Genomic DNA, 72,089 nt, shown 5'->3' with positions numbered 1-72,089 from the left:
TCTCCACCTTTGATGCACGACTCCCAAGTACGTGACTAACCAATGCGCGGATCCAAGTACGCGACTTCAGAACACCAACTGAGGAAGAATGGTTGGCTGCAAAGTTCTTCAGTTCATCCACTTGATAAATAGCAGAAAGATGCTTGGTTACAAAACCTTATGGCGCAAATACACAGCAACTTCTTGATAGAAGATGAACTAGGTCAAGAACTTCGTCTGTTGATCACAATTTGCTTAAACAGAGATTGCTCAATGATAATGCAACTTGTGTCATCCAAAACGGCTCTTAAAATAATCCTTTTATATGTTTAGGGTTAGAAGAAAAGAAGGCCCAAAAACATATTCACGGATCCCAAGAAAATCAGATTGGAAATCTGACTTTTTAAATCTCGACAAATAGCAGGTGTCGAGGTAGCTGTCGAAAGGTGTCGAGCTTTAAAAACTTTGCACTTCAGCTTGCTTTCTCTTGGATAGACTTGATGACTTCAACACTTGACCTTGAAACATTGTTTCTTGAAGTATTAAAAACACCTAGAACTACCCAATTACAAGCAGAGTGCGTTTTGTCAAAGGATTAGCCAATTTATATAACTAAGTGACATGTGTTCTTAAACAAGTTAAAACATATATGTCCTAACAAAAAACATATATAATACTGAAAATATAAATACCATGCCTAGCGTAGAAAACCAGCACTCCACCAATATGTGAAACTGATTAGCATCAACCTTTGGCGGTTCTAGCTCGAGTATCTCATCCTTACTAACACCCTCCATGCAGTACTTTTTCTTCAATTCTGCTTTGTGGCTCCTCCACATCTTCCCAATTTGTGACAAAGCCCACTTCCTCTGCTTCGCAGGTGAGATGCGGCTTGCAGGAATTATCCATCGCTCCTAACATGTGTAAAGTTGAGTTAACACATGTCATATTTTCAACATAATAACAAACTTGCATAATGCTTAGAAAAAGTAATAAAGAAACCCCTTTCAATGTTGCTTTTTAGTCTAATACCTAAATGGTTGCCCAAAACAAATTCTTGTATTGTTGCGGTATTAAAGGCCAACGAACATAATTAATTGGGCACATGGTTGACATCCTAGACAGTGTTCCCAACCACCTTACCCAAAAACTAGCATCTTTTCCAATCGGCTGGCTTGCTTTATTTACTTCTAAGAAGAGTTTTTTCCCCAGGAGAAGATGCCAAATGTCATTAAACCTGTTATGCCCACGTTTTTTACGGACATTGTTTGCTCCAACTGCGAGTACGTCCTCGGTATCTAAGACAACACCAACAAAAAAAAATCAAATTACAATGATACCAAGACAATGAATTGTCTACAAAATCATCAATATATTCAGATGGTTCTTTGACCACATCAAAGTTTTTTCGCTAAAAGTTTTCAACTATCTTTAAAGGTAATCAAACAAGCCATTAGGTTTCCAATAATTTCTGCATGACAAAACTTGGGAATTTCAAAACATAATATACTGTTGAACTTGAGAATTGCAAAATATAACAAAGTGGCAAATTCACAAAAGAACTTTTGTTGATTACCCTATTCCAACGCTTTTAAAATAGATCATTTACAAAAGAAGAATAGCAAACCCTATTCCAACGCTTTTAAAAGCGCTGTAATAGGTTATTTACGGAAGAAGAAGGGCAAACCCTATTACAGTACTTTGCAAAGCACTGTAATAGGTCATTACATAAGAAGAGGAGGAAACCCTATTACAACGCGTTTAAAAGTGCTATCATAGGTCATTTACGGAAGAAGAAGAGCAAACCCTATTCCGATGCTTTTAGAAGCACTGACATAGATTATTTAGAAAAGAATAAGAGCAAACCCTATTCCAGCGCTTTTAAAAGCGTTGTAATAGGTCATTTACAAAAGAAGAAAAGCAAACCCTATTACAGCGCTTTAAAAGCACTGGAATAGGTTTTACATATGAAGAACCCTAAAGCGGCGGTTTTAAAATCGCCTGAATAGGCTCTTTACAAAAAAGAAAAAAAAAAATGATAATTATACCCTATAGCGGCGATTTGGAAACGTTGTAGTAGGTCTACCTATACGAATGATTTTATTAACCGCCACTATAGGATTCTTATAGCAGCAGTTTTGAAAGCGCCAGTTTTAAACTGCCGTAATAGTTTAACCTATACCAACGATTTTTGAAAGTGCTGCTATAGGGTGACTTATTACGGCAGTTTTTAAAAACGCTAGTGAATGACGAGTTTTTTGTAAAAAAATAAAAAATAAAAAATAAAATCTTCTTTTAATTTTACAAATAGTTTTAGGCATAAAACTAAATCAAAGTTTGAGCAACATAGTAGATCTATATTAATGATCTATATCAAAGGCATTGCTAATAAGTTCACAAAGAACGATGATCAGACTCAACAACTGATTGATCTCAACCTTAAAAACAAAAACAAAACAAAAAATCCTAAGTTTGTTTTTGAAGAAGAAGAAAAGGAGTCTCTAAGATGTAGAAGAAGCAAAAGAGGAGGTATATAGTGCATTTTCAACGAAGGAGTTAGACCCATATTTGATTTTTCCTTATCTTTCTCTGCATCTTTTGGTTAGGGCTTGAGAGAATGATGAATCTAGTGTGGGTTTTTGCTGAGTTGAGGGAGGGGAGTGATCGACTTTGTAGGTTGGGGACAAAGAGAAAGAATGGGAAAAAAAATCAGGGCAATTGTGAGCTGAAAATAAACATTAAAAAATAGTAAATAAATAAATAATTGATGGGTAAATTTGTGAGGCTTGCAAAACTGATGTGACAAGCTCTCATGAAGTGAACAAAAAGTCCATGACTTCAGTTGTATAGTATTTATAGATAAGTTTAGAATTGTAGTAGATTTTTTTTTCTTTACAAATATAAATGTAATACCTATGAATTTTAAGGTAATATTTTGAAAATAGACCATATTAGACTTTTCAAGTTTTTGTGCTATTAACTACAATGTATGTGCTAGATGTTAAGGAGCTCATATATGGAATGAAATAAATGCATTTATTAGTATTGTATTTATCCTTATTTGTGAGTATTAAATATTTATGATTTATCCTTATCAATTCCTTTTGAATGGTTCAACAATCTTCCCTTGCTCAAGGCCAGGTTTTGTCTTTTCTTCGCTGGCTATTCATTCATCTCCTTAGAGAGAAGTACCAATTTCATACAACATTGGAAATTTCAAGTAGAAAAATAGCAAGCATATATTTGGAAGTCTATATTCGATATCTAAAAAGGCTAGTGTTCATTGATCCTTAAAAAAGAACTGCAAAACCTTATACGAAAAACGCATAACACTCATCACACCCCTAAGTATTTTGTAATTGAAAAATGTAGTAATCTCAAATTATAATGGATTCAAATTATTAACCTTTACCAAAAAAATAGAAGAGCCTCTAAGCACGCGCTCAGAGGCTAGTATTTCGTAATTATCATCATTTTTTGGCAATTTTGTTAATGCAGTGATCAATGTTTTGATAATCGGAAGATAAAGCTATTATTCAGTATTTAACTTTAGGGGGAGAAAAAAGAAAAAGAAAAAAGAACCTCTGAGCAAATCTTATAAAGTTTCATAAAGTGAAAAAATTTACAAAAACTATTATGAAAAAGTTGATGAATCAATGTGGATTCTTCTAATTTTTATCATCACACACACTTCATGCGTGTGATGAGACTTTTTTTTTTTAGGGGCTTAGTGTCATAATTTTTCTTTCATATCAATTTGAGGTTTATACATTTTTCCATTAATACCACACATTTGTGAACTACTTATACAGCTAGAAGTGTTATCTCCAAAAAATGAAAAAATCCACATAGAAACATATAAATTATAGATTATCTTTCACTATGAACTATAGATTAGCTTCAATAACCTATATGCATTAATATTGTACTTTCATCAAGCCATAAAACTGCATGATGAAAAAGAAACTAGAATGTACCAATTTAGTTGGAGGATTGTTGCTTGATTGGTTGATAAACTCCATGTTCAGTGCAAATTTATTTTATTGAAGGAAACAAATTAAATCGTTCAGAAATTGTCAAAAGCATCCAAAATCTAACTCAACAATTTATTTTGATACAATATTAAAATCATATAACATTTTGGATGATATTGAAAAACAAACCTAGTTTTGGAAAAATAGAGTTTTTGTTTCGACAAAATGGTCACTCCTAATCAGTTTCGCAAATAAGCATGTTGCTGACAACAATGAATCTTTATAGTCATCAATCAAATACAATTAAATCATAGTAATCTTCTCTAAAAATTTCTATCTCCATCAACTCTTCTGGATTTGTAACTGACTTCATTAAATCCTTCAAAGATGAAACCACATATACCTCCAAAAATGAAGTCATTGAACCATCCGAAACCCTCATGAACCATGGCTACACCTTTCCTCTTTCTTGTTAGTAAACTCAAAGCAAATTCTCTAGCAATCCGAAGACCTTTTGTATAAGGATTAAGGACACATTGGACGAAGTTGGTGTTGAAGTTGGACCACATTGGAAGAATACAATCCAGCCCAAACCAAACCCCTTGCACTTGCTACTTTTACTTGCAGTTAAGTAATCACCGAAATTAAACTAAAACTAATAAAGCAACTTATGACTGGGAGCGCTATGTCTAACACAAACAAGTAAATTCAAACAATATAGAAATATTTATAAAGGGGGATTAATAGACAAGAATAATATAACAATTGTAATCTTTATGAGGGAAATGAAACTCATTATCAACCTCAAAGCCCCATGAAAATTTAGTTCTATATGCTATTGGGGACTATCTTTACAAGCAGTGATTTAAATGTTGGATCTCTTTCACAGGATGCACTTAAAAATTAAATATATGTGTGTGTGTGTGTGTGTGAGACTCTGGGCTTACTAAACTTAGGAAGCACTTCCCAAATCCAAATCCCATGATACATTCCAACATATATTTAGATCCAGACAACATGAAATTATTACCTCTAGAGATGATGTTGCTCTGTTAGGAATGTAGCCTCCGTAATGAACTTTAGCAACCAGGTTGTCAATATGAAGGGACTTCGAAATGGTGGCATCATTATTTGTAGATTGCAAACTTTTATACTGACAACATAAAACAACGTTCATTACAGAGGCTATATACAAAAATAGTTGTTGCTTTGGAGGACAGGGATGGAGGGAGAACATTATAACTGCTTAATGATAATTATATCTGCTTTGGATTTTTTTTAAGTGACAATTGATCGTAGTTTATCTTATCTAATTATTAAATTTTTTTTGGGGCAATATTGGTGGTTAGTTAAGGAATAAGACAGAATTCGGAACAATTAATTTTTTTTTTTCTTTTATTAAAAAGAAAAGATAATGATTAGAAGTTATAAGGGGGTGAATGACAACTTCAGTTTAGGAGTTAATGGGTCCAATACAAACTTTGTAAAAAAAAATAAATTAAATTGTTGACAAAATAAATTTGTAGCTTTCTATCAAAAAAAAAAAATTTTGTAGTCCAAATTGAATTTTGAAAACCAACAGAAAATTGGTCAAATTTTGTAGGCAATATTGTACATGAAAGTTAAAGAAATATTTACCAAGTTATCCTTCAGTTTTGCCTTTATTTAAACGTAGGCTATAGGGATATTTTGGAACCATAAAAAAATCTGGTCCAAACAAAAAACACTCCCTTAAATAGTAGTATAGATACATAGAGAGTGCAATCGAGATTGCATACTGGAATCTACAGGTTTATACTTGAAATAAATCAATAATAAATGAAATCAATATCAAATCAAGAGAAAGTTAAATTAAAGGAACCTACCCACTCTTTGATAAGAATTCGGACCAAAGTGTAACAATTAGAGAAATATTAAAAAAAGAAAAAGAAAAAAAAATGAAAAGAAGAAGAACCAATCCTGCAAAATTAAAAGAAAATAGATATTAAAAAGATTTTTTAAAAAATAAGGAGAGGCTGTTTGACAGGAAGACACTACCAAAGTCAAGTAGATGAGAGGATACGGAACGGTGCAGATCTAGACTCTAGAGTTCTGATGATGAGCAGAAGAATTGAAGCAGTACGAACTTGAGAATGGCCAACATCTGCTTCCTCTTTGTGGTCACCGACTAATGAGATTTGTTGTGGAAGTTGATTCACACTGGCCAAATCTTTTTTCAGTAAAACCTCTTCTTATCTCCACGAAAAAAAAACAAAGGATGAAAGGTAATTTGCGATATAGCCACGCAACTGATAGATAGTAATTTAGTGGAGAACGTGCGAATAAACTGAAAAGTAACCAATTAAGTTGTATTTTTACCGGATTATATGATAGTAATTTTGACTCTATTTTAAAAATAGGACGCAAGGGTATTTTTGAACTACCAAAAAATTCAGTCCAAACAATGGAAGCCCCTTCAATAATAGTATAGATACTACTATTGAAAGTTGCCAATTCACTAGTAGCTTTATAAAACAAAAATGTTGACCACATGCAATGAGGTACCACAAAATTGGCTTAAAGTCATCACACATAAGTCAAATTATATTTAATCAAACGCAACCACATTCATTCTTAATATAATAGGGTCAACAATCCTATAGACATTTTATTTAATTTCGTATCTGTTAAGATCCATGAAATATTTTTTAACCTGAATATTTCCTTATAATTAGGCTCTTAAAGAAGTATATTAGTTACATCACTTGGCAAGCTGGCGTGAGACCTTCTAAATTCTCGTTTCGTATAATTGACAAGTGCAAAATACTATTATTACGTATTATCCAAAAAGAAAAAAAAGTGCATGATACTTATTAATTATCTTTAATCTATCCTCTTTCAAGATCAGAAATCACTTGCTTTGGCAATTAGATATAACTATATGTAATCCTTCACCTAGTAATAACTATATGTAATCACTTGGAATTCCTAAACATAGCACATTAATCTTTACTAAGGCATCACATTATAAATATTATTTTAGAGAACCGACCAAAGACTACAAAGACTTCTAGACTACAAGAGGAGCAATATCCTCAAGTACATATATTCCGTCCATACCTGAATATTGTCAACAAATTTAGCCTTCATGGCTAGACAATGAGCAACAGAGTTACCAAATCTTTTTACATGAGAAAAAAAAGCAAAATGAAAATCAGATGCTAGCAGTAGAGTATCATCCAACGCAAGACCATATGCAGAGAAGTGCTCGGATAATGAGCTTAGCATCACCCTCAAAGATAGCTTCAAAAATGCTGATTTCCTTAACAAATAGGACTGCTCTCCGACTCGCTAAAGCTTCCACTCCCTCCACAGAGAAAGGTAATGAGATTCATGGAGACAAAGCACTAATGATAGAACCATTTTAGTCTCGGATAACTACCCTAATGGCTAATGCCCGATAAATTGATGTAACTAAAATTAGCCCCATCAAAGTTAACGTTGTAGATGGGATTGTTTGGAGGGTGCCACCCGATTACACTCTGTATGGGAATAGAAAGGGTGGGGGGGTTCTTGATCTTCTTTAAATATCAATAAGTTATGGAGTAATTTTGATTTTGATTTTGATTTTGATTTTTTTTTTCTTTTTTTTTTTTTTGTGTTGAAAGTGAACTCAGATTTCATTCAATTATTGAGATAAAGAGTATCAACATACAAAGCCTCAGCCAGGAGTAATTTTGATTTTTTTTAAAAAGCATTGTCAATAAGAAAAGTATTGGAAGTTGTTCAATTATGAGGCACATTAAGAGTTTTCTTTATAGTAAACTAAAAATAGTTATACACATATAATAAAAATAAATCAATCATATTATTTACATCTCTCGCTCATTATTTTTAGTATCTCTTATTTTATTTTCGTAGCTTAATATTCGACTTCTTTATATATATCATACGATAACTCATTGAAAGAAAATCTAGAATATTTTTAGTTTCAAAATTTATACTACAAACAAAAAAGTATATATTATAACTTTCTATTCAACAAATTTTTACTACGTACTTATTTTCGGCCGATCAATCTTGATTTCGCTCAACCAAAAAGACTTGCACAGAGGCAACTTTCATCTGACTTCATCCTTGATTACATGAAATGGTTACAAATGACATTGAAAATAATTAAATTGAAACTTTTGTCATTACAAGTAAACTTTTGTAGAAATCACGTGGAATTAGCAATACCTAAAATACCTTTCACTTTTCCAAGTAAATCAACCAACTAACATATCACTCGGTTTGCATTTAAAATTGAGTTGAATCACTTGATTGAATTGACAAGCAAGTTGGATTTAAGTTGTCTCCTACATCCGCTAGTGACAATAGGAAAGGCTTAGAAGGCATCTGTAAGCATTCAACTTCTCCTACAAGCATTTCTACAACTTTGTTCATTGAACAACGATCACTAGGCTTCATTTGTATGCACCACAATGCAACTATGATCATCTTATTAACTAATTTCTTCTCCTCCTCTGTGACATCTTCCATTATTATGTCATTTCCTTTGCTAACTTGGTCATAGACCCAAGATGGAAAGTAAGTTTGGCTTGAATGATCTACTAATGCATTAAAGTTCTTCCTTCTACTTGCCATTTCCAACAATAACATGCCAAAACTATAAACATCAGCTTTATAGGAAACGCCTCCAATGTTTTTATAGAACAACTCGGGAGCCATATATCCTAGTGTTCCTCTTGCAGCAGTCAATGACACTATGCTATCGTTTGCCAGATAAAGTTTCGCAAGCCCGAAATCAGAAACTTTTGGGGTGAAGTTCTCATCAAGAAGAATGTTATGGGGCTTGATATCAAAATGCAAAATTTGCATGTCACATCCTCGATGTAGATATTCAATCCCACGAGCCACTCCAAGAGAAATCTTGTATATTTTCTCAATACTTAAGGGGATTCTTCCTTCTGGAGAAAAAATGTATTTGTCAAGAGAACCATTAAGCATGAATTCATATATAAGGGCACGCTTTGGTCCCTTAGCACAAAAGCCAATGAGTTGCACTACATTCATGTGGTGAATCGTTCCAATTGTTGCAACTTCGCTGATAAAATCTTGCCCATTAGCTTTGGACTTATCTAACATCTTTATAGCTACAAGACGACCACTTTGAAGCTTCCCTTTATATACAGTGCCATAGCCTCCTTCTCCCAATTTTTCCTTAAAACCTTTTGTCATCTTTCTAATTTCTGAGTAAGAATACCTAATTGGCATGAAGTTATTTTGGCTTTGCAGAAATTCTTCAATGGCATCATTTGTTGATAAATGGCTCCTACGCCACTTATATATCAAAAAGGCAACCACCCATGGAGTACCCAAGCCCACTTTTGCCATAAGGTATAAAAGTACTGTACAAGGACATCACCGAAAAAACTATGAGAAAACAAATTTCCACTTGCATTGCTTTCGGTTATTTCAATTTTTAACTGAAAATGTGGTTAAACTAACAACTAAGTGCCTTCCTAATCGAAGTAATTAAGCATAATTTTTTTTCCCTTTAAATGTCACTGAAATTTAACTACATCTTGTTTTCATGGTAAACTATACTCATGCACAATTTTTAGGAATGATTGCTAAAATAAATTGAAGAAGATCAAAGGAGATTCAGGTTCTTACCGATGTTTGGTAGCATGTACCAATTACGAGCTGCAAAAAAAAAAAAAAAATGAAAGTTGAAATTACCTTTTCTAACTAAATGTGAATTACTAATTAGGGAAACAAGTGACCTGAATAATTTGAGAAGACTAGGCTTAATAAGACTAATAAAAATTAAAAATTAAAAAAAAAAAAAAAAAATCCTTCTCACTGGGCCATGCTTAACATGAGATATAAATAAACAACCGTAGAAACTTGTTGACTTCATATATTAATCAATCCTTACTTAAGGCTAATTACAATTCTACTTGGAGTACTGCAAGTAAAAATAAAAAAAAATTAATAATTCTACTTGGATAACTTATTTTTTGCCAACTTATTTTACTATTCAGCTTATTTTTGCTACTATTTATGGGTCTCACTGCACTTTTTGGTATTATTCATGAGTCTCATTGTACTATTTCAACTAACTTTTACCTTTATCTACAATACTTTCAGCAAAAAAATTTCAATTTTAGTAAAATAAACAGATCTCAAACAAACCCTTAATGTATGGTTTAGAATTTAGACTACTATTTCTTCAACCAAAAAAAAAAATATATATATATATATATATATATATATATTAGCCTACTATATTAAGGGAAATGAGAGGAAATTTTTAATCAAGAGAACTGGTTTTCTCTTGTTTGGTTGTTGTTTTCTGTTTTCAAACACCCACAAAAAAAAAATTGAGGAATAATTCTCGGAAATGGTTTTCTATAGCTTTTTTACCCTGAAAACCTTTTGGAGATACATTTCTATTCTACAAGTTTTTCCTTCTTTTTTCTCCCCCAAATAGAGCATCACAACCAGGAAAAGGCAAACCCAGAAACCTAAGTTGTTGACAGCGTCAACAACGGGCCCAAGACCACACAACGTCGACCCACAAAGCAAGCCCACCCCCATCAAGGAAGCCACAGACCTATAACAATCTAATTAAGTCGTGCACACAAAACCTAGACCAGTCCAAATTTTGTGTAAATCTTAAGAAAAATTCGATTATCTTAATTTTCATTTTCTTAAGCCTAAAAGATCAACCAATTGCCCAAGTACACAATCAGGCACAATTACTCAATGCAATTCTATGTCATTTTTCATTCTGTATTATCTTTATCCTTCAAACAACTGTTTTGAGATAGAAGACTCACCGATATGGAAATAAAATTGATATGAATGTCGCGCTCCTGCTTCAAAAAGAAAAAAATAACATCAATGTTTGGAACTTTAAAATTAATTTAACTAGTCGTTATAACGAAACTACAATAAATACTGGATAAATATTCCCTAGCATGTCTATTACATTGGAATGGATGGAAAATGCACCAAGAAGCTTTCTTCTAACTGAGAAATTCAATAATTTATACTTTTCATTTTCCCAAACCTAAAAGATTTAGATCAACCAATTGTCCAAGTACATGGTTATTCTTATTCCATAATTTATTTGTGTCATCATCGTATCAGGCACAATTACTTGCGCAATTCTATTTCATTTTGTGATAGAAACCTCACCTGAGAAAAGAACATGTAGACTTACAATCCACCCTGCAGTTTTGACAAAGAAAAGAATAACATCAGTGTTTGGAACTTTAAAATTAATTTAGACATTATATACGCCGAAACTACCCTAGCATGTCTTTTCCATTGGAATGCATGGGGTAAGCATCAAGGAGCTTTCTTCTTTAGAAATTCGATAATTTTTACTTTCATTTCCTCAAGCCCAAAAGATTGTGATCATCCAATTGCCCAAATAAATAAGTTATTCCTCACGTACAATTACTCGTGCAATTCTATATCATTATCGATTCTATATTATCCTTCAAACTACTTTTTTGAGATAGAAACCTCACCCCAGAGGAAATCAAGTAGTCTTTCACCCAATCCTACATTTTTGACAAAGAAAAGAATAACATCAGCATTTGGAACCTTAAAATTAAATCAAGTAAATTTCAATAACATCACCAAGAAGTTTCTTCTTATAGAAGTTCAATATTGAACCAATACATACATGGTTAGTGGGATCAGAAATGCAAGACTCGGGTGGAAAAGAAAGAAATATGCAAGAGGAAAATAATGGTCAATATGTAAGGTATTTAATTAGAGAATGGAAAGTGTTATGCCCTTTCTCGTTTTTTATTTACCCACCTATTCTGTAGCATTGAACACGGTTCAAGTCATTGCGGTAGCAAGAATTCCCTCTTCCACAATTACGGTCACAAATAGCTTGAATCCATGAAAGCTCAAGACCATATACCAATTCATTGTGGACTTCTGTACAGGAAATATTTGGATTATCATTTCTTGGCCGAAACGTCAGAACCATCTGCTCTAATCTGCACGAATCCTCCACATCCTTCGCCCTTATTCTATCACCAATTATTGTAACATATTTATACCTCTTGGAATGAGAAATTGAAGAGTTGGAAGAATACTCTCCATTTTCATTGCAAGTAGAAGTATCCAAATAGAATGGAGTATTCACTGGTTTTTCACAGCTCATGAAAACCACACTCCTGGAGTAGGAGTAAGGGTTACGCATGTCATACGGCAGAGCGGGCTGTTGAAAACTGAAATTATATAGATATAAAGAATAACTCGGAGTGGAGAAGTAATTGTCCTCCTGTATACCTGAATCCACCACCCGGATTGTGAAGTTATTGTAATTGATTTCCTGTACGTAGTGTTTTCCTTCAAATAAGTATAGCACCGTATGATTGTTCTCACACGACAGTTCATACGTTGGGTCACCGCAGGCTTGTGGATCGCTCTTTAATCGAAACGGACAGCTGATGTTCCGGATATTTCCGCAGGAAGAAGGGGCACACTGATGAATATTATTATGAGTACTGCAAGTATTATGGACTAATACAAAAACAATAAGGGCAGTGAGCCCTGCAGTGAAGGGTAATTGTTTCCCCATTTATGAGAGAGTGAAAATTTTCATCTGCTACAACTAAACTTGACAATGACAAAGATGACTTATATTTCTGGTCTTTCAGAGTATCATCAATAAAATAGTAGTAAAATAAAATTGAGGAAAGTAATTAAAGAGAGAAAAAAAAGAGTGTTCAATTTCAATGAGGAACAGGATCCCTAACACCAACACCGACAAGAAGTTATCAACGCAGGCACATACGTCTTGATTTTGAAATTTACAAGTTAATAAATTTAAACACGTCCGTATGCACATACGTCATGATTTTGAAAGTTTTTATTTTTTATTTGAAAGTTCGTTAAATTAAACACTCTACCAAGCAAGCACATGCATGCGTCTTGATTTCGAAGTTACCAGTTAAATTAAAAAGAGAGATGCTCAATTAAAAATGGAGGTTAGGTACCGAGAGAGAATATAGAAGTTTTGGGAGATTTGTAAATTGTAAAAATGCTGATTAATTAATTAGATTGCAGAAGATTCTGCTTATATGTACCAAAATACACAGAGCGGTAAATTAGGAAGACTTAACTAACTTCCCACTAACTACGGAACAAATCATAGAATGAGATATGTCAGCTAAAACAACTAACCTCTAAATTAATAAATAAAACATAAACACACTGTCTATACAAAACTTATACTATACGATTGTAGTTCTGCATCTCTTGTATTAGCAACTTCATCTTCTGCAACTCCCAGCTCTATTCAATTTAACACAACTGTCCAAAGCTTCATAACTCAAGTGGAATATTTACTTGTTAGAAATATTAGCCCAATACTCAGGGCCCAAACCCAATTTTACTTGGTGTAACGTGGGTTGTCATGTTGAACAACGTTCTTTTTTTCTTTTCTTTTTTTTCTTTTATGCTTCTAGTCACACTATTTTATAACCTCCAATTTATTTAACATGATATCAGAGCATTTTTAACATGTGACAATGGGGATGGTTAAGATAGCTAAAGTTTTGATACCTATTTGCAATGTGAGTAACCAAATGATAGTGGGTTTATGACAAATAGAAAAGACAATTACACAAGAAACACAAAGATTTATAGAAGTGATACAAATGAAACTCCCATAAAACCCAAATCCTAAATACAACTAATTAAGGTCAAATGTATTGTGTTTTAGCAAAATTCGTAACCAAAACCTTGTTTCAAATGTAATTGAGTTATAAATTTTAGTGTCAATATTAAAGCGTTTGAAGATATACATTGAAAACACAATAAACTACTCATAATTTGAAGTTTCTATTGCCTCAAGTCCAACTTCAATTCCGATTGACTGATTGAGGCTTGTGCAAACTGTCTTTCTAGTCTGTGGCCTATGATCATGACTAGAGGAGGTTGTATATCATGTTTCCGAAACCTAATAGATTTTCTCTGACTAGAGATCGGAGGATCCATGCACTAGGTTCCCAAAATATATTTAAATTTTAAAGACATACTAGGTCATTATAAACATAAGGGAACAATCTATGAAGAGGACAACTATGTGCCAAGGGTCTATATCAAACATCATCTCCGAAACTAAATTGAAGATCAAGAAGTGTTCTCAATGAAGTTCTCGAACAAGACTAAGATGTTATTGTGGTAAATTAGACACAGATTGAATATCCATGCATCGTTGAAGAGATTCACAAGATAGAAGAGTCCAACCGAGTTGGAGTTACATATAATCAAGAGAGAAAATTGTATTGCATGCAGCAATACTAGGATTATGATATTTTGTATTGTAAACTTCCATTTTAGTCTTAGTGAATTCTTCAATTTTGTGGTAAGCAATAAGCTACATACCACCCGTAAGGTTTTTCCAGTTAAGGGTTTTATCTCCATAACTATATTGCATGTGTCCAATTTATTTTCCGTTGCATTTTATTTTTGTGACATAGTTGCAAGCATCAAATGTTAAATTAGACCTTTGCATTACTAGAATAATTAATTAACTTGAGCAATTCAAAATCAACCCAATCTAAATTTTCCAACTTACACATCCAAGGAGCTCTTTCAAACAAAAATAGAGAAAGCCACATTGAGTAAGCCGAAACACAATTATATGTATAACCGATGAAAGTCCGCTAGGCATGAGTAATCCAAAGTCAGCAAACTAAATCCTATAATCGCTACGATTCAATCAATTATATGTTGAACAATACAACCACCTTGGCTTAAATTTGTCAAGTTGTAATAATAATATTATTATTATTATTAAATTGTTGTAATGTTCCTCTCAAAAAAAGTTGTTTTGATGTTGGGAGGGCCAAAATTTTAATCAAACTTCATTTTATTTTTTATTGGAAGTTCTGTTTTAAACTTTATTTTATCTTAGATATATTTTATGATTTATTTTTTACACTCCATTTGTTTTGATGGAAAACATTGTGTAAAGATAGTTTTTCGTGTTTTCCAATATTTGGTAGCATTAGAAAAAATGAGTTAAAGTAAAACTATTTTTGGTCAACATAAAAAGTATGATTTATTTTTAGAGATTGTTTTCCTCTAATTTTTTTTTTTTTTTTTTATTTTATTTTTGTGACATAGTTGCAAGCATCAAATGTTAAATTAGACCTTTGCATTACTAGAATAATTAATTAACTTGAGCAATTCAAAATCAACCCAATCTAAATTTTCCAACTTACACATCCAAGGAGCTCTTTCAAACAAAAATAGAGAAAGCCACATTGAGTAAGCCGAAACACAATTATATGTATAACCGATGAAAGTCCGCTAGGCATGAGTAATCCAAAGTCAGCAAACTAAATCCTATAATCGCTACGATTCAATCAATTATATGTTGAACAATACAACCACCTTGGCTTAAATTTGTCAAGTTGTAATAATAATATTATTATTATTATTAAATTGTTGTAATGTTCCTCTCAAAAAAAGTTGTTTTGATGTTGGGAGGGCCAAAATTTTAATCAAACTTCATTTTATTTTTTATTGGAAGTTCTGTTTTAAACTTTATTTTATCTTAGATATATTTTATGATTTATTTTTTACACTCCATTTGTTTTGATGGAAAACATTGTGTAAAGATAGTTTTTCGTGTTTTCCAATATTTGGTAGCATTAGAAAAAATGAGTTAAAGTAAAACTATTTTTGGTCAACATAAAAAGTATGATTTATTTTTAGAGATTGTTTTCCTCTAATTTTTTTTTTTTTTTTTTTGGAAAACAACTCTATCTCACAGTAAACTAAATAAGAGAAATTAAAAGATTGTTTTCCAACTCATTTAAGATTATTACTAAACATAGGAAAATAAGATAGTTTTATAGAAAACATTTTTTGGAAAATGACTCATTTTCTAGAAAACATTATTGTCGAAACAAACAAAGCGTAAAAGATAATGCACTTAACTCTCATACATTTTAGATTTATATTGTTACATGAACAATTAACAGTATTCTTCATTTTTTTTTCTCAAAATTTTACCTTTATTTTTGCAATTTAAACATGTTATATTGAATGATGTTCTCTTAAAATTTATATATTTTTATAATGAATAAATAATTTTAAGAGGATAGAAAGGAGTGGTATTCATAAATAAGTTTAGTGAATAAAAAATCAATAATACAATTACAACACTCTTTCACACACACTTGACCACAATTAGAGGTAGAGCTAAGAAACTTTTCTAGGAGGGGCCAAGCTAAATATAAAAATTTACAAAATTATTATGTAAAAGAATATATATTATTATATAAGTTAACTTTAATTCAATAAAGTTGTGTTCTAGACTTCTAGCCTTCTAGGTTCTTTCATGGTACTGAAAGAGCTAAGAAACTTTTCCAGGAGGGGCCAAGCTAAATATAAAAATTTACAAAATTATTATGTAAAAAAATATATATTATTATATAAGTTAACTTTAATTCAATAAAATTGTGTTCCAGACTTCTAGGTTCTTTCATGGTACTGAAACTACTTATAATTGATGATCTTGGACTAAATTTTATAGCAGCCTATTTGTTTTACACACAATCAAACAATCACTCGAAAACTCATTCCCATGTTGATTGTCCTAATTTAGTATAATGGTGACGAAAAATATTTTCTCACTAAATTTTGTCACCAAATATACATATTGTTGTAGTGATATATAACAATTTCATAATTTAATTACTTAAACTTCCGTCGAATAAACAAACAGAAAGTAACCATTGTTGTCAAATTAAATATAAAATAAAATATTCAGTCAAAAAAATATAACATAAAATATTAGAATAGTTGCTATATGGTTGTCAAAATTGCGATCCGAATCGTAAAATCGCACGATTTTACGATCCCACCTCACTAAAAAGTTTATAATCGTAGCAGGATCGTAAAAATGGTAGGATCATATGTAGAATCGTGTAGGATCGTATGAGATCGTATGGGATCGTATAGGATCGTATGGGATCCTACCATTTGGCTTGATTTTTTTTTTTTTTTTTTTAAGTGGGATTCATTTGGGTAAGATAATCCACCTAAACCCACAAGCCCAATGAGTTATCAGAAGCCCAATAATAAATTGAAGTCCCAAATTTACCCCTATGTCAACATGAATCTCAAAAAACCTATAGTACTTAAATTTAACGTTTTGGATGTTGATACTAGGAAGGATATAGATGATGAAATGAGATATAACAATGACAGTGATTAGATTAAAAGAACCTTAGAATGGGAATTCTCTTTTGGATTTCATATTTGTAATTGGCTAATTTACCTTAGATTGAGAATTCTATTTTGGATTACATATTGTAAATTTGTAGTTAGCTAGTTTTTATATGCTAACTAGCCTAACTTATTTTGGATTTGGAACTTAGAATTTGGAAAACCTTTTCCATATGTGTAGATAATATTTTGGTACTTAGTTGCTAATTAAACATGTACTGAACTTTTTAGATACATTATGTCAAAAGTTAAATTTTTTTTGTTTCGTTAGAATGACATAAAAACGATGTAGTGCATGCAAATTACATTTTATGATGCAATTTTTTTTTAAATGGATGGATTCATATTTTAAGTGATTATATAACATACAAAATCACTATCAATAGGTTTTTGCTTAAAATCTAAAAATAGGTAAGATCTTACGATCCACGATCCGATCTTACGATCCACGATCCTATCTACCTCTCACGATCCTACATAGGATCTTGATTTTGACAACTTAATCAAATTAAACATTGTAGACGAAGTGGCGTCATCTACAAGAAGTAACAAACTATTAAATAGGGTGAGATTGCACCAGTCATTACCTATGATACAGGCTGTGAATCTAGACTAGTCTATATATATATATATATATATATATATATATATGTATATATAACCTACTAGTCTATATATATATATATATATATATATGGCCTTATGAAGTCCCCCAGAAGTAGCCCACAGTTGACCCCTGAATAAGAGGAAACTTCGGCAAATTTCATGGCCAAAGCCATGAAATTTCACCCTCGTCTCCTAGGAAAAAAGGGCTAGTGAAAAAAATAAGTTGGTTTAGAAATCTTGGTGATTGAGAGCTTTCCAGACCACGGATATGGATATTTCCCAAGGAAATAAGGTTTTCTCTTCCTTCCTATTGTTTATGCTTTTCATCGTAGACCTTGGAGAAGGCCACAATAGGTGTGGACACCATGGCCCAGACATCCGATTTCCTTTCAGACTCAAAGACAGGCAGCCAGACCAGCAGTGTGGCTATCCTGGCTTTGATCTCTACTGCTCTGATGAACATGAAACGGTGCTCGAGCTGCCTACTTCAGTAAAAGTCTTTGTTAAACGCATTGATTACCAATCTCAGTTAATTCAAGTTACTAACTCAGATAATTGCTTTCCGCTGAAAATCCGGGGACTCAATTTATCTTCCTCGCCTTTCCAGTTCAAAACAGAAAATTTTCTTGAAGACTATGCCCTTTTCAATTGTACGTCTGAAACAGATATACCTTACCCTCGGATCAATTGTCTTAGTAGCTTTTCAACCTCAGTTTATGCTTTTCTTTCGGATAATTACATCGACGAATTCCCCATAATATCATGTACAAAGATGTATAGCGTTTCATCAGTTCCATCTGATATATGGGACTTCACTTTTCTTGAATTGACATGGTCCGAACCAAAGTGCAGAGACTGTGAAGTGAAAGGCGAGAAATGTAGATTTAAGAATAATAGCACTGATTTCAACATTGAGTGCTTCAACCCCTACGGAAACAAAGGTATTGTATTCTACCCAATTTCCACTTTTATTATCACCACAAGTTCTTCACGTTTAAAGCCTACATGTATTGATTTGATCAAGTTTAGTGATTTATAAATGCTCTGCAACTGTAATTTCCTGTATCCATCCATTTGAGTGTTGTTTTTCCAACCAAAAGAACAATATTTCAGAACTAGGGTAGTGTCTCGAAGAAAATTATAATGCACTCAAGGATTATAATGACGTGATATTCCCTCCTTCACATTAATGTAAGATTTACCCTGAATTTAAGATTTACCATGAATTTAATTAATAAAGCATGCTACTATGTTAGAAGATAAAGTACCAGCTATGTTAGAAGATAAAGTACCAGTTATACTCCCAAAGTAGTACTAACTACTAAATGATTATTTGTGTCTCAAAAGAACTGTAATAGGCTGATAGCTAGCCATTTGTTGGAACCAAACCTAGGGGTACCAACATAAATTTACCTAAAAGGATTAGCTTAAGTGTGGTAATTGACTAATTGAGGGAAAACTGAAGCTATGCACATAAGATCTGTTAGAAGGTTAAGCAGGGACACAAGCTCTGAATGCAAAATAACCTTGCTAATAGTAATAAAATTTTACGCAATTATCTTTTGTTTTCTAATAGGTATAATTAGAAGCTGATTATGTTAAAATCTTTTACAGGTAGATTAACAAAAATAGTGGCTACAGGTGAGTTGTCTATTGGCCATTTGTAAGATATATTGTATATATTTTTAGTTTTCTTGACTCACGAATTAATGTTTAACATGTAGTTTCCATCCTGGGGCCATTTCTTTTGGCACTAGCGGTCTATGCATTCTACCATGTCTATCGCTATGACAAAACAGAAAAGGAAAATCAAGCAAGGATTGAAAAGTTTTTGGAGGATTACAAAGCTCTCAAGCCCACAAGGTACTCATATGCCGATATTAAAAGGATTACAAATCAATTATCAGAGAAATTAGGTCAAGGAGCCTATGGAACAGTGTTCAAAGGAAAGCTTTCTAGAGAAATCCATGTTGCCGTGAAGATCCTGAACATTTTCAAGGGAGATGGGGAAGAATTCATAAATGAAGTGGGAACAATGGGTAAAATTCACCATGTTAATGTGGTTCGCTTGGTTGGTTTTTGTGCTGATGGATTTAGAAGAGCTCTAGTTTATGACTTCTTACCAAATGATTCACTAGATAAGTTCATTTCCCCAGTAGATTCTAACAGTTTCCTTGGTTGGGAAAAACTACATGACATTGCTCTTGGCATAGCAAAAGGAATTGAATATCTTCACCAAGGATGTGATCAGCAAATTCTCCATTTTGATATTAAACCTCATAATATTTTGCTAGACCAAAATTTCAATCCAAAAATTTCTGATTTTGGTCTAGCCAAGTTGTGTGCAAAGGATCAGAGTGCAGTGTCCATGACCACAGCTAGGGGGACCATGGGTTACATTGCGCCCGAAGTGTTCTCTAGGAACTTTGGGAAAGTGTCTTACAAATCAGATATTTATAGTTTTGGAATAGTGTTGCTTGAAATGGTTGGAGGGAGGAAAAATTTTGATGTAAACGTGGAGACCACTAGCCAAATATATTTCCCAGATCGGATCTATAATCTATTAGAGCAAAAGGAAGACCTACGAGTCTATGTTGAGGATAGTGAAGATGCTAAACTTGCAAAAAAATTAGCAATTGTGGGACTTTGGTGCATCCAGTGGCACCCAACAGATCGTCCTTCTATGAAAAGTGTGGTTCAAATGTTGGAGGGAAAAGGAGATAAATTAACCATGCCTCCTAATCCCTTTGCCTCTACAAGCTCAAGAAGAGTTAATGAAAGTATGCCTACAAGGCATCTAATTCAAGAGTTAGAAGTCATCCCAGAATCAAACTAAATATGGATATATAGGTTTTTTTTTTTTTTTTTATAGGATCAGACTAAATGTTTAAATGATAATATAGGTTGCAATTATGTTGTACTTGAAGATTGAAATTATTAATATTGTGGTTATTGTAGGGATAGGTTTTTTGTATCAAGTATGAGCAAGGCAATGTATCTTTTAATTTCTTGTTGAGGTAGGCAAAAATTTAAGGTTTAAATTTTTATGTTTATTTTTAGAATTTCACTTTTTTTTTTAAATAAAGCTTCATTCCTTATTTTGGAAAGTTTTTAAGAGTAGTCAAAATTGAGCCCTTATATGGTATGGTATAAATTAAGATTTGTTTAAGAAATTTTTTTTGGTGAAATTTCCTATTTTTTAGCCTAATTGGGTGCTTAACACGAATGAAGTTTCCTAGTTGCACTAGGACTTCCTTAGAGCTTTCCAATATAACTTAGGAGTAATGTTGCGGGTATTACAAGTTTTACTGCATTGAGCTTATATATTGATGTGTCACCAATTACAAAGAAACAATTCAAATATTTATTTACAAGGTGGTTTAAGTCCATCAATCATATTCATTGATGTAGAGGGAAATGATAAAGTCAAATTAGAATATGCTAGTTGGGGTTGAAGTCCATCAATCATATTCAACAACCTAATCTTTTTTATATATATATATATTCAATGATAGTTGGGGTTGACGGAATTTAAACCTTATATGTCTCTATTAATAACATTAGAATATGCTAGTTGAGCTACAAAGTTGGGCAATCCAAGTCAAATAATACAATTGTTCACTAATCTTATCATCACAACAAAATAACTACGCAAAAAAAAAAAAAAACAAAAAAACAAAAAAACAAAAAACAAAACAAAACAAAACAAAAAAATACACGTAAAGCATAAAAAAAAAAAACAAAAAAACAAAAAAACAAAAAACAAAACAAAACAAAACAAAAAAATACACGTAAAGCATCTAATGTTATCAATCTCATCAGCTGGGCATGTGCAAGTAAAATATAAATAAATTTGGATCACCTACAAAAGATAACATATTATTTAAAGCTTTAAAAATAAAACATAACATATTAGGTAAAGAAAAATAAAAGTAAGTAATTATTATGAATTGCACTTTAATCTACTTAATATTAGTTGTAGATCTAACAACAAAAATATTCATACTTAAGAATTGCACCATAAGTTAGTGAATAATTTCTTCACTATTTCACTTACAATATAAAATTTTAATATTATTTTAGTATACAATAAAATTGGGTCAATTAAGAACTAAAATTTTATATCTATGACTATTCTCTTGACTTAAATATTACCTTCAAACCCATGGAACTAGGTTCGAGTGCAAATCAAAAGATAATATCAATACTAAATAAGATATTTATCTCAAAGTGAAAATAAACAAAAGAAAAAGGCCCAAAAAAAAGTTTCTTGTGTTAAAAAGGGGGTCGAAGGAAGGGAGCTCGATCACTGATTAGTGCAAATATTTATTTTGATCGTCAAGGTAAGAAACTTGGACCCCCCACCGCCACTAGTCTATTGCTGTAATTTTTTATTTAGAGAATTTCAACCTATTGTTATAATTGTGAATAATATCCTTTCAGCTGTAAATTTTTTTGAGGATATATCTTTCTCTTTTGTTAAAAGAGAGGTCAATTCTTCGACCCGTCTCTTAGCCCTTTGGGCTGCCTTTTGGCATAGATCTAGGCCTATTCCCCTCTCTTGGCCTCCTACCATTAATGTAGCTTAAGCTTTGGAAAGAGATGGATCGGGGCCAGTTCTGACTTTTGCTTGTAGTTGGTTGGGTTTGGCCTTCTTTGAAATAAGAAGAGATTATTCAGCCAAAAAAGGTCAACACATAAATGTGGTTTCGGACTGAACATCTTTTGGGCCGGGTTCTGGCCCAAGGATTTCTCCTGGGGTCTATTGGGCTTGGGCTTGGGCCTCAAGAGCCCCACTTTACTCCCTCCAGCGTTGCTTTGTTCAATTGTTTGCCAATTGAAAGAATCTACTATTGTTTTTACGAGTCCCAACTAGCTTATGGCATTGGCCAATGAGCTCTATGATCTTGTATTGGCAATTATTACTTAGTTTTAGGACTTTTTTATAGTCTTTTAAATGAAACATATAGCTTATGTCATGGATGTTGTTGTACGTAGATGGGGCACAATGATAATTCTCCATAACAGTTTCATGTTCTTGGTGACAAGCATCATATATTTATAATGGCTGAGAGTCTTGTAAGGAAAGGCATTACTCTTGCCACACACAGAGATCACATTCCAACAAGCTTAGTGCTACAAAAAAGAAAACATATAGGAGAAATGGAATGCATCTTATGTGGAGCAGAGGAAAGACATGGCCCATCAAATTCCTTGAAATAAACTTTTAATGCATCTCAAGTTGGATTAAATTGGTTATCCAGCCAAAAGATAGCCTGAGAAATCCAAAAAAAGAGGCGGTGAATATCACCATATTCATAGTAATCTGTTGTGGCACTACTTGGATGATAAGGAAAAAGATGTTGAGACAAAAATTAGAAAAGAGAAGAAATAGACTTTACATTTAGTATGTGTTTGGATACCGCTTATTTTGCTGAAAACTGAAAATTTATTACTGAAAACAATAAAAAAATAATTTCTAGGTTACTATTCACTACTGAAAACACTGTAACTTTGCCTTAATGCACTGTTCATGTAAGAAGCGCTGGTCAAAAAAAAAAAAAAAAGCAAAATCGCAGATGTGCAAACGTGATCCAAACGGACACTTAGGTGGAGTTTGGAATTTGGATAGCGTTTTTGAGCTTGCGTTGCGCATTTGCGTTGTTTTTCTATGAGTCACATGCACTGTTCACAGGACCTGCAAGTACAGAATTCAGCAAATATAACTTTAAAACTGGGTTCCACGACACTATTTACACATTTAAAAATTATTTTACTACGGTATTTTCAGTTTTCAGCAAGAAGCGGTATCCAAACAAACCTTTAATCTCCTCTTTAACCTACTAATCCATGTGGACACCCTATGGGTAACAAGTCAAGTAAAACCCGACTTGATTTCTAACAAAATTAAAATTAATTTACTATGTAGAAGTCTTGATAAAGGAGTGTTTGGAAAAAGTCGTTTACACACCTTATAATCACATTCTTAAAAGAAGTCTTGATAAAAGAGTGTTTGGAAAAAGTCATTTACACACCTTATAATCACATTCTTAAATAAAATGAGCATAAACAAAAATTTTGTAAGATTCAATTATAAAATAGGAAAGGATCATTCCAAAAATAAAGTTACCATCCAAATGTTAAAAATTATTTAATCTATTTTTGTCTTTTGAGCTTTAGTCATTTGGAGACTATTATCAATTTTATCATAAAAAGCTTACGAAATCATGTGTAAATTAACACATTGGTTCATGAAACCCATATAATAAAATTAAAACTATCTCTATAACAATTTTAACTTTTGTTTTCCATCATAAAACAAACAATTTATTGTCAAATTTTATACTCACACAAACAAACTATTGATTGCCCAACCCCCCAATATGAAGCAAATGCAAACCCAACCAACCTCGGGCAAAAAGCATCTGAATGGGCCAGGTTGCAGAAAATTTATAAAATTACAATCAAGCGCTTAAGCGCAATATCAGGTTTGAAAGTGCAAGCCGAATCACCTAGCCCCACATACCAAGATCATTAAGGCAAAACTTACTAATTATCAGTGCATCTGAGTCCATTTGGGTAGGCTAGACTTGATTAAAGAAGCAAAAAAAGGACACAGAGTGCGTTTTGGGACAGAATTCTAGACGTGACTCAAGAACTGAGAGTTGTTTGCCTAAATCATGCCAATTATATAAAAGACCATCAAAATCGAACCCTAATAGAAATATAATGATGTTTATAAGCTTGGACCGGTAGTGATTGTTTTTGTCTTTGATATTTTTTTTTTGGTTTAAAGGGGAATGCATTAAACTAGAAAGAAAACAGCATCTCAGGACAAAGCCTGTTCAAATACAAACCACTAAGATCAAAATCTAATAAACTAGTGATGCCCACAAGCAGACTATCAAAGATAACAAAATCAACAGCTTGACAGCCACCCTTATGAGCTAAAGCATCCGCACATCTATTAGCCTCACAATAACAATGCTTAAATCACGTCCGGGGAATCTGGGAAGCCAGGCACCTGCAGTCATCTATAAGGGAAGATACAAATAAGTTAGAATAGTTCGGGTTACTCAAAGCATCCACAATAGACTTAGTGTCTATCTCAACTTCAACGGCTGGGAAGTTACGGCTAAGACAAAGACTCAAGCCATCACGGAGGGCCCAAAGCTAGGCAAGGAAACATGTAGTCACTCCCACTTTGCGAGCAAAACCCACTATCCAATTCTCATGCTCATCACGGATCAAACCCCCTCCTCCTGCAATACACGGATTACCGAGTGAAGAGCCATCAGTATTTAATTTTACCCAACCCAAATCTGGTCTTGTCTAGCAAACAGGTCTTAGGACACGAATGGAAGCCTCTCTGGTAGGGGCAGCGCAGAAAGTATACTCCAACGCATTCCGAATGATTTCTTTTGCGAGCTGAGGATTTGGCCTTTGGTTCTTAAATACAACCCGATTCTTATGCTTCCAAATTATCCAAATAACAAAGAGAAAAATTGTGCTCCAAGGGATATAATGTTAACCGAAAACCTGATGCTTGGTACCATTCTCTTCTAGCCAATCAATGATGTTGCTGGTAAAGAATTGGTTATCAGGACCATTTACGCCCAATTGGGACCAAAAAGGCTTCACCACTTCACAATCTCGGAGTGCATGTAAGATGGATTCGCTACCTGAGTGGCAGAGGGGGCACCCAAGCTCAATCACGATCCCTCTCCTAGCCAGGCACTCCCTCACCCCAATGCTATTATGAAGACATAACCACAAAAACGTTTGGATCCTAGGGAGTATCTTCACATGCCAGATCCATTTACCCCCCAAAGGTGAAAGGCCTTACCTGATTAATAGCTATCTTGTACGCTAACCAGAGAGAAAACATACCATGCTTCGAGTCCTATCAACCCAATTTATCACACCCTCGAGATGCCACAACAAATGGAGTGGCCTCTAGCTCAAGTTTTATTGAATCCGAGAGCTCAAATGAGATTGCAGACCAGTCCCACCCATTTGCTGAGACCACATTCCTAACCTTTAGATCAACACTTTCACATGGAATAGGACCTTGAATGACCTGCCTCAAAGGGCCAAACTTTGTCCAATTATCGTCCCAAAAGCTAAGACTACTCTCTCTGCTGATTGTCCATCTCACCCCCTTTTGGAATACTACTAAACCCTCCTTCATGGCTGACCAAATTCTAGAGCAAGGAAGCTTATCTCTGTTTCTAGAACTTACTCTCTGAGTATTGCAGTACTTCCCCTTAAGCACTTTAACCTAAAGGGAGTCACCTTCAGACTGAAATCTCCAATTGAGCTTAGCTAGGAGATCCAAATATCTACCCTTGTCGATTGAATCCCCAATCCACCCTCCTTCTTTGGTTGAGTAACTTTCTCCCATCCCATCCAGTGCACTTTCCTTGTCGTGTCCAATGAACCCCACAAGAAGTTTCTGTTAACTCTATCAATCCCAACAATGATTTTACCAGGGAGTTGATTACACTGCATGACATAATTGGGGATGGTTGAAGAAACATGCTTAATAAGAACAGCTCTGCCGGCTAAGGACAACAGATTTGCTTTCCAACCTGAAAGCTTTTGCTATACTCAGTCCAGAATAAAATTGAAATCCTGAGCCGATGACCTCGGGTGTTTTAAAGGAATACCAAGATACTTTCCAAGGTTGGGTGTGGACTGAAACCCCAAAATATCATAGAGAGACTCCCTGGCTTCTCCTTCGACATTTGGAGAAAAATATACCCTTGACTTTGCCCCATTCACTAATTGCTCGGATTTACTACAAAAATCATGGAGCACCTCTCTGATCACCAAACAGTTTGCTTGGTTAGCTTTAGTGAAAATGACCAAATCATCCGCAAAAAAGAGGTGTGAGAAAGCCAACCCACTCTTGGATGCCCACACTAGTTTCCATCTTTTCTTGCTACATTCCTCTTCAATAAGCTGCCCTAGGAAGTCCATACAAAGGATAAAAATGTATTGAGATAACGGGCCACCTTGCCTGAGGCCTCTAGAGGGATGAATAGGATCCAAGGTCCCCCCCCATTTACCAAGATCGAGTTGGAAACTGTTGAGATACAACTCATAACCAGTTTTATAAGACTCTGAGGGAGATTAATTCTGTTAAGCATAAATCTGATGAAACTCCACTTGAGCTTATCATATGCTTTTTCCAGATCAATTTTAATTGCCATGAAACCAATCTTACCCCTCTTCCTACTGATAATGTGAATAAGCTCTTGGGAAATTATAGCATTATTTGTGCCCCTTCTCCCTGGTACAAATGCGATTTGAAGCAGCGAGATGAGATTGCCAAGAAGGGGCCTCAATCTGGCAACCAAAATTTTTGAGACTATCTTGTATATCGTATTGCACAGGATTATTGGGTGATAGTTGCTGAGAGTTTCTGGCCGAAGGATCTTGGGAATAAGAATAATGAGGGTCCTGTTAACTTCCTCAAGAACTTCCATATTAGAAAAAATCTTCATAATTTCCTCCTTCACTAAAGTACCCACAATGAGCCAAAAACATTGAAAGAAACCTGCATGAAGCCCATTTGGGCCAGGGGCTTTGAAAGCTTTGAGGGACCAGAGCTCATTCTTTATCTCTTCTTCAGACACAACCTTATCAATACTATCTTGATCCTCATCAAAAAGACGTGCTTGCCAGGGCGAAGCAGCGGGAATCTCAAGGGCCGAACAGCTAAGAAAGGATGTATAGAGCTCCGAGAATCCATTCCTAATAACTTCCTTGATTACCATCTCATCATGCACCCATTCCCCTTCTTTAGACATGATTGATGTGATGGAATTTCTCTTTCTTCTCACTAGTATAGACACATAATAAAATACAGTATTCCAGTCATCAAAAATCATCCAGTTTACCCTAGACTTTAAAGCTCATAACTCTTCCTCCTGACTAAGAACACAATTCAGATCCTCCTGGAGCTTCCTTTCCAAATCTACTAAGGAATCCAATCGTCTGATGGCTAAGGCCCTTTGAATGTCGTCCAACCTAGCCATTATCCTCCTTTTCTTATCAAAAATATTACCAAAGTGAGACTTATTCCACTCCGAAGCATCTCAGGTAAACGACTTGATAGCTTCCTGAAGGTGGGGTGAATTGGTCCAAGCTTTCTGAACCACTCGAGGGAAGGAGGGGTCCGATAGCCAGAAGCTTTGAAACTTGGAAAGCTGGTTCTGTTTGGCCCAAACAACAGGAGTAGTTTAGAGCAGGACGGGGCAATGATCGGAATGACATCTGGTAAGGTGGGAGACTCTGGCTTCAGGGTATAAGGTACACCACTCTGGATTCACAAAGAATCTATCAATTCTCTCTTGAATGAGAACATGAGTGTCCCTTCAGTTGGTCCAGGTAAACCTTGATCCCGAGAATCCCAAATCAATCATATTACACTTGTCCAAGCAATCTTTGAGGATGAGGGATCTACTAATGCTGACAAGTCTGCCACCTAGCTTATCAGCACTAACAATAGGCTCATTAAAATCCCCTGCAATAATCTAGGGCATTCTATGCAAATTTGTAGCGTTCATCAAATTATTCTATAGAATAGATCTCTCAGCAAATCTAGGACTAGCATAAATTGCCGAAAATAACCAGGAGAGGTTAGAAGTTCGTACCTTCACAATAACGTGGATTTCCTACTCTGTTTTGGGCAGGGGAGCAACTTCCACTTTGTCTGAGTTCCATAAAAGCCATAACCCCCCCAGCAAGTCCAATCGTATCTGTGTGGATTGCACCATCGAAGGGTAAACGGTCTATAATATCCTTAGCTCTCTCCCTTCAAAGTCGAGTCTCCATGATCACAAAGATAGCCGGATCGTGCACTCAAGTCAACTCCCTAACATGGCTCTAAAAATTGAGCTTCAGAACGCCCCTGTTATTCCAGATAATGATATTCATCACACGGTTATGGAGAGGGGAGGGGTACTTATCAAAAGAGGGAAGGCACTTCACCTCCTCCTTCAAGTTCCATCCCGACTTCCATAGCATCTCCAATGACTAACCTCTCCCCGGCATGAGGGTTAACCAGTACTTGAGTACTCCCATCAGACAGTGGAGGTTGAACTCCACCATGGGTTGAAGCACTTGCACCAGCTTGGTAGTGTGCCTATTACTCCTGAAGCAAGTTGCAATCCGCATGATCTCCAACATCATCCTCTCCACGAGGCTCTCGAAATGGTTCGCCTTGCACAATACCGGAATTGGTGTGCTCTAAGGAATGGACTCCCACACCGTCGCTCCTTCATTGAGCTTCGCACAAAATTCCAACACAACTACCTTCGGGATCTCTATGATCATTCCCTCGAGATTCATGGCCCACCTCATCCCTTGCTAGAGTTATGAATTGAAACTCTAAATCCCACCTCTGGTTAACTCCATAAGAGAGCTTTGAAGTGGACACTAAGAAGGATTATTTCTGATTGTTAAGCAAACTCACGGCTTTGTTGACCAGAGGTATTGGTGCCTTATTGCATGCAATACCTTTTTTGCCCTTAACAGATGGACTATGGGCCAAGGATGAAGATAATCCATTACTAAATTGGCCTATGTTCCTTAACTCAGCTTGAAGAACTTCTTCAGTAGCCAGGCCCACTTGCTTTGGTCCATTCTCATGTTCACTGGCTTTAGGGGTATGGGACTGATAAGAAGAGGAGGCCTCATTTGGCTTTCTTTTGCCATCTGTCACATTACTATTCTTGGGCCCCACACTCAAAAAAGCATTGCCACCACTTGCTCTAAGATATCCGAACCCATTAGCGTTTGACATACTCCTTACAGCTCTATTTCCTTGTCGTTTTTTTATTACCACCACCCACGAACCATAAGTGTCCTTTTGGTTAGGAGACGTTGGCTCCAACCTTTCCCTGGGGTCCACCCGATCACACTCTTCATGTGTGCTGCCCACTAAGCCCTCTTCTTTGTCACTTCCATCCTTACCCAGCTAAGAGCTACTTCGGATAATGTACGGACAAGAATCCTTCCGGTGGCCGATCCATCCACATGAGAAGCAAAGTTTGTGGATGCCTTCATAGTTAACTGCTTGATGAATACCTCCAATGAGAACGGTGGTGACAAGAGGCTTTCCTATATCCACCTGTGCGCAAAGACTAGCGAAACAGCCCCTCGCTTCAATTGCCGTGTAAGTATCAATCCTGAAAATCTTTCCCACAGAATTGCCAATCTGTTTAAGGACCTCCATTTCATAGTACTCAATGGAAAGCTCGTTGAGCCTAATCCACACAACAATGGATGAAACATTAGTGGACGAAGGTTTAAAGTTTGGCTTCCTTGGTCGTATTGAGAGAAAATTGTCTCCCACGAACCACGGACCTCTTCTTAAAACCATGTCATGGTCTTCCTTACAACTAAAACGAGTTAGACAAAACTCCTTCCCTAGGTCAGTAACATCCATCCTACTCGTGGGTTTCTAAAGAGCATTAAGCTTGGACTGAATGAAGTTGAACCCCACTGAACGGCCATAAACTTTAACGATAAGTGAGCTCGCCCATACCGTTCTGATACGATGCTTGACCTCTTTCGAGAGCTTAACTACAGCAAAACCTTCCCTGGGATCCTCAATCTCATCGTCTGACTCAATGTCTGCATCCATTTTTCCATCAAAGAAAAAAGTTTGGTTATAAGCCCCTGGGATCTCCCTGAGGAGCTTATCTTTGAAAGATTGCGCCTCAGAGAGGCTTGAGTTTTTGGGTTGACCATTGAAATGGTAACCTCCTTCTTGGCTAGGGGAGAAGCCTGCATGGCTTACATCCTTCACTTTCTTGTTGCTACGTTTAAGCTCGGCTTCCTCCCCTCTAGAGAGCACACGATTTTTTGTATGGACCATGTTAGCTTTACCACTTACCAAGATTCTTTTTATGTTTTTGTCTTTGATATGCTCGCATGTGTATGTGCATAAATTGGGTAATGGCTTACTGGCTTATAGGGTATTTGAATATAAAATAAGGTCAATTGTGATATCTTGGATTTATGGGCAAGTTGAGGTTTAACAATAATTCAAAAAATACAAGAAATTAAGGCCAACAATTGCATTTTTGAATTTAAAAAAGAAAGACAACGTAGTTAATAAATGTATGCGTATTAGTCTTTTTTAGTCTTGTAAATTTTTTTTTTTTAGGTAATTGATGTTGATTATCAACATAAAGTTTACATTACACGTGCACATATTAATCGAAATAAGTTTCAATTTGGATTTAGATAAATTAGATAACAAATAAAAACCAGATTAAAGTTGACCAATTTAGATCAAAACTAAACAATTTATATGGTTCACCAAATTAACCTTAAATTTGATGTCCAATTTTCTATTTGTGTTGGCCCTAAACAAGTTCCATTTCTAGCTAGTCTCTCTCTCTTTTTTCCTTTTTCTTTTTGTTCTTTTTCTTTTTTTTTTCTTTTTTCCTTTTTTTTTTTTTTTTTTTGGTCTCAAGAAAAAGGTTTATAGAAAATTAACAAAACAAAGTGATACAAAAAACCAAGAGCACCCTTAGCCTTGCAAGGAATAGCTCTAGATTCAAATGGACAAAGTTTCCTCCAAACATTTTTAGAGGAATATCTTGCAATTCATTATATAAGGTTTGTAAAACTATCCACATATATTATTTGAAAAAAATACATAACTTATCAAATAGATCATGTACAAAAAATACACAAAAATGATTTTATCAATCATCACGTAATAGGTTGAAGAAATATTCCTCCAAAACCGGTTTATAAATAAACTTTTTCTCATTTAAAAAATAGTTAGAAACTTAGAATTACGAGGAAGAGTCATTGCAATTACAGCTATGCCAACAGACTGTAAAATTATTATGGATAGGGAAAAATCCCAAATCTCTCTCACTAGTTAGTTGATTTCCCGCTAGGGGATCTTGCATGGCCATTGCATGTTGTTTCTAGTCTTCTTACTATGGAATTGAGTTTTATACAATCAGTATTAGGAGTAGATAACATAAGGTGTTAAAAAAATCCAACCCCCATGAGCCATAGTGCTAGATATTCGAAAGGCAACCAAATTAAAAGCTATGATTGCAATATGTAAAGCATTGAGAATACTTGATATATGAAGTATTTCAAAGCTTTAATTGCTCCAAAATTCGGAGTATATATATAATACTTCATCAACACTTCACTTGAAATATGAACTTTTCCAGGCACATATTCATCACGGTCATGCATATGAACTTTGGTCTTGCTCCACTTGTTTGTCACCAAATCAAACCCAGATAGATTTTCAAAGTGAATGTCGTACTTATACAACTTCTTGTAAACAGCAACAGGTTGTCCCTTTGGCCAAAGGGTTAGTCCTTCATTGGTTTTAAACTTGTTTACTCTCCGACTTTTGGTATCCACATCAAAGATTTGGAGATACAAGGATAACCATAACATGTTCCCACTACATGCAATACTTGGTCTAAGACCCTCCATAGCTGCTGAGAATAAATCACGATTCTGAGAACTGGGACGGTTTGGGGGTTCAGGTAGTGACTGCCATGTATTTAAGGTCGGTTTGTAAGCCATAGCCCAAGGTTTGTTTTCTTTGTGACCACCCAAGCAATAAAGCTTGCCACACAGAAAGAAGGCTTGTGGTTCCAGTACACTATTAGGCATTTGAGGAAGAAGGTCCCATTTAGATTCATTCGGTGGCAAACTACTAAGGTTAACACGAACCACTTCATTGTTGTGGGCATCAATATGGTATAAAGTTTTGGAACTCAAAATAGAACGGGACCATTATGAAGCTGCAGTGGCTGTGGGTTTGAGTTTTACAGCACCTTTTTTTGAGAAACCAGACTGGACATTTATTGAAACAAAGGAAAGAAAGATTTAAAAAACATCTGAAAGAACTAAGGGAGCTATATCCCCTGGACAGTCTTCTAACCAGACCTGTAAATCTAACCCAATGCTAGCCCATTTAGCCAAAGCATCGGCTACTTTATTACAAGTGCGATTTGTAAGATAAATTTAGAGTTGTGGAATAAAATAAACATACCTTCAGCCATAATTGTTTGAGTGTGTAGAGAAAAAGAAGACTCACTAGATAATAGTGTATCTATAAAAAGTGTCTTCTAGTGACTAGAATCTAGTCTATGGCATTTACCTTACATATATTCTTTTGATGGAAACAGGCTATATATATAGACTAAACTAGAGACCCTTTTAAATTAAGATTTGTTTCATAACCCTCCTTCCATCAAAGAGTTTAAAACTTGTAACTTTAAGGTGTTTATTAACCAAAGGGATTATACCAATTGAGAGTTACTTAAAAATTGTTATTCACCATAACGTCTTTCACAAATAAAATTCTTAAGACATGAGTTTTCAATTTGTCATTTAAATGTGGGCCACAAAGTTTTCTTAAAATCTTACACAATTGACATAACAAAAATCAAACTGAGACAAATGAGATGCTTGTTCAAGGATGTCACCAATGATGACCATACATGGACTGGTCTGCCGAACAGGTTTTTGTAGCTTGAATCACCACAGCTGCGTCACCTTCAAAGATTCCCTCCTGAAGACCAATCTCAATTGCAAACTGGATTGCACGTCTACATGCCAGAGCTTCCACTTCCGCTAAAGACTGAGGGAGAGGTATATGCATTGAAAGTGCCCCAATGACAGCACCTTTGTTGTCGCAAATAATAACACCCAGCCCAGCCGAGTTGCTGCTCTAGAAAACTGCACCATCAAAGTTGGCTTTGTACTGAAACTGCTCCAATGGACACCAGTGAAGATCGGATGGAACCTGGACAGCAACTGGGACATCATGTTGTGAATTTAAGAGATCCTGCAGCATTCCAGCAACTATGGAGAGGATTTGGTTCAAGGGCCAAGTCGAATGCTCAAGGCGAATAGCATTCCTTCGATTCGACTTGAGCATGAAAATTAATGTTAGTGTATAAAATTCTGTCGTCATCTTGAATTTTACGTGCTAATGTATAAAATCAACATTTATACTTTATCGTTCTTGCCCCAAAACAAAACAGGAAACAAAACAAAAATGAAAAAACCAACATTCATACTTTCTCATGAATTCGAGTTAACCCAACCAATAAATTTTTTGTGGAACTTGGGTCTAAATCTCACCAACACTAAAAACTAATTTGTATTTAGGCTTCATAATAAACAACAATCATCATAAAATGCACTATAAATTCTATCGTATTTGTAAAAAAAAATTACCTTTCCAAACTTTATGCATTATAAATTCTATCCTATAGACCAAAAATCAGACAAACATCAGGCAGAATTTTTTGTTCAACAAATTTTTAAAATACTTGATTTCGCTTAACTATTTTTTATTTTGCTAAACCGAAATTCTCTAGACTTGCACAGTAACAGCCTTCATTTGACTTCATTCTTGATTACACCAAATGGAATTAGAAACAATTGCATTAAAACTTTTTGTCATTACAAGTAAACTTTTGTAGAAATTACAACCAAATTTGTTATGGAATTAGCAATGCCAAAAATACATTACACTCTTCCATGTAAATCAACCAACTGACACATCACCTCGTTTGCATTTAAAATTGAGCTGATTCACTTTTGTCTCCTACATCCCCTAGTGATGATAAGAAAGGCTTAGAAGGCATTTGTAAGCATTCAACTTCTCCTACAAGTATTTCTACAACTTTTGTTCATTGAACAACCATCACTAGGCTTTATTTGTATACACCATAATGCGACTATAATAATCTTATTAACTGTTTACTTCTCCTCCTCTGTGGCACCTTCCATTATTATGTCATTTCCTTTGCTAACTTGTTCATAGACCCAAGTTGGGAAGTAAATTTGGCTTGAATGATCTACTAATGCATTAAAGTTCTTTCTTCTGCTAGCCATTTCCAACAATAACATGCCAAAACTATAAACATCAGCTTTATAAAAGATGCCTTCCAATGTTTTTATAGAACAACTCTGGAGCAATATAACCTAGTGTTCCTCTTGCAGCAGTCAGACACTGCTATCATTTGCAGAATAAAGTTTCGCAAGCCCAAAATCAGAAACTTTTGGGGCGAAGTTCTCGTCAAGAAGAATGTTATGGGGCTTGATATCGAAATGCAAAATTTGCATGTCACATCCTCAATGTAGATATTCAATCCCACGAGTCACTCCAAGAGAAATCTCGTATATTTTCTCAATACTTAAGGGGATTCTTCCTTCTAGTGAAAAAATGTATTTGTCAAGAGAACCATTTGGCATGAATTCATATATAAGGGCACGCTTTGGTCCCTTGGCACAGAAGCCAATGAGATGCACCACATTCATGTGGTGAATCCTTCCAATTGTTGCAACTTCGCTAATAAAATCTTGCCCATTAACCTTAATAGCTACAAGACGGCCACTTTGAAGCTTCCCTTTATATACAAAGTCATAGCCTCCTTCTTCCAACTTGTCCTTAAAACCTTTGGTCATCTTCCTAATTTCTGAGTAAGAATACGTAATTGGCATGAAGTTATTTTGGCTTTGCAGAAATTCTTCAACAGCGTCATTTGTTGATAAATGCCTGCTACGCCACTTATATATCAAAAGGGCAACCACCCATGGAGTCCCCAAGACCATTTTTGCTGTAACGTATAATAATACTGTACAGGGACATCACCGAAAAACTATGAGAAAACAAATTTCTTGTTGCACTACTTTCAGCTATTTTAATTTTTAGTTGAAAATATGGCTGAACTAACAACCAAGAGCCTTCCTAATCCAAGTAATTAAGCACAATAAATGTTTTTTCCATTTAAATGTCACTAAAATTTAATTACATCTTGTTTTCATGGTAAACTATTCTCAAGCACAATCTTAAGGAATGATCTGCTAAAAAAAAGTTGAAGAATATCAAAGGAGATTCAGGTTCTTACCGATGTTTAGTAGTAAGTATAAATAATATGCTGCAACCAAAAAGAAAAGTGGAAATTACATTTTGCTAATTAAAGATAAATTACTAATTAGGGAAACAAGTGCCCCAAAAAAGTTGAAAAGTCTAGGCATAATAAGAAACCTCTAAGGTGTTAACAGTGGCAAGCACGGGCCCAAGACCAAACAACGTCGACCCACGAAGCAAACCCAACCCATCAAGAAAGCCACAGACCCACAACAATCTAATTAACTCGTGCCCACAAAACCTAGACCAGTCCAAATTTTGTGTAGATCTTAAGAAATTCAATTATCTTACTTTTCATTTTCTTAAGCCTAAAAGATCAACCGATTGCCCAAGTACATGGTTATTCATCTACTAGTGTCATCTTCACCTCAGGCCAATTACTCAATGCAATTCTCTGACATTTTTCATTCTGTATTATCTTTACCCTTCTTGCAACTTTTTTGAGATAGAAAACTCACCTATGCGGGAATGAATTAATTTTGTCATTATACAAAAACTACAACAAATATTTATTAGCATGTATAGTACATTGGAACGAATGGAGAATGCACCAAAAAGCTATCTTCTAATTAAGAAATTCAATAATTTTTACTATTCATTTCCTCAAACGTAAACGATTGAGATCAGCCAATTGTCCAAGTACAAGATTATTTCTTTACTTGTGTCATCATCGTATCAGATTAGATGCAATAATATTTCATTTTGAGATAGAAACCTCACCTGTGTAAAGGTATTATAGACTTAAAATCCATGCTGCAATTTTGACAAAGAAAAGAATAACATCAGTACTGTTTCGAACTTTAAAATTAATTTAGTCATTATGCTGAAACTACCTTAGCATGCCTTTTACATTGGAATGGATGTGGTATGCATCAAGAAGCTTTCTTCTTCAGAAATTAGATCATTTTTGCTTTCATTTACTCAAGCCTAATAAAAGATTGTGATCATTCAATTGCCCAATAAATAAGTTATTCCTCACGTACAATTACTCATGCAATTCTATATCACAGTCGATTCTATATCTATTATCCTTCAAAGTTCAAACTACTTTTTTGAGATAGAAACCTCGCCCAAGAAGAAAATATATAGTTTTTCACCCAATCCTGCATTTTTGACAAAGAAAAGAATAACATCAGCATTTGGAACCTTGAAATTAAATCTATTAAATTTCAATAACATCACCAAGAAGTTTCTTCGATAACTAGAAGTTCAATATTGTGAGAGGAAAATAATGGTCAACATGTAAGGTATTTAATTAGAGAATGGAAAGTGTTATGCCCTTTCTCGCTATATTTACCCACCAATCTTGCCGCTGTTGCATTGGACAAGGTTCAAGTTATCAAAGTAGCAACTGCACCCTCTTCCGCATTGACTTTCACAAATAAATCGGTTCCATGAAAGCTCAAAACCATATACCAATTTATTGTGGACTTCTGTACAGGAAATAATTGGATTATCATTTCCTGGCCAAGATGTCATAACCAGCATCTCCACTTTGCACAAGTCCCTCACATCCTTCGCACTTATTGTACCAATTGTAACATATTTATACCTCTTGGAATGAGAATTGAAGAGTTGGAAGAATACTATCCATTGTCATTGCAAGTAGAAGTATCCAAATAGAATGGAGTATTCACTGGTTTTTCACAGCTCAAGAAAACCACAATCCATGTGTTGTAGTTTTGCCGGTCATACAACAGAGAACTCCATTGAGAACTGAAATTATATTGATATGAAGAATAACTCGGTGTGGAGAAGTAATTGTCCTTCTGTATACCTGAGTCCGCCCGGATTGTGTAGGTATTGTAATTGATTTCCTGTACGTAGTATTTTCCTTCAAATAAGTATAACACCGTTCGATTGTTCTCACAAGACAATTCATACCTTAGGTCGCCACAGGCTTCTGGATAGCTCGTCAATCAAAATGGATTACTTATGTTCTGTTTATTGCCAGAGGAAGAAGGGGCACACTGATGAATATTATTCTCAGTACTGCAAGTTTTATGGACAAATACAAGTACAATAAGGGCCGTGAGTCCTGCAGTGAAGGATAATTCTCTCACCATTACGAGAGAGTGAAAATTTTCATCTGGTACAACTAGCACAGTGGTTTGTTGACAAAGATGACTCGTTTTTCAGGTCTTTCAGAGTATCATCAATAAAATAGTAGTAAAATAAAATTGAGGAAAGTAATTAAAGAAAAAAATATATAGAGTTTTCTCGTTTTCACATAGAGTTTTCAGGTCTTTGGATTCTAATCTTTGTCTTGTTTGTTTAGTAAGTTCTACTACATTCCTTTCATCAAAAAATAAAGGAAAAAAAAAAAAAAAAAAAGTTCTACTACATTCCTTGTTAGGCATGAGAGACGAACAGAATGTGGACTCCAATGCCGTGTTTTGAGTATTTATACCCCCAAAAAATTAGCTCACAACCTTTGCGGTGGGTTCTTTTTTCCCCATCAATCATAATTTTAATAATTTGTAAAATTTATTGTCTATAATATTGCTATTTAGAAAAATATAGATTCTAGTACTAAAGCAAAATATTCACTCATATGACTCAGCATTTGTGGCCAGAAAATTCACTCATTTCTCCTATCACTAACCCAAAATTTTACTTCTATTGAAACTACCAGTAATCTCCACAAGAACAAGTACCTTCTCTAAAATGATGGAAACGAATTGAATCTCTAAGAATTATCTCTCTCTTTTCTACTCTCGACAAGAACTTCATCATTGTATGACAATCTTGACAAACTCTCAAGTTCTTCATCACCCTCACTGGTGCTGAAGCTGGCAGACTGAGAATCCCATAAGTCACAGCTAACTTTTCACTGTGGTAGTTCATCACTGTGCTGGCATTGAGTTTTGGTTCGGAGATACTAGAAATAGGCCTCTCTTCTATATAACCTAATTTCTCTATCCTCTTCATCATCTCCTCTAAGCGTGTATATATCACTTGACTCATTGGGTGAGAACAATCACCCACCACAAAGCAATGAACTTCGTTCCCTACCTCGATCCAACTTAGACCAGGTTCCTTCTTAACTCCTCGATCTTTCATCAATTCCCTAATCTTTGTTGCAGGTAAATTAATCCCGGCATCATTGTAGATGTTGTAAAGAAGCACATATGATGCAGATCCCTGAGGTTCAAGCTCAATTACTCTCTCTGCAACACGTTTTCCCGTGACTGTGTCCTTATAAACCCTGCAAGCGCTCAATAAGGCTCGCCACATCACTGGATCTTCCTCAAAGCCTGAATTCAGAATGAAATTTTCAGCATCAGCCAACTTTCCCGCACGACCCAGGAGGTCAACAATGCAGGCACAGTGCCTTACATTAACTGCCATGCAGTAATCTTTCTTCATGCTTTCAAAGAATCTGCCATGGACAAGGATAGTGAAATGACAGTAATACAAGTTAAAAACCAAATGTGCACACAACTATTTACAATTTTTTTCACTGCTTATTAATTTCATAGATTAACTAATTAGGTTCTGCTTTAGATCAAGTTCCGCGGGGAGGGGGGGGGGGGGCAATTAATTCACAGTATCACAAATAAACTTCATATTCTATCTAAATATTATTGACGTTGAATAATAAATTGATCAAAAGGAGTACATCTGCATTTTCTTCTCCCTAGTATACAATTTACCCTTATGCACCAATCAGATTCAAATCACAACTTATTAAAATTACTTTCTTCATCAAGTCCTAGTTTCAGAAAACAACTAATGGCAAAATAAATAAAAAAAATCTGAGGATGAAGGATACCATCCCTTCCCCCCCCCCCCCCCCCCCTTTTCCAAAAAAAAAAATCAAAAGAAAAAAATCACACAATTATGAAATGTAAAAAGGCTTTATTAACATACCGGAGTCCTTCTTTAACAAGACCTCCATGACTACAGGCCGTTAAAACTCCAAGGAATGTAATGTGGTTGGGTGCAATTCCATAACCCTTCATCAACTCAAAAAGACTCAATGCTTTTCTTGCACACCCATGTTGCGCATTGCTACCGATCATCACAGACCAGGACACCACATCTGGATTTTCCATCTCTTCAAAGGTCAAATGAGAAGAATCAATGTCTCCAGACTTTGCATACATGCAAATTTGTGAATTTTGAATAATAGTAAATTTGCCAATGCCAGTTTTTAATGCATATCCCTGAATCTGCTGTCCAGATCTTGGGGATGCCAAATTGGAACAAGCACCCAACATACTTGATATTATGAACTCATCAAGTTTCATTCCAAATGATAGAAGTTCATAGAACAAAGCCAATGCACTTCCAAAATGCCCATTTTGAACATAACCTGAGATGATGGATGTCCATGAGACGATATCTAGCTTAGGAGTTACAGCAAAACATTTAACCCCATCCTCAACTGAACCTGACAAAAAGTACAAATCAATTAGTGCACTTCCAATGAACTCATCCGACTGTAGGTTCCTCTTGCAAATTTGAGCATGAATTTCCTTTCCATAATCAAATGCTTCAACAGCATTACAAGCTTTAAGCATGCTTGAGAACGTAAACTTTGAGGGTTTCATTCCTTTCTTTTGCATCTTAGAGAAAAGATCAAAAGCTTCATTTGCATATTCATCACTAATAGTCTCACCATGGAGAATCCAGAGATCATGGCATTATAGATGAAGATGCTTTGGTCAGACATCAGTTTGAAAATTTGGATTGCATTAACCAAATCCCCAGTCTTTGCATACATATCAAGTAATGCAGTTGCAACCACATCATCCAAATCCAATCCAATTTTGACTGAGAAGGCATGAAGTGCATTCCCATGTTGATTTGAATCCTTATAATTTGTGCCACATGCCTTCAGTACACTTCCCAGTGCATAAGTATTCAACTTCAATCCTAATCGGTGCATTTTTCCAACAAGTTTCACCATTTCCTCATTGGCACCAATTCTAACATAACCAGCAATCAAGGAATTCCAAGAAACTTCATCCAGGTCATTAGAACACTCGAACAAAAGTGCCGCCCTATTGACCTGACCACATTTTGAGTACATATCAATAAGTGAATTGGCTAAAAAAACTTTATCACCCAACCCACTAACAATAACCAAACCATGAATCAGCTTACCCAACAGAAGATCCCCAGTTTGACCACACAAATTTAAAGCACCTGCAAAGGTGAACTTATCAAGTTTCAAACCAACTATTCTTGCTTCATTAAACACCTCCATGGCCTTAACAAAAAGACCCATCTGGGAATAACCAGAAAGCAGAGAATTATATGAAATAACATTGTGCTTTGGCATTCTATCAAACATCTTACGAGCGCTATTTATCTCACCAGATTTGCAATACATATGGAGAAGATTGTTTAGCAAAACCAAGCATGATCTGAAAGCAGTTTTAATCATGTGGCCATGAGCAGCCTTGCCATAAATAAGAGACCCAGATTTGGTAGAGAACTGGACCAGTTTTGTATAAGCTACAGAGTCCAATGAAAAGTTTTGACGACAAGGTTGAGCATGTTGTGGCAGGTTATGTAATGGTATAGTTGGTGGCAATATGGTGGGGGGGATTCTAGGTTGAATGAGCCCAGGAAACTCGGTGGTGAGGGGGAGAAAGTTTGGTTTTGTGGGTTTTGTTTCTTGGAGAAACATGTTTTTATCTGCCTTGTTCCCAAATGGAGTTGGAATCCTCGTCTATTTAACATAGGAGGCCTTTCAAAAGCAGATGAGTAGCATCCTCTCTAAATTTGCTTTGAATTGTACATGGGTCAATTTCTTATCCTTCTCATACTACAAAATAGTAAAACAAAAGAGATAAATATCAGGGAGATGAAAATGGAGTACAAAACCAATAATAAAAGGTGCAGAGCTATCATATTAACCAAGCAAGTAGATGACCATCTCCAATGAACTGGGAAAATTGCAATACAGTCATTAGTTTTGAGCATGTTTTGCAGAAGATTCAAACATCTTTTCATAATGTTGATCGTGCATGTTTGCATTGATATCAGCAATTATAAGCTTACCCATTTTGATACAGTTGACAATTGTTCCAAAAAAAAAAGAGGTAGAATTCAAATACTAACACTTAAAATCAAACTCACATATAGATGGTGTGTTTGCCTGATTGTGACAAATAATGCACACAGTCAAAGATGCTATCAATCATATAGCTTTATAGGTGATCTTCTGTGACTAACAACACGAAATTTGAGAGCTTTCACAATATAATTGTTATAGGGCAGATTTGAGGTCCCAGGTGGAGCATCTTCTTTCCTTGGAGGAAATTTCCTGGAGACAAAAATCTAGGATGTTAAATATCAAGGAAGGGGATAATAACACCAAGTTCTTCCATAGAATGGCTAACTCCCATAGAAGGTATAATCATCTGAGGACTTTGAAGGTGGATGGGGTGGTTTTTGAGGAGGAATCTGAGGTAACTACTCAGATAGTCCAGTTTTATAAAAATTTGTACAAGGAGTCTGAGGGGTGGAGGCCTTTTGTGGAGGGTTTGGAGTTTGATCGTATTGTGGATATGGAGAGGGTTTGGCTTGAAAGGAAGTTTGAGCGAGAGGAGATACTTCAACATGGTTTTAAAAACCGAACCGGACATCAAACCGTTTTTTTTTCCAATTTCCGGTTCAACCCCGGTTTTTGGCCGGTTTTCCCGTTGTTGACCGGTTATGGTGCTTTTAACCGGACCGGATTGGCTTCCGGTTCCCGGTTGAACCGGTCAGACCGGCCGGTCCGGTCCGGTTTTTAAAACAGTGTACTTCAAGCCGTAAGTGATTTGAAGGGAGACAAAGCTCCAGGTCCGGATGGGTTTACTATGGCGTTTTATCATCATTGTTGGAGAGTAGTGGAGAAAGACATGTTAGCGGTCTTTGAAGAGTTTTTTCAACATTGTAAGTTTGAAAAATCTCTCAATGCTACCTTCATTGCTTTAATTCCTAAAAAGAATGACGCCTCTAATATTAGAGATTTTTGGCCTATTAGCTTGGTGGGGAGTGTGTATAAAATTTTGGCTAAGGTTTTGGCAAATCGTTTGAGAGTGGTTTTAGATCAGTTGATCTCTGATACTCAGAATAGCTTTTTGGGTGGGAGACAAATCCTTGACTCGGTTCTTATTGCGAATGAGTGTGTGTATAGCCGAGGGAAGAGTAGGGTTCCTGGAGTTATTTGTAAACTTGATATTGAGAAAGCTTACGATCATGTGAATTGGGAGGCTTTGCTGTATTTATTGAATAGAATGGGCTTTGAAGTGAAATGGTGTAAGTGGATCCGTACTTGTATTTCCACAGTTCAGTTCTCTATTTTGATTAATGGGTCTCCAACTGATTTTTTTGGTAGTTCAAGGGGGTTAAGACAAGGGGATCCGCTATCTCCTGTGTTGTTTTTGATTTTGATGGAGGTGTTCAGTAGGATGTTGAGAAGAGTGGAGGGAGCTGGCTTGATTCATGGCTTTAAAGTTGAGGGTAGGAGGGGTGGTGGGGAATACGTTTCACATCTATTGTTTGTAAACGATACTATCCTATTTTGTGATGTAGATGTGGAGCAAATTCTTCATATTCGGTTGTTGTTACTCAGTTTTTAGGCAGTAACAGGTTTGAAGGTCAATGTGCACAAGAGTGAAATGGTTCCAATAAGGAAGGTTGTTGATGTGCATGCCATGGCGGAAATTTTGGGCTGTAGAGTTGAAACTTTGCCTATGTCTTATCTTGGCATGCCGTTGGGGGCTTCACATAACTTCCCTTCAATTTGGAATTCTATTTTGGAAAAAATTGAGCGAAAATTGGCCAGGTGGAAGAAGTTGTATTTGTCTTGGGGAGGGGGGGGGGTTTGTCAATTAATGTTACTCAAGAGTACATTATCTAGTCTTCCTACCTATTTTCTATCTCTATTCATCATTCCTACTTATGTGGCTAATAAGATTGAAAAGCTGCAAAGGGACTTTCTATGGGGTGATAGCAAGAATCATCTGGTAGGATGGGATAAAGTTTGTGCGCCTATAGTTAACGGTGGTTTGGAGATAAGGAAAATTACTACTTTCAATAAGGCCTTATTGGGGAAATGGCTGTGGAGGTTTGGGAAGGAAGAGGGTCGATTATGGAGGAGGGTGGTAGCGTCAAAATATGGGGAAGAATGGGGGGGATGGACCTCAAACCTAGTAGGGAAGTTCATGGGTGTGGTTTGTAGAGAGGGATTCGCATGAGATGGGAGGATTTTAGCAAGAATTGTCAGTTTGTTGTTGGGTTGGGGAATAGAGTGAGATTTTGGCAGGATGGGTGGTATGAGGATCAACCTTTCCAAGTGGCCTTCCCAAGGCTGTATGGAATTGCCATTGATAAGGAGGCATCTGTAGAAGCTTCTTTGTCAAGGCAGGGGCGAAGGATAAAAGAATTTGGGATGTTCGTTTTATTCAAGAATTTAATGATTGGGAGATGGATGAAGGGCTGCATTTTCTTCGTATATTGGGAGCTAATACTCCTCCAATGGATGTTAGAGACCAGATGAGATGAAAGTTGAAGCCTAACGGGGAGTTTGATATCCGGTCATATTATAACAAATTGCGAGACTCTCCCTCAATTGTCTTTCCTTGGAAAGGAATATGGAGAGTAAAGGCTCGTAGGTGAGTTTCTTTCTTTGTTTGGTGTGTAGCTTGGAATAAGATCCTAACGGGTGATAACTTGAGAAGATTGAGGGGATTGGATTTTGTAGATTGGTGCATTATGTGCCGGCATTGTGGAGAGACGGTAGACCACTTACTTCTTCATTGTGAGATGGCTTATCGATTGTGGAGCTTTGTCTTAATAACTTTTGGTTTGTCTTGGGTTATGCCTAAATCGATCCCAAATTTGCTTTTTGGCTGGTGGAATTGTTGGGGAAGCATTCGTCTCAGATTTGGAACTTAGTTCCATTGTGCATCCTATGGTGTATTTGGAAAGAACGGAATCGAAGGACTTTTGAGGATTTAGATAGTTCAAGTGTTCAGATGATTGCCTCTTTTAGTGGGACTCTTTTTGCTTGGTCTCGAGTATGGGGAATCACGACTAGTGATTATCTCCCCTCTTTTCTTAGCTCTCTTTCTCTTTTGTAATTTATCTGTTGTTTGGTTTTCCTTTTTGTTTTTTCTGTTTTCTTCTTCTGGTATTTTCTGGGTTTGCTTTATATTTTTCACGCATAGAATAGCCATTCGTATATATAACATTCTTAGTTATCAAAATAAAATAATTGTTATAACATATAATCAACTCCATCTTTCCTCCTTTGAAATTTAGCAATTGCCCTCAATGAAAATAAATTCACAATAGACACTAAGCAAAATAAATAACTCTCAATACTGAATGATAGATTGGATGGTTTTTTTTAATAAGTAAACAATTTTGTATTGGTAATTACCCACGTACCCTGGTGGTTCTTGAACTTACGATTTGACCTCCCACCTTAATTTTTACAAGGGGAAAAGGTGTCATTTGAGCTAGAGCTCATCAACTTTAGTAGGATACTTGGTGTTTACAGGAAAGGTAAAAAGGGCGTGAAAAGTATGTCGCTTCATTAGATGATCCAAAGTAATTTAACACATAGAAAGCTTATTTAATAGAACTAGATTTACATAAAATTATCTACAATAGTAAAGGCACAAAAACTATTAGCAATGTACTCCAAGAAACTAATTCCCTGTCATGAATTTCTCGCAAAAATTCCAAATCTCAAAAAAGAACCCTGTTAGGAAACTACATGAGATCAGCCACATAAGCCTCCTTATCATTATTGATTCAAATAAATCTGGAAAACACATACTCAAAGGATTATTCCCACACCAGACATCATGCCAAAATTTCACTCTAGTCCCATCTCCAATCTGAAACTGAATGTAGCGAGAAAAAGTAGACCAACCACTACTAATAGTTTTCCATAAACTCACCCCATAGGATCCTGGAACAAAATTAGAGCACCAATCTCCCTCCTCAACTCCATATTTAACCCTTATAACCCTTCTACATAACGCTTCTCTCTCATACCCAAATCTCCACAACCATTTTCCCATTTTCGCTATGGATTTTAAGGAATAAGTTACACAAATGGTTAACTACAGCACTAATATTCAAAGGAATACACATAATTCATTACAACAAAAAGGATTTGAGCTCAAACATCACCAGCAACCAAATAAATGAAATCTTCACTCAGTATTAACAGTAAAATTCTCATTAATCTAGTACAATATAGAACAAATGTAGATTTTATAGAAATATCCTATAATACATATACAATATATCTTACTCTCATATTCATGTGTTATTGCTTTAAAATTCAATCAAGATGCATCAACTACATATTATTTCAATGTTTTGAAAAAAGAGGACTTCATATTGATTGAATCAAGATGCATCAACTACATATTATTTCAATGTGTAACACCATCACTAAGCACTATCTTTGTGAAAAATTCAAATCATGAGTCTAAGTTCGAGGATAATCCGATAATAGCCTAAACGAACTGTTTTGTGTGCCTCAAAACAATAAGCAAATATATTTCATCAATATCAAAACAAATAAAAACCAAAAAGACAGCAATTTTTTTCAAACTGAATAAACAGCCTTTTGGAATTGCAGTAGACGAAGAAGTAACAGAAAAAGGCTTCTGGAAACTAATTATAAAGCAAAACCTTAATCAAAAATTTAAAACCAAATCTAACCCATAAGAAAACTGTAATTATATTATAAAGAAAGAGAGATAAACATTGGGTTATTGCCTGAATAGAACCTTGTCTTGTAGGTAAAATCTATCAAATGTAATGCTATAGTAACATACACATGAATTATTCACCTGATTTTTCCTAATAAATGAAAGATAAATTCTAAACTTAAACTGCCACTATGACAATTCTTAAATCATGCAATCAAAAACCTTTGCATTTAATTCCCAATTCAAACATAATTTACATTTTTTTGTGCATTCTAATTGAAAATTTGATTAAACTTGTTTTAAAATGGGAATCTGGTACCTTAAGTATTCAACAAATTTCTTTTATTTTATAAACATACACGAATTTTGAGCCTCCTTTAAAGATGCATGCTTTCTTCTAAATGAAAATCCAAATAAAAAAGTTTTTATTCCCCTAGAACATGAAATTTATTCCTCCAGTGAGTCGTTTAATATTATAGTTGAAAACTCCCTAAATCCTGCATATTATAGTCTATCGTCAACTGGACGGAGATATATTCTCCTACAAATCAAGGATATGATGAAAAGGGAAAACTATTATCAAGTTTAAGGAAAAGAAAATGAATGCCATAACAATCTTATGCAAAACTAAAACGCATATGTTTTCTTAAAGAAAAAAACAGTGGTATGAGCCTAAGAAGGGACAGTCATGCATAATTTTACATGATAAGCTACAACTTGAAAACGCAGAAAATGACCCTCTTTCTTATTAGCCAAAAAGGCCATATTACCATGTTTTAACTTAATTTTTCCTGAGAGAAAAATCAGTTAACACGCATCCTAAAATAACCATTCCTAAGTCCTAACAAATCCAATAAGTAGGAATGCTTCAGCATTAAATTATTCAAATCTAAAAGGGATATCAAATTAGACACACACTGAGGATAATGAAACATGTGAGTCAAGCTTGAATTCAGGCCAATTAATTTCTATATACTCAATAATAGAACATGTGTTTTGTTTACCCAAAGTTTTAGGCCTTTGTTCATGATGAAGCATTCTGGACTCTAAATATATGTTGTAGCTTCTCCTTAAGTCAGAGTTTGTGTTCAATATTGATCTTCAATAGCTAACTATTGGGTTCCTTTATCTAATAATAGTTTATGATTTTTTTTAAATCTATATTCCATTAAATATAGTAATAGGGAGAACCAATAGTCTAGTAGAGACTGTTTTTAAAAAAAAAAACAGGTACATTATACCTTTGTATGTAATGCATGGTTGAAAAAGGAAAAAAACTATTTGCTAATTTATCAACCCTAATTAGACTGTGTATATACTGTAGAAAGGAGAATATGTGTCCATTTATTAGATCTTCATAATGGACACTATACAGAATTCAATCAAATTCTGGAATAAGAACAAAACAGCCGGGTATTTTATTTTAAAGGTGCTGTCTAACACACAACAGATAGGGGATTGCCAGGCTGTTTGGTTTTTCTTTTATAGATAATGAACAGTATTTGTTTTCCTTTCTTTCTCATTAACAAAATTAGTATTGTTTCTAAGAAAAGTTTGAACTTTGTGTGATTGAAGAATAGCTTAATTTTATCATTCTGAGTATGATACAAATTATGAGCAGCAAAAAAACTTTTTTTTAAGTTAACTGAAAGGGAAAACTAATATGCTTACTTTTAAACACCAAGAATTATGTGCTTCGGCAATAGTCTGACAAGGATTGTGTGTTCTAAGTGGCTTTAAATACATTGTAATCTCAAAGGTTTTCAAACAAAAATGCATGCTAACAACTTCCATCCTTTTAAGATTCATTACAACAATATGGGCAACTCACATTGGAGAGAAAGTGAAAGAGATTTTACCTGTCAAAGTCTCTGTTTCAACTTCTCTATAAAATGATATCCATTGGATTAATAATAATGCCACAATCCCTGTACAATAAACCATATGTTCCAACCGTTTAAAAGAAATACTTTATCTTCTCACAGAGTTATTGAAAAAATAGACTCTCAAGCAACAAAATTTTATTTTGTCTAACAACTTTACTAAGTTAAATATACTTTTTAAAAATTTTAAAAATGGGAAATAGTCTAACAACAGAAATCTTTTTTTTTTTTTTTGTTTCTCTTTTTTCTTTTATTTGGCAAGCAAACAGAACAATGAACCAATAGAGATTCCATAATCAAAACTATCTACGTCACACTAATAGTGCAATACATGTATTAGTAATAAAGTATACATGCCTTTATGGCAAACACCATTCAGAATTTAATTATATACATTACACCAACTATTCCTTCGCACTTATTTTGTAAGGTCAGCTATGTATTCTCAACTCAAAACAAAACACCTTCTAATGGTGATTACATTATTGTAAAAAAAGTTAAAAATGATTTGTGACACAAGTTTTAACAGTTTAAAGGATTCTTTGTTTCCTCTTTCTCTTTAGTCGATCTGCAATAGTCAATGAATAGTTTTTTTGTTCTTCATAGTTGCAGATTTAGCTGCGTGTTGTGCATCACTTGCATCATCTACTTTTTGTAATTTAACAGAATCAGCATCTTCTTCACTTGGTAAGTTGTTGACAAAATCTTTGTAGCATCACTCATATAACATTGTTAATAGAATATTGTGTAAAATGTATTATGAAATGTATAAGTAACATTAAAAATGTTTAATATTATTATTTAAATGTAATATAAAAGTACTCACATCAGTTATTTTATCAAGTTTAATTGAATATGAAACTTCATATCCAACTAAACTGAAAATACTCAAAGAAAAGACAAAATTAAAACCCAAAATAAGAATATCAAAATACTATGTTCTTCTTAAACCTCTATCATTCACTTCACTGAATCCACAACTCTCTCTCAATGATAAATTTCAAACTTGCAGAGAAAATAAAAAAATTTAATCTCAATGCACAAACCCACCATGAAATAAATTATAATCAAATCAGATCCACTTCTCAGTTTCCCAACCCCTCTCATTCACAAAGCCAGAAATTGTCTTCTAATATTATATACCAAATGGCTAGAACCAAGTATTATTCTTATTGTCGTTGTAGGTTTTGAAAGATGATGAGAAGTGACAACAATATGATCAGGTTTCACATTTAATCTCCCCCTCCCCCTCCCCCCTAAGTTATAGATTTTGTTAACTTACAATTATTTGTTGACTGGCTTTCTGCTGGAATATTTCTGGTGGATTTGAATAATAGTAATTTCTTGTTACTATGCAAGCTCCTTGTGTTTGAAATTCTTGTTGATCCTATTATTTGAAAAGTAATTGGATAGATGTTGTTTTCTGGATAACACAAAAAAAAAAAAAAAAGGATTGGAAAAACTTGCACGGAATTAAACCTTTACATTCACATACACAGTTCATTTCAAAATTTACATTCAAGAACACCAAGCAACCTCTAAATCAAACCCAAATTCATTCTCAATGAAAATTTTCAAATTTGCAAAGAAATTCCCTAACTCTAATGCCAATGCACAAACCCAACATAAATGAATCATAAAAAAAGCATACCTATTTTTTAGTTTTCCCTAAACTATCAAATACACAATCTCAAAGACTATTATAATTCAATTACATTTGAATACATATTAAGCGATTATAACTTGGATCAAATTTAAACTTGAAATCCCTTATGGAACCCAATAAAAATTATAATCTAAAACTTCCTTTCAAAATTTGAATTTATCTCTAAATCAAAGGCTCACAGATCAGTGCCTAAACAGAAACCTAAAAATAAAAAATAAAATAAATTCAAATTCAAATTTACAAAGGGAAGAAAATCCCTTCGAAAAACTAAGCAAAGAAACAAATCAAAATTTACACCGGGGTTGTGATAAATTTTTTGACTTATTTTTTAGCTCAACTACATATTCTTTTTTATTATAAAGCTATTAGCAACATGACAATAGATAAACAAACCATTAACCTAAAATGGTTTTAGTTCCATTGATTTCAATGTTAATTCAAACATAAAATATTCAATGCCAAAAACATTTTCATTCAAACATAAAATATTCAAAGAAAAAATTTGTAAACAAAAGAGCCCAAGCTTTGGTGAAGGTCTTGTGAACTATACAACCCTTCCCCCATCAGGCATGCAATTGATTCCATACCAATGTGTTTATGCTTTCTCACTCTATTGCTTATTAGGACAATCAGATTTCTAATTACTACTGATGAAACAAAGTATTGATACAAACAAAACAATTGGTGAAGAATAAAGAGACAAATTGAAACTGCTAAATACACAAAGTTAACAATTGGAATAAGATCCTTTATTTGCAAAACTGCTATAACTAATATAGTGATAATTGCCATAAGAGTTCCCCATCATGTCTACTTACTTTCCCGACGTCAAAATCAATACAGAGCAATTATAATCATCCTTAACATTCAAACTCTCTCATGTACCCCCAAAATCAAACAACAAAAATGATAAGAATTCTTAAGATAATTTAGGACAACATCAAGTTAATCTAAATCAAATTATTCATTGGGGAATTTAAACAAACATATAGAGAAAAAAAAAAGCACAAAGATGTCAATAACAATGAACTAAGACAAAACCTTTAAACCCACATTACTAATTGCTCACACACAGATACTTTCATGAAAAACAAAAAAGTGGATGAAGTTACCAAGTATTATCCAAATTACAGAATAAAGAGATTCCAGTGGGCACCGTTCAAGTCACTGTTACAATATAGAGAATATAGTTAATCTAAATCAAATTATTCACTGGGGAATTTCAACAAACGTATAGAGGACAAAAACAAAGATGTCAATAACAATGAAATCTTTGAACAAAAACAAAGAGACACCAAAATTACGCAAACATTCACCCAGAAGGAGAAGAATTTTAAGAAAGAAAATCTCAAGCACTACAACTGCAAAAGGAAAAAACAAAAGAGCTAAGTTTTACCGGCAATGGGTTCGCTGGCTGACGGTGGCGGCAGGCTTCGCAGAGGAAAAAGGGCATGAGAAGGAATAAATTTGGAGAGAAGTTATATATATAGACACAGATAAAGTGCTTACCCACCGAAACGGTGTGGGTTTTTTTTTAAAGACAAATCAAATATTTGGTGAATATGTGTGAGTGTGAGGTTAAAAATATTTGGGACTAGATTGGATAAGCCTTTTTTTTAAGTGCGTTTTTTCTTTTTTACTCTGCTTTGATAGTGCCTTTTTTTTTTTTTTTTTTTTTTTTTTTTTTTTTTTTTNTTAATTAATAATAACCCCTCAAACAAAAACAAAAATTAAACACACAAGTACACAACATAAACCAAACAATTTAACAACACCCATAGCCACATGATATCTAACTAATAAAAAATAGGTAATAAATCAAAACAATTTTACCTTAGAAACTTTGTCTTCACAAAGTGCAAAGATGAGTGTGGGCTGTTTGGCAATGCTTACAACTGTAGATCTTCCCTTCAAGACTCATCACAAACAACCTCCCCATGCCTTCAATCATATATTTCTCTAAAAATCTATGAAAAATAAAGAGCATGTGAATATTTAGGTATAGATAGTTGAGAAAATAAAAAAAAAGACACTAAAAAAAGATGAAGGTGTAGTGCTGAAGAAAGAGAAGAAAACTCACCAGTCACTAAGTTCCAAATCCTAAAATCTGACAATGAAATATGTTGAGTGATTTATTTTAGAAAGCAAGAAGAAAAAAAAAAATGATCAATGAGTTTTTTTTTTTTTTTATTGTAACTAATGAGCTGGTTTTGGGGGTTGGTAGTGATACTAGTGGCAGTTGACCACAAAAGAGAAAAAAAAGAATAAGAAAGAAAGGGTTTCCATAGGCTTTTTTGAGATTGAGAATAGGTTGATAAAGTGAAATTTTGTTATGAAGTGTTTGGACTTTTGGGTATTCAAATGTAAGGTGGGCCAGGTTTTGTTTTATTGGAGTACAAAAGAGGCCTAAAACTAAAGCAAGCTTGGGAGAATGGAAGAGATATGGGGGAGGGGGCGGATGTTCATCATTGGCAGGGCCGAATTAAATTTTCTATATACACTAGTGGGTTTTATTTTTATTATTTATTTATTATTATTATTTTTTTTTTGCAGGGGCCACAGCACAACCCCCCAAGGGGCTACGTGGCTTTGCTCCTATATCTTGTATATACCTATATATACAATACAAACTAAACTAAAGACGCAACATTCTTTCTTATTCTTTCCCATAAAAAACTAATAAATAAAACAATGTTGCTTTTTTTCTACTTAACTAATAAACTTTGTGCTATTTCTTTCATATTATTTTTAAAAAATTTCATGCATTTTTGCTTATTACTCTAACTAAAAAAAAAAAGAAGTTTTTTTTTCCCCTAAAACTCATCCAGTAGTTATATCCCTGCATTGCAGGTTTAGCGACTAGTATAATATAAAAGCGAAATGTTTAATTTTTGTTGACTACTTTTCATTGTACTATGTGGCTGCTATTTACATTTAAAAACACCGAAATATTATAACTTTTTCGTTTGGTGTGTTTATGTAAAACCTTTTAATATTCTTAGTACCATTTTCAAAAAAAAAAAAAAAAAAAAAAATCTTAGTACCATTGGCGTTTAGTTGTGTCTCTTGGACAATAGTTAAGGGAACATAAACGCTTCTTTAAAAAGTGACAAATCAGCAAATAAGCCTTTTTATATATATATATATATATATATATAAAGGCCAAATTAATGAAAACGCTGATTATAAGTTGTTTGGCTAGGCGATTTATAAGGAAATGCGTTTTTACAAAATGCTAAAAAAGCGCGTTATCAATTCACAGATCGGGCAACTTTTTTCAAAACGCAAATTTAAATGATATCACGTTCTCTATTTCACTTGTTACGGTTCAAAACACCGAATATACCCTCAAAACATACCCTCACTTCCCATTAATCTCTTCTATTCTCTATCACCTCTGTCCCTCTATTGTGCACAGCCTTGTTTAGCGTGACCTATAAAGATGATTTGAGTCACGCATCTATCCCACTTTTTATGGGACAGGGGTCGTATTTTTAGGGTCCGTTTATATAACTTATTTTGCTGAAACTGAAAACTGAAAACATTGTAGAAAATAATTTTTAAATTGTGAATAGTGCGTGGGACCATTTTTAATGAAAAAGTTGTGAAAAGTGAGTTTGTGGTCCATAATAGTGCACGATGCACTGTTCACGGAAGACTTGGTCAAAAGTTGCGGCTACTGTTATAAACAGTCATGAACAGTAGCCGTAACTGCTCAAGCCCACTGAAAGCGGCTTGAAAAGGAAAAAAAAAAAAAAGAGTAAAACGCAAAGCAAAACTCAAACCGTAATCCAAACCCAGCCTTAGTTTTTCTTTTCTATCATTTTCGTTTTGGTTTTGGTTCAATGAGGTGGCACTCTAATTTAATGCCAAGTACTTTGTGAAGACAAAGTTTCTAAGGTAAAATTGTTTTGATTTATTACCTATTTTTTATTAGTTAGATATCATGTGGCTATGGGTGTTGTTAAATTGTTTGGTTTATGTTGTGTACTTGTGTGTTTAATTTTTGTTTTTGTTTGAGGGGTTATTATTAATTAAAGTCATATTAAAAAAAAATTAAAATACAGGAAAATTTTAATAATAGGAATGATGATGGGTTGACTGTTTAAATTATAGTGGAAATTTTGTTTTTTTCTTGAGTATGAATAACATCCATATAATTAAGTAAAAATTTCTAATTAAGATTTTATTTTTTTAAGTTCTTTTCATGTTAATTTTTGAGTCATATTCTTAAAGCTAAAAGAATTATGAGTAAACGAAAAAACAATCGATGCATTCTTTAAGAAAAAAGATGTTAGCAATTCAGAATTTAGGACACTTGTGACTGTAGAAATAAATGTTGATACTTCAATGCCTGATGAACATCCCTCCAATGTTCAATAATTTAATCTGAAGAGATAGATCGTGATCCAGGATCACGTACACAAATATGTAAATTTCCTATCAACAAACAAGATGAAATCCGATGAGCTTATCTCAAAGAAGGTCCATATCAACCTAAAAATATAGACTATCCATACAACAATGATAATCATCATCGTCAATTTCAAGTTTCAGGGTTTGAATCACATAGTGATTGGTTGGAATACTCACCTTCAATGGATACCATATATTGTCTACCTTGCTACCTTTTTGGTAAGAAACCAATAAGTCGTCCCAGATCAAATGCATTCATTTCAACATATTTTAATAATTGGAAAAATGTGAATGATGGAATGAATTGTCCTTTAATTCGTCATGTAGGGACAGATCCAAACTCCCTACATAAAATTGCTGTGAAATGTTGCGAGGATCTGAAGAATTATTCACGACATATTGACAAGCTAATTGAGAAACAAACGTCAAAAGAAATAGAGAATAAATGGTTGTGGCTCAAAACCTCAATAGAGTGTGCTCGATGGCTAGCATTCTAAGCTTGTGCTTTTAGAGGTCATGATGGAAGCCTTGATTCAAAAAATAATCTTTGGAGTACATGCATTGAGCAAGTCAACCCCAAGCCTCTAAGTGCTCTTGGATTTGTGAAAATGCTCTCCAATGATTCTCAGCACCAACAACAATCAACACTTAATAGGTGAAGAAGGTGAAACTAAAAATCTCTTCTCATAGATATGAAAATGATGAGAGGGGAAGAGAAGAAAACTGAATATATAAATAGGAGTATAGCAATTTCTACAACTGGGCTATTGCCACTCCAATATATATTGCCCAGTTTTTCAACATTGTTTATTAACTTAATCAATTACACATTCACAATTATAAAGTTATAAATTTTGTTTCCACTTCAAAAGACTTTAACAAATAAATATACCACGTACTAAGGGAAAAAAAAAATTGTTGTAGGTAAGGATAGCTATCATAAATCAAGGGACCAATTATTTGTCACACAAAAAAATGAAGTGTCTTTATGCCATCAAATACGTGAAGAATTATTGCCCCATTTCCGCAGTGGTGTTAGCTTTCCCTTGCATTTAAAGTTTAGCCGATTGACTTGATTCACCTGATTGAAATGATGAACTAGTTGAATTTAAGTTGTCTCTTACATCCCCAGTCGGTCTCCCCGGTGATGATGATAGGAAAGGCTTGGAAGGCATTTGTAAGCAATCAACTTCTCCTTCAAGCATTTCTACAACTTTGTTCATTGAAGGACGGTCACTAGGCTTCATCTGTATACACCATAATGCAACTATAATCATCTTCTTAGCAATTTTCTTCTCCTCCTCTGTGCCATCTTCCATTTCTATGTCATTTCCTTCGCTAAATTGGCTATAGACCCAAGTTGGGAAGTAAATTTGGCTTGAATGGTCTGCAAGTGCATTCAAGTTCTTTCTTTTGCTTGCCATTTCCAACAATAACATGCCAAAACTATAAACATCAGCTCTATAAGAAACCCCTCCAATGTTTTTATAGAGCAACTATGGAGCTATGTATCCTAGTGTTCCCCTTGCAGCAGTCAAAGACACTATGCTATCATTCGCTGGATAAAGTTTTGCAAGCCCAAAATCAGAAACTTTAGGAATGAAGTTCTCATCGAGAAGAATGTTATGAGGCTTGATATCAAAATGCAAAATTTACATGTCACATCCTCGATGTAGATATTCAATCCCACAAGCCACTCCAAGAGAAATCTCATATGTTTTCTCAATACTTAAGGGGATACTTTCTTCTCGAGAAAAAATGTATTTTTCAAGAGAACCATTAGGCATGAATTCATATATAAGGGCACGCTTTGGCCCCTCAGCACAGAAGCCAATGAGTTGCACCACATTCACATGGTGAATCCTTCCAATTGTTGCAACTTCGTTGATAAATTCTTGTCCGTTAGCTTTGGAGTTACCCAACATCTTTATGGCAACAAGAGGACCACTTTGAAGCTTTCCTTTAAATACAGTGCCATAGCCTCCTTCACCCAGTTTATCCTTAAAACCTTTGGACATCTTCCTAATTTCTGAGTAAGAGTACCTAATTGGCATGAGGTTAATTTGGCTTTGCAAAAATTCTTCAACAGCATCATACGATGATAAATGCCTCCTACGCCACTTATATATCAAAAAGGCCACGACAGAAGAGGTCCCCAAGACCATTTTTGTTGCATGGAATAATAATACTGTACAGGAACATCACAAAAATAACTATTAGAAAACAAATTTATTGTAGCTTTGCTATCAGCTTTTTTAATTTTCAAAAAAATACATGTTTAAAATCTTTAAATTTTGGGCTGTTTTCAATTTAATCCTTATGTTTTGAATTTGTTAAATTTGGTCCTTAATCTCAGTGATGGAAACTACTTGCGTGGTCAAATGTTTCCACAGCTATCATGCTTAAAAGATGACATGATTAATAAAATAATAATAATAAATTAATTGGCATTAAAAAATAGCTAAAATCCACATTAAAGAAAAACAAAAAATAAAATTTATAATTCCTCAATTTTAAAAGAGAAAAATGAACAAAATAAATTTTTTTACTAAAATCCCGATGGCATTCTTTGAGTAGAATCCATTTTTTATGTTACTTGAAGTGATTCTAAATAGTTCGAAGTAAAAATTTGTTTTCGAGGATTATAATTTGGGATTTGGAAATGCCTAACTTAATAGGACCTTTTGAGAAGTGCATAAGTTAACAATGAAGATGAGAAAATACCTAGATTATAAAGCCTACCTTACCAAGCAACTGAAGCAAGAAATGTAAAAGATTTAAACCTACTTGATTAAATAAGAACACAAGGGAAATAAAATAAACTTACAAGCCTAAAATCTATTAGAAACCTAAGGACTTACTTGATTTACCTACATCTCTATATAGAAATCGGACATTTTGTGTTGTGTGTGGTCTTTGTGGTCCCTTTTCAATTAAAATGCATCATCTATTTATAGGCAAGAATGGTAGTTATTTTCATTTCATAACTACCCCTCAAATTAAAGGGGATGTTGTTATTTGTAGTAATTAACTACTTGTACCGTCACAAGGGTTAGAGTCAAGTGATTGTTGTACTTTAAAAGGCCAACTTACTTGAACCATTCTAGCCCTACACATGTACAATTGCAATAGCAGTAGAATAGAAAGATAGAGCAAAGAATTTTGTAAGTAATTTGTAATGAAGTGTTTGGATGACATGATTTGGGCATTGAGATTTAGATTTGGATGATTAAAATCTAAATATCTTGTTTGAGAAGTTTAAAAAATGTCAAAGATTTAGATTTGACATATCCACTAAAGATTTTAAACATTTAAAAAGCTTGGATTTGAAATAATTCTTGAAATCAATGCATTTCAAATCTATTAATTTAAAATTCAAATCCAGATCCAAATTTAAGTTTCTAAACACAACTTAAAAGTTTATCTTTGTTTTCTTGGTAAAAGTATTCTCAGGAGGACAGGGTCACCGTGATATTTCTACCCCCATTCTAGGGTTTTTTTTTTTTTTTTCACATATATCATTGTGTTTTTGGCATGTGTTCTATTTAGTTCATTATTTCCATTCCATTCTAAAGCCATTTCTAGCTAAAGATTATGGTGATTTAAGTTTGCTAGTAGTTTTGGTTTAGGTGTTTATTCTTAAGATCTGGGTCCGTTTGGATTGAACTTATTGTTGCTGAAACTGAAAACTGAAAACTGAAAATATTGTAGCAAAATAATTTTTAAATATGTAAATAGTACTGTGGGACCAATTTTTAATATTTTTTATTGTATAAACAGTGTATGAACAGTGCATGAACAGTGCATACACTGTTCATGCACAAATTTTTTGTCTCCCAAAGTCAAATAATGCGGCAAAAAAAAAAAAAAAAAAAGAGGAAAATGCTTTTGCTGAAACGCAAACGCGGAATCCAAACCCCATCAGACTCTAAAACCTTTCTCCTACTCCTACGTACGCTACTATTATTCCCTTATCATTACAAACATCTTCCACGGGCCATAAATAACTATTAAAATTCATGTACTTTATATAAATAACTCAATCTCCTTTAAATATTTGAACTATTTTCTTAGCAATTAGCAAACTAACAGATCTCAAAACATAATTCCTCACGTTTGAATCTTTCCCTTTCTATTAAGAAGGAAGATAACACAACCAGAGAAAACAGTGTCGTTTTTATTTTTATTTTTTTTGAAAGGAACAGTGTCGTTTTTAAATAAAGAAGTTAGAACTTTTCTTATGACGGTGCCATATTGTTTAAATGAAAATTGCAGTTATGAAGGAACGACACCGCATCTATTAAATGAAAGGAGTGGAACGCTCGTGACTCTAATACCCGTCCATTAAGCACCTCCTCTACGTGTCACACTCATGGGCGGCTCCACATTAAGCTCAGGGGGTTCAAATGAACCTCCTGAACTAGCCCAAAAAATATATATTATAATGTAAATATTTTTTTGACCCCTTAAATAAAAATTTGAACACCCTAATTCTAAAATTTTGTTAAACACAATTGAAATAAGTTTGAATCTGATGCTCTTAACAATATCTTGCCTTTTTAAACACACAAAAAAGTCCAATAACAAACTAATTTGATCTATTTTAAAAAAAAAAAAAAGCCCAGCAACAAAAGTATAAATTTTGTTAATCTTAATTCTTACACCTTATAAAAAGCTCAATGAGATCTTAAAAAATTTGAAATCAATCAATCAAATGGGAGATCAGTGGATGAATAGTTGTTTGGCTATGTACATTGAAAAAAAAAATGTAACTAATAGAATTGATAATGAAGATATCATGTAACGATTTCAAAATATGAAACCTCAAAGAAGGTAATCGTAAAACTTCTTGCATTTGGGTTTTTATTTTATTTTATTTTAATGCCAATATATTCAACTTCATTTTTGTTTTAGATTTTATATAATTTATGTTTCTCATTGCACCCCCTAGAAAATAATCCCAAAGCCGCCACTGGACTCACACTTAGAGATTCTTTTAGTTACACATATACATATTTCATTGTTTCCTGTCTCTCACTTCTTCCCGCAAGTGTATATAACAGAGCATACTTGTAATCTATTATTCAAACTCTCTGTTTTTTATTTTTAACTTTGAGAAGTAATAAAGCTTGCATTCTAATAAGAGATTTGTTATTAATATGGTATTAGAGCTCTGGTAAGGTCATGAATGGCTTCCACCAAAGAAAATACTTCAATTCCTGCACAATCAACCTCTTCAGATTGATCTGCTTCTTCAATGGCAGATGATCTAAACACTAGCCTTTTTGCAGATTGCAAGGTAAGCGGCTTCTAAATATAATTTTTGAAAGCTAATCATATTGCACAAAACGTTGTTTTTAAGTTAAACTAATTTTGGAAAATTGTTTGTGGAAACTATAGTTTCTTAAAAAGTTTCATGTTGTAACTTTAATGTATGATTATTTATGAAAGGTGCACTATATTTGATATTGCATAGAGAAAATGCATGTATTGTTGGCTGGGAAAGGAAAACATCTTAATTTGATCACTGATAATGGACTCCATCGATTTATCGCATTATTTTGACAAAGGGAGATGATTTGTGACATAGTATGCAGCAATTGGTAGGAGAATGAAGCAACAAATGTCCAAGGGTCATGTGCAATGCACATGACCANAAGTCAAATGTTGCGGCTACTGTTCATTAAACAGTAGCCGCAATAATAATGAACAGTACAAAATGCCTGGGAAAGCTGAAAAGTAAAAAAAAAAAAAAAAAAAAACAAAAACAAAAACAAACGCACACCTAATAGTACACGTCGAAGTTATGATATTCATTCAACAACTTTGGCATTTTCCCTGGTAACACGTATGGTAGCATCTAGTCAAAATTATACACGGCCATGGACCATGGTTTGCACAATAGTCAACACCATATAATCAATCAATGATCTGTGATTGACATCAATTGTGCATTCTGAACCTCCGAAAACATTAATCACTTTTAAGACTAGATTGGTCTTCTTACGTGATTTTTCAAATTTTGTTTTTACGTTCAATAGGATTATGATCACCTCAATTTTTTTAAGAACTAACTGTACATGTGAAATTCTTTAAAAAAAACAGTAATTATAGTTGACTTTTCAATTTTTCATCATGAAATTATTTTTGCACTCAAACAAAAAGATATGTTTTGGGGCACTAATTATTATTATTATTTTTTATTAACAAGTACAAATTTGGCCGAAGTCAACAAGTTTATCCTTCTGGCAGCCACTAATCTATTAAAAATATGTAATATATTTTGTGGGGGAATTTGTTTGAGTTCCAATGACTAAATAGCTAAAAAAAGGCACTAGTGGTGTCGTTCTGTGACATCAGAGAGCTTATCAACTATTTAGAAATCTTCAAATTTGTTTAAAATTTTGTAGCTCAGTTGCATTAAATGTTTCTCTCTATGTAGTGAAAATAGGTTTGAATTCCCTTTTCCTGCTTATACTAAGAAATTTTTTTAAATTTTTTTATTTTTGTTTTTAGATATGATAGGACAATTGTAGAATTTGCCATATGATGATTATTCACCATCTCATGCTATGATATTAATTAATGGGTTTATTTTTTTTATAGGTAGGGTTTGAACCCAGCTGGCTCTTGCTCAATGATAAAAAACCTTTTTGATTGAGTTAACTGTAACCCACAAGAATCTTTGAACTTTGATAATGATCTTGTTTTCTTGCAGCCAGCTTCTTCCAAGCATAGTCTAACGTATGGCTATTACATAAACATACAACGGTCAGTATTAGGAGCTAACTATAACAAAAAAAAAAAAACAAAGAGGGACGACCTTCTAGAAAAAATATCTTATTTTTTCTACTCGCAAGGTGGTAGTAAGCAAACAAGTCAAGAATGTCTGCAGTGGTATCCTCACATCACATGAATGATGCATCCACTTCTCAGCGTACTAAAAAAAGGACCTTATGAGATTTAACTTTACGTGAACTTGCTACAAAAGAGAAGTATGAATTTGAATTACAAAATTCTTCTCTTAATAGCTCTCTGCATTTGCAATGCTGAATCTGAAGACCCCTCGGGTCAGTTTTGCAATACAGACACTAATATTGGTAGTGGTAGCCAAATATCAGCTAATATTGATCGCTTATTAGCTGAATTGGTTTCCAAAACCAGCTCCAATGGTTTTATTGCTACTTCCTATGGTAAAAACCAAGACCAAGTTTTTGGTCTTGGACAATGTAGAGGGGATGTGAGCAGCAAAGACTGCTCAAGTTGCATCCAAGATGCAGCAAAGCAAATCCGCCAACGCTGTCCTAACCAAGCTGATGCAAGAATTTGGTATGACCATTGCTTTTTACGATACAACAATAAAAGATACATTGGAGAAATTGATACATCTTTTGGTATATTCTATTGGAATGTGGAAAATGTAACCGATCCTGAAAATTTTAACAAAGAACTAGGTACTCTGATGGATCAGATTAAAGCACAAACTGTTGAGACAAATAATGAAGGGCTTGGAAAAGGTGAGACCAAGTTGTCATCATTTGTGACACTATATGCATTGGTGCAATGCACAAGAGACCTATCTCAGATAGATTGAGCACAGTGTCTGGCCATTGCTGTGGGCAATTTTGAAACCTTTTGTACAGACCGGAAAGGATGCAGAATTCTTTATTGTAGTTGTTATGTCCGATATGAGCTATATCCATTTTTCTTTCCTCTTGATTCAAAGTCAAACAATACCATGGCTGATAATTGTGAGGTTTTGAGCTTGAAATGTAGTTAACAATGGCGGAAGCTTAGAGAGAAAATCAAAGAAAAGAAAAAGACAGAGAGGAAATTTCTGTATTGCAAAAAATGATTAATACTTGCTCAATTAGATACATTACCAATCCTCTATATATATACACACTGGAATAGCTTAACTAGATCTTCTAAACCGTTCTGTAATAACAAACTTGTAACTACCCTTGTAACAACCAATCCGTGAATCACGAATTGCTTTGATGAGAGGTTAAGTCATGTCAAAACTGGGCATGAAGCAGAGCATAGCTGAAGAGAAGAGTCTGAGTGTTGATGAAGACCAGAGCCAAAACGATGCCGTCACAGTTTTACTGTTTCATTAAAACACGTCACACTTTAAACGCTACCATTTCACTGCTTATTAAACTTTCTTCACTTTAAGTTGAACGACACCGTTTTGGCCTTGAGATAGAATACTGTAGTCAAACTAGCCGTTACACTTCTCTTCTTCTTCATCAGTTTTGAATGCTGTGCTGTCTAAGGTACTGGCTTTAACATCCCCCCTCAAAACCATGGGGTCAACAGACACCATGATTTTGGATCGAAGAAAGCAAAAAAGAGCAGTAGAGAGGCTCTTGGTAAATATGTCAACTAATTGATCCCTAGTGGCAACATATTTAACCTGGAGATCTCTGCGCAAAACACGTTCTCGAACAAAATGGTAGTCAACTTCCACATGCTTGGTGCGAGCATGGAAGACAGGATTAGAGGCAATAGCAAGGGCACTGACGTTATCACACCATAAAGTGGGGGAAGTGTGAAGAAATATACCAAGATCTTTTAGGACCTGGCGAAGCCAAGATAACTCAACTGCAGTGGAGGCCAAGGCACGATATTCAGATTCTGTGGAGGAACGGGAGACAGTATCCTGCTTCTTGGCACTCTAGGTTATGGGATTGTAGCCAAGGTACACTAAGAAGCCAGTGGTGGAGCGCCTGTCAAAAGGATCACCAGCCCAATCCGAGTCAGAGAAGGCAGAAAGGGAAAGAGGTCCATGTTGAAGAAAAATCCCAAATTGAAGTGTACCATTTATGTATCTGAGGATCCTCTTGGCTGCAATCAAATGAGAATCAGTGGGATTGGCCATAAATTGGCACACCTGATGAACTGAGAAACTTAGATCAAGGCATGTGAAGGTGAGATAATGCAAAGAACCAACCATACTCCTATACTCATGAGGATTGAGAAAAGGGGAGCCTTCAGTGGGAACAAGTCTGAGATTGGGTGCACAAGGGGAACGAGCAGGCTTGGAAGTGTGCATATGATGCCTCAGGAGAAGGTCCTGAGCATATTTGGCTTGGCTAAGGAATAACCCTTTGGAGGTCCTGGTAATTTGAAGTCCTAGAAAATAATGAAGGGATCCCAAATCCTTGAGTTCAAAGGTACTGCTGAGTTGAGAGATAAGAGAATTGATGAACTGTAGATTGTTCCCAGTGAGGACAATGTCATCTACATAGACTAGGAGGTAGACAACAAGCTTCTCACATCTCAGAATGAACAATGAGGAATCAGCAAGAGATGCTTGAAAGCCCAAGTGAAGTAGTTGAGTGGAGAATCTCTCAAACCAGGCTCTAGGAGCCTGTTTAAGGCCATAGAGAGATTTCCAAAGCCTACACACATGATTAGGCTTGGAAGGATCAATATACCCTGGAGGCTGAACCATGTAAACCTCTTCTCTAAGCAGACCATGAAGAAATGCATTACTCACATCCAATTTCCTCAAAGGCCAATCAAATTGAACTACAAGAGAGAGAATCATTCTAACTGTTGGAGGCTTGATGACTGGGCTAAAAGTCTCCTCAAAATCAATACCAAACTGTTGGTGAAACCCTTTTGCAACCAATCTAGCCTTGTATCTGCTAATACTGCCATCACTGTTATGTTTGAGTTTGAAGACCCACTTGCAACCAACCACATTTTGGGCAGGAGAATGGGGTACTAGAGACCATGTACCTTGTCTTTGAAGGGCAGCAAACTCCTCATCCATAGCCTTGCACCATTGTGGGTACTGAACAGCAACTTTGAAGGAGGGTGGTTCAGTGAAACTGTTGGAGGCTTGATGACTGGGCTAAAAGTCTCCTCAAAATCAATACCAAACTGTTGGTGAAACCCTTTTGCAACCAATCTAGCCTTGTATCTGCTAATACTGCCATCACTGTTATGTTTGAGTTTGAAGACCCACTTGCAACCAACCACATTTTGGGCAGGAGAATGGGGTACTAGAGACCATGTACCTTGTCTTTGAAGGGCAGCAAACTCCTCATCCATAGCCTTGCACCATTGTGGGTACTGAACAGCAACTTTGAAGGAGGGTGGTTCAGTGAGGGTGTAATCAGGCCTAACAGCCTTAGAGGAACCAGAAACAGCCTTAGATGAAGATTTAGCAAGCATAGCCTTAGGTTTAGAAATGCCATTCTTAGACCTTGTCACCATAGGATGTGAATTGGTAGTACAAGGAATTGATGAAGTCACATGTGGCACAGTGGTAGAAAGGGCAGGGGTAATGGGGAGAGTGATAGACTGGCATGTAGGTTGGGATGTAGGTTGTGAGGTAGGCTGTGTTGTAGGTTGTGTTATAGGCTGTGGTGTAGGCTGTGTAGTAGGTTGTGATGCAGGTTGGGAAAGAGGTTGGAAGCTAGACAGGAAGGCAAGTTGTGATGCAGAAGAAGATGCATTTTGAGATGATGAAATGCATTGACTAGAGGATAAGGAAACAGACTGTGTGGGAGAACCAGAATTAGGACATGAGGTAGATGAAGCTAGTGGATAAAACTGAAAAGAGGACTGATGCAAATTGGATTGAGACTGAATAGATGACTCATGAGATGAATTGGTGGATAAAGACTGAGAGGCCAGAAAATCAGTTTCATTGGAAAGCACATTTCTTGAAATGTAAATCCGAGAAGTAATAGGGTCCAAGCAAATATAACCCTTTGTGTATGTAGGATAGCCAAGAAAAATGCAGGAAGTGGTATGTGGTTGAAGTTTGTGACTGTTGTAAGGTTTCAACAAGGGAAAACAATCACATCCAAAAGTCCTAAGGTGTTTAATATCTGGGGTAGATTGGAATAGTAATTCCTAAGGAGTCAAATTATGAAGGTTAGGAGTAGGGAGCCTATTAACTATATGCACAGCAGTGGATGTAGCATAGGACCAGTAAGAGATGGGTAATTGAGAGTGAGATAGCATAGTGAGAGAAGATTCAACCAAATGTCTGTGTTTTCTCTCAGCTACTCCATGTTGTTGGGGGGTATGTGGACAGGTGAATTGATGAACAATGCCATTAGATAAACAAAAGTGTTTAAAAGCATTTGAGGTATACTCACCCCTTCTATTAGACCTAAACACCTTGATTCTAGAGTCAAGTTGATTTTCAACTGTGGCTTTAAAATGTTTAAAAACCTCAAACACATCAGACTTGAATTTTAATAGGTAAAGCCAAGTGAATTTGGAGTAGTCATCAACAAAAATGACATAGTATGAAAAATCATTGACAGAAAGTGTGGGTGCAGGACCCCACACGTCTGAGTGAATTAATTCAAGAGGTTTGGATGCTTGAAAATCAGATGTAGTAAAAGGCAGTTGATGCATTTTTCCATTCAAACAATGTTTACAATGAGTGACAGTATCACTACTGTTCAAAGTACAAGATACATCAATTGAGGAAAGTACATTGTTTAGAACCTTATTGCTAGGATGTCCTAATCTATGGTGCCACAACAACCATTTATTGACACTTTTTACATGAAAGGCATGAGGTGTTTGAGAATATGAAGATGACTGAAACTGAGGAGACTGTGGCTGTGAAGAAAATGCAGGATTGAAGGAAGGAGGTTTGATGAAGTGGTTTGAGTAAATAGGGTAGACCCCATTCTCACTTAAGCCCTTGTAGAGGAGTCTCCCCGTAGGAATATCCTGGATTTTGAGTTCATTTGCATCAAAATGACAAGAACAATTATTGTCAAGGTAGAATCTATGAACATATAGTAAATTCATTGCAATTCTAGGTACATGTAAGACATTTTTGAGCATAAAGTTGTGATGTTTGGTATGAAGTGTAGTGTTACCTATATGGTTGATTGGGAGGGACTGACCACTGTCCATAGTGACTTGTTCAGGACCTTTGTACTGAGATTGTAGAGTCAAGTTGTTGAGATTAGCTGTGAGGTGATCAGTGGTGCCAGAATCAGCAAGCCAAGGGTCCTGGTTGTTGGTGATAGTAGCATTGGAGGCACTTGCCATAGCAGCAAGCTTGGTAGGTGGATTTTTGCCTTGGTAAGCAAAATCCATCCTATGGTAGCAATCTAAGGCTCCATGTCCAGATTTCCCACAAATCTGACATGATGGACGATCATTCTTGAAATTCTGAGAAGAATTTTGATTATGATTGTGTTGAGGAAAGAAATTCTATGAAGAGAAATTCTGAGTTGCCTGTGGATTAAAATGCTGACCTCCATTGGTATTGAACCTGCCTCCTCTTCCTCTATTGTTATTGAAGTTGTTCTTACCCCTTCCTTTTCCAGAACCATAATTCTGAGAATGATTCTGGTAATTGCTGTTAGATTTGCTGTTAGAAGCAAACATAGCAAGAGAGTTAGGAGCAGAATCTGAATGATCAGTCATTGCCTACTCTTCACTTTGGAGCATGATAGCAAGCTGTTCATAGGAGATTGGATCACTCCTAGTTCGAATAGCTGAGCAAAAATGAGCAAATTCTCTAGGAAGTCCTCGAAGAACAATGCAAATCAAGTCCTCATTATCAACCACAACTCCTACAATAAGAAACTTATCTCTGGCAATTTTGATTTTCTGCAGGAAACCATTCACAAAATCATTGCCTTTCTTGAGACTTTGAAGCTCAAATTTCAAATTCAAGATGTTAGTCCTTGAAGTAGAGGTGAACCTCTATTCTAGAGTATTCCAGACCTCTCTTGAGCTTGTGATTCCCACAACAAGAGAGAAAACTTGTGGTGTGAGTGTAGAGTTTATCAAGGAAAGCAAAGCTTTATCCTTGATCTTCCAAGTCTGAAACTCTGGATTCACAACAGTAGTTGGATTTCCTGAAGAATCAAGAAGAAATGGAATAGGTTTTTGAGTAGTGCCATCAATATGTTCAATTAAAGAATAAGCTTCTAAGATTGTAATCAATTGATGTTTCCATGGTATGTAGTTAGCATAGTCTAACTTGATGGACATGAGATTTGACATATTTGATAGTAGCAGAAGTGGTGATGGAGCAAAGTGTGATGGATGAGTAGGAATTTGAGGTGTTGAAGAGTGATTTGTATGAGAGGACTGAGCTGTATCTTGAGGTGTTGTTGAAGCCATGGATTTATGGCTCTGATACCATGTGAGGTTTTGAGCTTGAAATGTAGTTAACAATGGCGGAAGCTTAGAGAGAAAATCAAAGAAAAGAAAAAGACAGAGAGGAAATTTCTGTATTGCAAAAAATGATTAATACTTGCTCAATTAGATACATTACCAATCCTCTATATATATACACACTGGAATAGCTTAACTAGATCTTCTAAACCGTTCTGTAATAACAAACTTGTAACTACCCTTGTAACAACCAATCCGTGAATCACGGACTGCTTTGATGAGAGGTTAAGTCATGTCACAACTGGGCATGAAGCAGAGCATAGCTGAAGAGAAGAGTCTGAGTGTTGATGAAGACCAGAGCCAAAACGACGCCGTCACAGTTTTACTGTTTCATTAAAACACGTCACACTTTAAACGCTACCATTTCACTGCTTATTAAACTTTCTTCACTTTAAGTTGAACGACACCGTTTTGGCCTTGAGATAGAATACTGTAGTCAAACTAGCCGTTACACTTCTCTTCTTCTTCATCAGTTTTGAATGCTGTGCTGTGTAAGGTACTGGCTTTAACAATAATCTTATGGCTATAGTTTATCCATAAAATTTCCAAGCTTAGTCCTTATGCCATTGAGCCATGTTAAGGAAGCATATATGTTGCAATAACTCCTTGAAAGTTGTACTTCAATAAATACTTCTATTTGTGAAATTTACATGTTTGCATTGTTAAGGATCGGATTTTCTAATTCCTACTTTTAAAACAATAATATTTGTTGTTAGGATTTTTAGTATTGGCTAATTCCATAACCAATGTAATTGTATTGCTGAGTTTTGATATTGTAATGTAAATAGTGGTAAGAATGACAAGCTTGGTTGTGCAAGAATGAATGCTTGGCCTTGCGAAATTGAAAACCAAATAAAAACTTTCGGTAAGAGTTTCTGTAGACTCTTGGTTAACCAAAACCCTGTTACAAAAACTTTGATATTTGCTTCAAGATTTGGTTGTGTAACCACCTCTAACCCAAACCCTACTTATATAAAAACCCTATACCAACCCTAATTTTTTGAGAAGGAAGACTGCTACTAGAAAACAAAGAAAAATTATCTGTGAGTGTTCTTTATCTTCCAACTATCTCCAATTGAATTATTTATGAGAGGAGATTTTCACCCAAACACTAAGATCACCTATTAAGTGTATTGGAGTGCTTTGTGAAACCACAGAGAAGGAAAAAGAACTTCAAGTAGCCTTGGTAATTTAGAGATTGGTGTTTTGGTTGGTGATTGACTTGCAGCGTTGGATTACTGTGAATATGTGGTCTGGTTCAGCAGTTGCAGTAGGAGTGGGAAGCTCATATACAGTGTCTATTACATGCACTATAGGGTCTTGTAATTTAGCTTGTTTCACAACTTCTTCATAGTGAATTTAATGAACGGGAGTAAGCCCCAGAGTGTTTTTCCTTATTAGGTTTTCACTTTGTGAACAATCTCTAGTCTCTTGTGTGTGATTGATAATTTAATTCTTTATCCACATTATAATTTGTTGGGAAATTTAGACTCCGGTTGATATAATTAACAAGTTTTAAATTCAAGTTGCTAATTAGATTTATTATGAATAAAACTTGTTAAAATAAACAAACATCAATATCATGTCAATAATGAATTCAGCGGAAAAGTAAATAAGACAAGATAAAATGACTCAGAAAAACTAATGAAACAAACTAATTTCACAGTAAAAAACTTGAGGGGAAATATTCCCGAAAAGCAATTCACTATAGTAAAGAGAAGTTTCAGATATAGTACAAAATCTTTGTCCCTAGACTCTACAATTCCCATAGGTGAACTCACAGTAGAAACCTTCTACCGCTTCAAAACTTCTGAACTCTTCAATATATGAACGTCAACCTTTGATGCACGAATCCCTGTACGTGACTACAATTGCGCGGATTCCAGTACGCGACTAACACACCAACTTTGTTAGGACATATGTATTTTCACTTGTTAAGAACATATGTCACTTATTTATGTAAATTGGCTAATCCTTTGACAAAATGCACTCTACTTGTAATTGGGTAGTTCTAGGTATTTTTAATACTTCAAGAAACAAGGTTTCAAGGTCAAGTGTTGAAGTCACCAAGTCTATCCAAGAAAAACAAGCTGAAGTGCAAAATCATTAAAGCTCGACACCTGCTCGACAGCTCCTCGACACCTGCTATCTTTCGAGATTTATAAAATCAAATTTTCTGATCTGATTTCTTGGGATCCGTGAATATGTTTTTGGGCCTTCTTTTCTCCTAACCTTAAACATATAAAAGGATTGTTTTAAGAGCTGTCAAACTGTACATAAGTTGCACAAGCATTGAGAAAACTTTGTTCAAGCAATTTGTGATCAAAGATGAAGTTCTTGACCTAGTTCATCTTCTCTGAAGAAGTTGTTGTGTATTTGCACCAAAGGTTTTTATGACCAAGCATCTTCTTGATCTTCATCGTGTAAGATGAACTGAAGAATTTTGTAGCCAACCTCTCATTCTAACTTGGTGTTTGAAGTCACGTATTGGGATCCGCGCATTGGTTAGTCACGTACTTGGGAGTCATGCATCAAAAAGAGGAACTGTCACTACAGATCAAGTCCAATTGGGTATTGGGGTAAGGGTTCAACTGTAGGTTGGTAAGGTACTTGGGATTTCTTTACTTGTAACTGCTTGATTTGATAATAGTGGAGTTTCGAGAGTGGTGACCTGAGAATCACCCGGTAGGGTTTTTGTAGCAAGGGTTTTCTCCATTTGTAAACAAATCACCGTGTCTTTTAATTTTCGCTGCATATTTAGTTTTTGGTAATTTGTTTGTGCTTCCACGCGTTTGCATGATAAATTGATTAATTAATAACTTGGCTAATAAATTAATTGGTTTAATTACAAGGGGTCATTAATCATACCTCCTTTATTTGATGGCACTAACTATGCATACTAGAAAGTACGCATGAGAGCTTTCTTCCAGTCTTTAGATGAGAAGGTGTGGCAAGCTGTAGAGATTGGCTGGACCAAGCCAAAAGAAGAGCCGGCCGATTGGGATGACGCCAAGATCAAGGCGGTAAACTTCAACAATAGAGCGTTGAATGCCCTATTTAGCGTAGTCACCAATGAGGAGTTCAAGAAGATATCCTCTACTGAAACTGCAAAAGAAGCATGGACCATCCTCCAAACAACCTATGAGGGTACAAAGGCTGTCAAGGATTCAAAACTTCAAAGGCTCACTACAAGTTTTGAAGAAATAAAGATAGAAGAGGATGAGTCGTTTGATGAGTTCTATGCCAAGCTCAAGGACATAGTAAACTCAGCCTTCAATCTTAAGGAAACCATCTCTGAACCTAAGATTGTAAGGAAGGTGCTCAGATCTCTACTCGAGAGATTCCATGTGAAGATTACTACTATAGAGGAATCAAAGGACATTGACAAGATTCCTTTAACTGAGCTGGTTGGAAACTTACAGACCTACGAGATAGGATTATCTAGGATTGGCAAAACGGGTAAAGGCAAGAGCATGGCCTTGAAGGCAAAAAGCAGTGATACAGATGAGTCTTCCAATGATGAAGATTCCAAGATGAAGTCCTACATTACAAGGTAGTTCAAGAAGTTTATGAAGAATGCCAATGAGAGGAGCTTCGATAAGGACCGCAGATAATCCAGTTCTTTCCAGTCTAAGGTGCAAGACAGAGGGAAAAAGGATGCTAAGGAAAGTGGTCAGTACACTGTTCCTGCAGGATCAAAGTGTTTTGGATGTCATGGATTCGGTCACATGAAGCATGAATGCTTGACATATCTTACGAGCATTGGGAAGAGTAAGGCACTTGCTGCAACCTTGAGTGACACTGAGCCCAAAGATGATTCCGACAATGAGGATGACAGAATCTTAAATGCCTTCACTGCCACAGTCAATCCTACTGAAGGAATTGTTGAAAAAGTGGATGAAGAAGAAGAACTGGTTGAGTCCAAATTCGAGAAGATGGATGACCAAGATGATATCCATTCAGCCTATGAGAAACTTTACAAGCTCTCTGAGAAGCATAAGAAATTGTATAGGCTGGCCACCAAGAAGCTTAGTGATGTGAAACTTGATCGTGAAGAGTTGTCCACAAAGTTTGATGAGGCGAATCAAACTATTGGAGCATTGAGGTTTAAGAACAATTTCTTGGTTGAGAAGACCAAGAAGCTTGAAGCGGAGCTGTTTCAAGTCAGAGCTCAACTGAAGAGGACTTCAAGTGCAAAACTTGATGAGATGCTCAGCATCCAGAAATCTGCTTCGGATCGAACAGGTTTAGGGTATGGTCTTTCTTCCTCTCATATTGCTTCTACTAGTGCTACTATTGTTGTTTTTCCTACTAATAACACTGATATTGAGAACACTGATGATAAAATTGAATTAGCTAGTGAGAACTTAGACAAAGGTAAATCTATCTTAAGAGCACTCCCTAAAAGAGGATAAGAAAGATGTTAAAAACCTAGGGCTAAGAATGCTAACTATCAAAAGCCTAAACAAAAGAAACAGCATCTCTGTTATCATT

The 72,089-nt window shown here is 34.9% G+C and overlaps 6 protein-coding genes and 3 pseudogenes across 6 annotated transcripts; 2 read left to right on the top strand and 7 right to left on the bottom strand.

Moving 5' to 3' along the window:
• Window positions 1–8,016: 8,016 nt before the first annotated feature.
• On the bottom strand, window positions 8,017–9,308 carry LOC136061100 (rust resistance kinase Lr10-like). The gene has a single exon (XM_065765554.1). It carries the CDS (start codon window positions 9,207–9,209, stop codon window positions 8,232–8,234), a length of 978 nt encoding a protein of 325 aa, XP_065621626.1. The 5' UTR covers window positions 9,210–9,308; the 3' UTR covers window positions 8,017–8,231.
• A 2,458-nt stretch (window positions 9,309–11,766) lies between these two features.
• LOC111985843 (uncharacterized) lies at window positions 11,767–12,549 on the bottom strand. Its single transcript, XM_065765979.1, has one exon. It carries the CDS (start codon window positions 12,547–12,549, stop codon window positions 11,767–11,769), a length of 783 nt encoding a protein of 260 aa, XP_065622051.1.
• A 5,540-nt stretch (window positions 12,550–18,089) lies between these two features.
• On the top strand, window positions 18,090–20,823 carry LOC111985841 (rust resistance kinase Lr10). The gene is made up of 2 exons (XM_024017499.2): window positions 18,090–18,763; window positions 19,547–20,823. Exons 1-2 carry the CDS (start codon window positions 18,091–18,093, stop codon window positions 20,656–20,658), a joined length of 1,785 nt encoding a protein of 594 aa, XP_023873267.1. The 5' UTR covers window position 18,090; the 3' UTR covers window positions 20,659–20,823.
• Window positions 20,824–25,728: 4,905 nt separating this feature from the next.
• Window positions 25,729–27,637, bottom strand: LOC111985840 (uncharacterized). Its single transcript, XM_065765977.1, has 5 exons — window positions 27,052–27,637; window positions 26,894–26,947; window positions 26,492–26,791; window positions 26,169–26,413; window positions 25,729–25,902 (listed from the first exon to the last, which is right to left on the bottom strand). The coding sequence occupies exons 1-5, from the start codon at window positions 27,635–27,637 to the stop codon at window positions 25,729–25,731; spliced, it is 1,359 nt and encodes a 452-aa protein (XP_065622049.1).
• A 2,171-nt stretch (window positions 27,638–29,808) lies between these two features.
• On the bottom strand, window positions 29,809–30,279 carry LOC111985839 (uncharacterized protein At4g02000). The gene has a single exon (XM_024017497.1). It carries the CDS (start codon window positions 30,277–30,279, stop codon window positions 29,809–29,811), a length of 471 nt encoding a protein of 156 aa, XP_023873265.1.
• Window positions 30,280–33,188: 2,909 nt separating this feature from the next.
• Window positions 33,189–36,258, bottom strand: LOC136064334 (rust resistance kinase Lr10-like; annotated as a pseudogene).
• Window positions 36,259–36,700: 442 nt separating this feature from the next.
• LOC112031195 (pentatricopeptide repeat-containing protein At3g13880) lies at window positions 36,701–51,523 on the bottom strand. The gene is given in 8 exon segments (XM_065765547.1): window positions 36,701–36,875; window positions 38,430–39,154; window positions 39,646–40,396; window positions 40,399–41,551; window positions 48,311–48,379; window positions 49,617–49,757; window positions 51,113–51,167; window positions 51,397–51,523. Coding segments are annotated over 4 exon segments (2,550 nt in total). The 5' UTR covers window positions 41,414–41,551; window positions 48,311–48,379; window positions 49,617–49,757; window positions 51,113–51,167; window positions 51,397–51,523; the 3' UTR covers window positions 36,701–36,816.
• A 3,945-nt stretch (window positions 51,524–55,468) lies between these two features.
• LOC111989135 (rust resistance kinase Lr10-like) lies at window positions 55,469–56,581 on the bottom strand (annotated as a pseudogene).
• Window positions 56,582–61,413: 4,832 nt separating this feature from the next.
• On the top strand, window positions 61,414–62,196 carry LOC111987032 (cysteine-rich repeat secretory protein 55-like; annotated as a pseudogene).
• The last annotated feature ends 9,893 nt before the right edge of the window (window positions 62,197–72,089 follow it).

The sequence above is a fragment of the Quercus suber genome, unplaced genomic scaffold (assembly GCF_002906115.3).
Source record: "Quercus suber isolate HL8 unplaced genomic scaffold, Cork oak 2.0 scaffold_23, whole genome shotgun sequence".
In the NCBI taxonomy this organism is placed as follows: Eukaryota; Viridiplantae; Streptophyta; class Magnoliopsida; order Fagales; family Fagaceae; genus Quercus; species Quercus suber.
This window is presented reverse-complemented; position numbering and strand designations above follow the sequence as displayed.

Bases quoted from the DNA above. Each gene is read 5' to 3' on its own strand.
- LOC111985840 (XM_065765977.1), bottom strand. From the start codon at position 27,637: ATGTCTAAAGAAGGGGAATGGGTGCATGATGAGATGGTAATCAAGGAA. The intron at 26,948-27,051 runs GTAAGATTGGTT...AATCTCCCTCAG, and splicing joins CATTATCAGTAGGAAGAGGG to AGTCTTATAAAACTGGTTAT. The intron at 25,903-26,168 runs GTAGATATTTGG...CCTTTGAGGCAG, and splicing joins TGGGGATTCAATCGACAAGG to GTCATTCAAGGTCCTATTCC.
- LOC111985839 (XM_024017497.1), bottom strand. From the start codon at position 30,279: ATGGATGTTACTGACCTAGGGAAGGAGTTTTGTCTAACTCGTTTTAGT.
- LOC136061100 (XM_065765554.1), bottom strand. From the start codon at position 9,209: ATGCCAATTAGGTATTCTTACTCAGAAATTAGAAAGATGACAAAAGGT.
- LOC111985841 (XM_024017499.2), top strand. From the start codon at position 18,091: ATGGATATTTCCCAAGGAAATAAGGTTTTCTCTTCCTTCCTATTGTTT. The intron at 18,764-19,546 runs GTATTGTATTCT...TTTAACATGTAG, and splicing joins CAACCCCTACGGAAACAAAG to TTTCCATCCTGGGGCCATTT.
- LOC111985843 (XM_065765979.1), bottom strand. From the start codon at position 12,549: ATGGGGAAACAATTACCCTTCACTGCAGGGCTCACTGCCCTTATTGTT.